At 30.6% G+C, this 72,089-nt stretch overlaps 2 long non-coding RNA genes across 2 annotated transcripts; one reads left to right on the top strand and one right to left on the bottom strand.

The window, feature by feature from the left end:
• The first annotated feature begins 37,628 nt into the window (after positions 1–37,628).
• Positions 37,629–40,202, top strand: LOC133547444 (uncharacterized). Its single transcript, XR_009805494.1, has 2 exons — positions 37,629–38,187; positions 39,023–40,202. It is a non-coding gene; the product is annotated as an uncharacterized LOC133547444 (long non-coding RNA).
• Positions 40,203–45,037: 4,835 nt separating this feature from the next.
• Positions 45,038–47,611, bottom strand: LOC133547445 (uncharacterized). Its single transcript, XR_009805495.1, has 2 exons — positions 47,053–47,611; positions 45,038–46,217 (listed from the first exon to the last, which is right to left on the bottom strand). It is a non-coding gene; the product is annotated as an uncharacterized LOC133547445 (long non-coding RNA).
• Between the last annotated feature and the right edge of the window lie 24,478 nt (positions 47,612–72,089).

Below are 72,089 nucleotides of genomic sequence, written 5' to 3'. Positions count from 1 at the left end.
CTCAATATGACTATAATAGTCTTAGAATCCTGAGATAATGCGAAAAAAGCAATAAAAATGTATTCACACATAACTTCTAAACAACACATGCAAAATGGCTAATAATGCCTAGAGATATGTTTTTTGTTAGTTGTACTAGAAAAATGATCTTTTGTAAGGTTTGCAAAGACACAAGTTATTTTTTTTATTCAATATAACAGTGTAACTGTCATACTGAATATGAAAGGTTTATAATGATAACTCCAAAACCAAATATGACATTTGTCTTAAAAAGCCTTTAATATTGAATTTATGTAAGTTTTAGCAGAATCAGGTATTTTGGAAAGAATCACAAATACAAATATTAGATTTTACTGGCCTCATATTGATCACACTCAAAATGACAGTTTTTGAAACATAACTCCAAAAATACACATGCAAAATGTCTAATAATGCCTGAAGAAATGCATCTTAAAGAGTTTTTCTGAAAAAAAAGACATTTGGTAAGGTTTGCAAAAACAAAATTTGATTTGTTACTCAATTTGACAGTAATGTACTTAGAATCCTGAGATAATGCGAAAAAAGCAATAAAAATGTATTCAAACATAATTCCTAATCCAAACCTGCAAAATGTCTAAAAATGCCTGTGATATTGAATACATGTGAGTTTTACTAGATACAGTTGTTTTTCTATGGTTTGCAAATACAAAAATTAGGTTTTACTCAATATGACTGTATACTGTAACACTCAATATGACAGTTATTTAAACATAACTCCTACACCACACATGAAAAATGGCTAATAATGCATGAAATAATGCATCTTTGGGAGTTTTACTCGAAACATATGCTTTTTTAAATCTTGCAAATGCAAAAAGTAGTTTTTTACTCAATATGACTATAATAGTCTTAGAATCCTGAGATAATGCGAAAAAAGCAATAAAAATGTATTCAAACATAACTTCTAAACAACACATGCAAAATGGCTAATAATGCCTAGAGATATGTTTTTTTGTTAGTTGTACTAGAAAAATGATCTTTTATAAGGTTTGCAAAGACACAAGTTATTTTTTTTATTCAATATAACAGTGTAACTGTCATACTAAATATGAAAGGTTTATAATCATAACTCCAAAACCAAATATGAAATTTGTCTTAAAAAGCCTTTAATATTGAATCTATGTGAGTTTTAGCAGAATCAGGTATTTTGGAAAGAATCACAAATACAAATATTAGATTTTACCGGCCTCATATTGGTCACCCTCAAAATGACAGTTTTTTAAACATAACTCCAAAAATACACATGCAGAATGTCTAATAATGCCTGAAGAAATGCATCTTCGAGAGTTTTCCAGAAAAAAAACATTTGGTAAGGTTTGCAAAAACAAAATTTGATTCGTTCCTCAATTTGACAGTAATGTACTTAGAATCCTGAGATAATGCGAAAAAAGCAATAAAAATGTATTCAAACATAATTCCTAATCCAAACCTGCAAAATGTCTAAAAAGGCCTGTGATATTGAATACATGTGAGTTTTACTAGATACAGTTGTTTTTCTATGGTTTGCAAATACAAAAATGAGGTTTTACTCAATATGACTGTATACTGTAACACTCAATATGACAGTTATTTAAACATAACTCCTACACCACACATGAAAAATGGCTAATAATGCATGAAATAATGCATCTTTGGGAGTTTTACTCGAAACATATGCTTTTTTAAATCTTGCAAATGCAAAAAGTAGTTTTTTACTCAATATGACTATAATAGTCTTAGAATCCTGAGATAATGCGAAAAAAGCAATAAAAATGTATTCAAACATAACTTCTAAACAACACATGCAAAATGGCTAATAATGCCTAGAGATATGTTTTTTTGTTAGTTGTACTAGAAAAATGATCTTTTATAAGGTTTGCAAAGACACAAGTTAGTTTTTTTATTCAATATAACAGTGTAACTGTCATACTAAATATGAAAGGTTTATAATCATAACTCCAAAACCAAATATGAAATTTGTCTTAAAAAGCCTTTAATATTGAATCTATGTGAGTTTTAGCAGAATCAGGTATTTTGGAAAGAATCACAAATACAAATATTAGATTTTACTGGCCTCATATTGGTCACACTCAAAATGACAGTTTTTGAAACATAACTCCAAAAATACACATGCAAAATGTCTAATAATGCCTGAAGAAATGCATCTTCGAGAGTTTTCCAGAAAAAAACATTTGGTAAGGTTTGCAAAAACAAAATTTGATTTTTTACTCAATTTGACAGTAATGTACTTAGAATCCTAAGATAATGCAAAAAAGCAATAAAAATGTATTCAAACATAATTCCTAATCAAAACCTACAAAATGTCTAAAAATGCCTGTGATATTGAATACATGTGAGTTTTACTAGATACAGTTGTTTTTCAATGGTTTGCAAATACAAAAATGAGGTTTTACTCAATATGACTGTATACTGTAACACTCAATATGACAGTTATTTAAACATAACTCCTACACCACACATGAAAAATGGCTAATAATGCCTGAAATAATGCCTCTTTGGGAGTTTTACTCGAAACATATGCTTTTTTAAATCTTGCAAATGCAAAAAGTAGTTTTTTACTCAATATGACTATAATAGTCTGAGAATCCTGAGATAATGCGAAAAAAGCAATAAAAATGTATTCACACAACTTCTAAACAACACATGCAAAATGGTTAATAATGCCTAGAGATGTGTTTTTTTTTTGTTAGTTGTACTAGAAAAATGATCTTTTGTAAGGTTTGCAAAGACAAGTTAATTTTTTTATTCAATATAACAGTGTAACTGTCATACTAAATATGAAAGGTTTATAATGATAACTTCAAAACCAAATATGACATTTGTCTTAAAAAGCCTTTAATATTGAATTTATGTAAGTTTTAGCAGAATCAGGTATTTTGGAAAGAATCACAAATACAAATATTAGATTTTAATGGCCTCATATTGGTCACATTCAAAATGACAGTTTTTGAAACATAACTCCAAAAATACACATTCAAAATGTCTAATAATGCCTGAAGAAATGCATCTTCGAGAGTTTTCCTGAAAAAAAAGACATTTGGTAAGGTTTGCAAAAACAAAATTTGATTTGTTACTCAATTTGACAGTAATGTACTTAGAATCCTGAGATAATGCGAAAAAAGCAATAAAAATGTATTCAAACATAATTCCTAATCCAAACGTGCAAAATGTCTAAAAATGCCTGTGATATTGAATACATGTGAGTTTTACTAGATACAGTTGTTTTTCAATGGTTTGCAAATACAAAAATGAGGTTTTACTCAATATGACTGTATACTGTAACACTCAATATGACAGTTTTTGAAACATAACTCCTACACCACACATGAAAAATGGCTAATAAAGCCTGAAATAATGCATCTTTGGGAGTTTTACTCGAAACATATGCTTTTTTAAATCTTGCAAATGCAAAAAGTAGTTTTTTACTCAATATGACTATAATAGTCTTAGAATCCTGAGATAATGCGAAAAAAGCAATAGAAATGTATTCACACATAACTTCTAAACAACACATGCAAAATGGCTAATAATGCCTAGAGATATGTTTTTTTTGTTAGTTGTACTAGAAAAATGATCTTTTGTAAGGTTTGCAAAGACACAAGTTAATTTTTTTATTCAATATAACAGTGTAACTGTCATACTAAATATGAAAGGTTTATAATGATAACTCCAAAACCAAATATGACATTTGTCTTAAAAAGCCTTTAATATTGAATTTATGTAAGTTTTAGCAGAATCAGGTATTTTGGAAAGAATCACAAATACAAATATTAGATTTTACTGGCCTCATATTGGTCACACTCAAAATGACAGTTTTTGAAACATAACTCCAAAAATACACATTCAAAATGTCTAATAATGCCTGAAGAAATGCATCTTCGAGAGTTTTCCTGAAAAAAAAGACATTTGGTAAGGTTTGCAAAAACAAAATTTGATTTGTTACTCAATTTGACAGTAATGTACTTAGAATCCTGAGATAATGCGAAAAAAGCAATAAAAATGTATTCAAACATAACTTCTAAACAACACATGCAAAATGGCTAATAACGCCTAGAGATATGTTTTTTGGTTAGTTGTACTAGAAAAATGATCTTTTATAAGGTTTGCAAAGACACAAGTTAGTTTTTTATTCAATATAACAGTTTAACTGTCATACTAAATATGAAAGGTTTATAATCATAACTCCAAAACCATATATGAAATTTGTCTTAAAAAGCCTTTAATATTGAATCTATGTGAGTTTTAGCAGAATCAGGTATTTTGGAAAGAATCACAAATACAAATATTAGATTTTACTGGCCTCATATTGGTCACACTCAAAATGACAGTTTTTGAAACATAACTCCAAAAATACACATGCAAAATGTCTAATAATGCCTGAAGAAATGCATCTTCGAGAGTTTTCCAGAAAAAAAACATTTGGTAAGGTTTGCAAAAACAAAATTTGATTCGTTACTCAATTTGACAGTAATGTACTTAGAATCCTGAGATAATGCGAAAAAAGCAATAAAAATGTATTCAAACATAATTCCTAATCCAAACGTGCAAAATGTCTAAAAATGCCTGTGATATTGAATACATGTGAGTTTTACTAGATACAGTTGTTTTTCAATGGTTTGCAAATACAAAAATGAGGTTTTACTCAATATGACTGTATACTGTAACACTCAATATGACAGTTATTTAAACATAACTCCTACACCACACATGAAAAATGGCTAATAATGCCTGAAATAATGCATCTTTGGGAGTTTTACTCGAAACATATGCTTTTTTAAATCTTGCAAATGCAAAAAGTAGTTTTTTACTCAATATGACTATAATAGTCTTAGAATCCTGAGATAATGCGAAAAAAGCAATAAAAATGTATTCAAACATAACTTCTAAACAACACATGCAAAATGGCTAATAATGCCTAGAGATATGTTTTTTTGTTAGTTGTACTCGAAAAATGATCTTTTATAAGGTTTGCAAAGACACAAGTTAGTTTTTTTATTCAATATAAAGGTGTAACTGTCATACTAAATATGAAAGGTTTATAATCATAACTCCAAAACCAAATATGAAATTTGTCTTAAAAAGCCTTTAATATTGAATCTATGTGAGTTTTAGCAGAATCAGGTATTTTGGAAAGAATCACAAATACAAATATTAGATTTTACTGGCCTCATATTGGTCACACTCAAAATGACAGTTTTTGAAACATAACTCCAAAAATACACATGCAAAATGTCTAATAATGCCTGAAGAAATGCATCTTCGAGAGTTTTCCAGAAAAAAACATTTGGTAAGGTTTGCAAAAACAAAATTTGATTTTTTACTCAATTTGACAGTAATGTACTTAGAATCCTAAGATAATGCAAAAAAGCAATAAAAATGTATTCAAACATAATTCCTAATCAAAACCTACAAAATGTCTAAAAATGCCTGTGATATTGAATACATGTGAGTTTTACTAGATACAGTTGTTTTTCAATGGTTTGCAAATACAAAAATGAGGTTTTACTCAATATGACTGTATACTGTAACACTCAATATGACAGTTATTTAAACATAACTCCTACACCACACATGAAAAATGGCTAATAATGCCTGAAATAATGCATCTTTGGGAGTTTTACTCGAAACATATGCTTTTTTAAATCTTGCAAATGCAAAAAGTAGTTTTTTACTCAATATGACTATAATAGTCTGAGAATCCTGAGATAATGCGAAAAAAGCAATAAAAATGTATTCACACAACTTCTAAACAACACATGCAAAATGGTTAATAATGCCTAGAGATGTGTTTTTTTTTTGTTAGTTGTACTAGAAAAATGATCTTTTGTAAGGTTTGCAAAGACAAGTTAATTTTTTTATTCAATATAACAGTGTAACTGTCATACTAAATATGAAAGGTTTATAATGATAACTTCAAAACCAAATATGACATTTGTCTTAAAAAGCCTTTAATATTGAATTTATGTAAGTTTTAGCAGAATCAGGTATTTTGGAAAGAATCACAAATACAAATATTAGATTTTAATGGCCTCATATTGGTCACATTCAAAATGACAGTTTTTGAAACATAACTCCAAAAATACACATTCAAAATGTCTAATAATGCCTGAAGAAATGCATCTTCGAGAGTTTTCCTGAAAAAAAAGACATTTGGTAAGGTTTGCAAAAACAAAATTTGATTTGTTACTCAATTTGACAGTAATGTACTTAGAATCCTGAGATAATGCGAAAAAAGCAATAAAAATGTATTCAAACATAATTCCTAATCCAAACGTGCAAAATGTCTAAAAATGCCTGTGATATTGAATACATGTGAGTTTTACTAGATACAGTTGTTTTTCAATGGTTTGCAAATACAAAAATGAGGTTTTACTCAATATGACTGTATACTGTAACACTCAATATGACAGTTTTTGAAACATAACTCCTACACCACACATGAAAAATGGCTAATAAAGCCTGAAATAATGCATCTTTGGGAGTTTTACTCGAAACATATGCTTTTTTAAATCTTGCAAATGCAAAAAGTAGTTTTTTACTCAATATGACTATAATAGTCTTAGAATCCTGAGATAATGCGAAAAAAGCAATAGAAATGTATTCACACATAACTTCTAAACAACACATGCAAAATGGCTAATAATGCCTAGAGATATGTTTTTTTTGTTAGTTGTACTAGAAAAATGATCTTTTGTAAGGTTTGCAAAGACACAAGTTAATTTTTTTATTCAATATAACAGTGTAACTGTCATACTAAATATGAAAGGTTTATAATGATAACTCCAAAACCAAATATGACATTTGTCTTAAAAAGCCTTTAATATTGAATTTATGTAAGTTTTAGCAGAATCAGGTATTTTGGAAAGAATCACAAATACAAATATTAGATTTTACTGGCCTCATATTGGTCACACTCAAAATGACAGTTTTTGAAACATAACTCCAAAAATACACATTCAAAATGTCTAATAATGCCTGAAGAAATGCATCTTCGAGAGTTTTCCTGAAAAAAAAGACATTTGGTAAGGTTTGCAAAAACAAAATTTGATTTGTTACTCAATTTGACAGTAATGTACTTAGAATCCTGAGATAATGCGAAAAAAGCAATAAAAATGTATTCAAACATAACTTCTAAACAACACATGCAAAATGGCTAATAACGCCTAGAGATATGTTTTTTGGTTAGTTGTACTAGAAAAATGATCTTTTATAAGGTTTGCAAAGACACAAGTTAGTTTTTTATTCAATATAACAGTTTAACTGTCATACTAAATATGAAAGGTTTATAATCATAACTCCAAAACCATATATGAAATTTGTCTTAAAAAGCCTTTAATATTGAATCTATGTGAGTTTTAGCAGAATCAGGTATTTTGGAAAGAATCACAAATACAAATATTAGATTTTACTGGCCTCATATTGGTCACACTCAAAATGACAGTTTTTGAAACATAACTCCAAAAATACACATGCAAAATGTCTAATAATGCCTGAAGAAATGCATCTTCGAGAGTTTTCCAGAAAAAAAACATTTGGTAAGGTTTGCAAAAACAAAATTTGATTCGTTACTCAATTTGACAGTAATGTACTTAGAATCCTGAGATAATGCGAAAAAAGCAATAAAAATGTATTCAAACATAATTCCTAATCCAAACGTGCAAAATGTCTAAAAATGCCTGTGATATTGAATACATGTGAGTTTTACTAGATACAGTTGTTTTTCAATGGTTTGCAAATACAAAAATGAGGTTTTACTCAATATGACTGTATACTGTAACACTCAATATGACAGTTATTTAAACATAACTCCTACACCACACATGAAAAATGGCTAATAATGCCTGAAATAATGCATCTTTGGGAGTTTTACTCGAAACATATGCTTTTTTAAATCTTGCAAATGCAAAAAGTAGTTTTTTACTCAATATGACTATAATAGTCTTAGAATCCTGAGATAATGCGAAAAAAGCAATAAAAATGTATTCAAACATAACTTCTAAACAACACATGCAAAATGGCTAATAATGCCTAGAGATATGTTTTTTTGTTAGTTGTACTAGAAAAATGATCTTTTATAAGGTTTGCAAAGACACAAGTTAGTTTTTTTATTCAATATAACAGTGTAACTGTCATACTAAAGGTTTATAATCATAACTCCAAAACCAAATATGAAATTTGTCTTAAAAAGCCTTTAATATTGAAACTATGTGAGTTTTAGCAGAATCAGGTATTTTGGAAAGAATCACAAATACAAATATTAGATTTTACTGGCCTCATATTGGTCACACTCAAAATGACAGTTTTTGAAACATAACTCCAAAAATACACATGCAAAATGTCTAATAATGCCTGAAGAAATGCATCTTCGAGAGTTTTCCAGAAAAAAACATTTGGTAAGGTTTGCAAAAACAAAATTTGATTTTTTACTCAATTTGACAGTAATGTACTTAGAATCCTAAGATAATGCAAAAAAGCAATAAAAATGTATTCAAACATAATTCCTAATCAAAACCTACAAAATGTCTAAAAATGCCTGTGATATTGAATACATGTGAGTTTTACTAGATACAGTTGTTTTTCAATGGTTTGCAAATACAAAAATGAGGTTTTACTCAATATGACTGTATACTGTAACACTCAATATGACAGTTATTTAATCATAACTCCTACACCACACATGAAAAATGGCTAATAATGCCTGAAATAATGCATCTTTGGGAGTTTTACTCGAAACATATGCTTTTTTAAATCTTGCAAATGCAAAAAGTAGTTTTTTACTCAATATGACTATAATAGTCTGAGAATCCTGAGATAATGCGAAAAAAGCAATAAAAATGTATTCACACAACTTCTAAACAACACATGCAAAATGGTTAATAATGCCTAGAGATGTGTTTTTTTTGTTAGTTGTACTAGAAAAATGATCTTTTGTAAGGTTTGCAAAGACAAGTTAATTTTTTTATTCAATATAACAGTGTAACTGTCATACTAAATATGAAAGGTTTATAATGATAACTTCAAAACCAAATATGACATTTGTCTTAAAAAGCCTTTAATATTGAATTTATGTAAGTTTTAGCAGAATCAGGTATTTTGGAAAGAATCACAAATACAAATATTAGATTTTACTGGCCTCATATTGGTCACATTCAAAATGACAGTTTTTGAAACATAACTCCAAAAATACACATTCAAAATGTCTAATAATGCCTGAAGAAATGCATCTTCGAGAGTTATCCTGAAAAAAAAGACATTTGGTAAGGTTTGCAAAAACAAAATTTGATTTGTTACTCAATTTGACAGTAATGTACTTAGAATCCTGAGATAATGCGAAAAAAGCAATTAAAATGTATTCAAACATAATTCCTAATCCAAACGTGCAAAATGTCTAAAAATGCCTGTGATATTGAATACATGTGAGTTTTACTAGATACAGTTGTTTTTCAATGGTTTGCAAATACAAAAATGAGGTTTTACTCAATATGACTGTATACTGTAACACTCAATATGACAGTTTTTGAAACATAACTCCTACACCACACATGAAAAATGGCTAATAAAGCCTGAAATAATGCATCTTTGGGAGTTTTACTCGAAACATATGCTTTTTTAAATCTTGCAAATGCAAAAAGTAGTTTTTTACTCAATATGACTATAATAGTCTTAGAATCCTGAGATAATGCGAAAAAAGCAATAGAAATGTATTCACACATAACTTCTAAACAACACATGCAAAATGGCTAATAATGCCTAGAGATATGTTTTTGTTGTTAGTTGTACTAGAAAAATGATCTTTTGTAAGGTTTGCAAAGACACAAGTTAATTTTTTTATTCAATATAACAGTGTAACTGTCATACTAAATATGAAAGGTTTATAATGATAACTCCAAAACCAAATATGACATTTGTCTTAAAAAGCCTTTAATATTGAATTTATGTAAGTTTTAGCAGAATCAGGCATTTTGGAAAGAATCACAAATACAAATATTAGATTTTACTGGCCTCATATTGGTCACACTCAAAATGACAGTTTTTGAAACATAACTCCAAAAATACACATTCAAAATGTCTAATAATGCCTGAAGAAATGCATCTTCGAGAGTTTTCCTGAAAAAAAAGACATTTGGTAAGGTTTGCAAAAACAAAATTTGATTTGTTACTCAATTTGACAGTAATGTACTTAGAATCCTGAGATAATGCGAAAAAAGCAATAAAAATGTATTCAAACATAACTTCTAAACAACACATGCAAAATGGCTAATAACGCCTAGAGATATGTTTTTTGGTTAGTTGTACTAGAAAAATGATCTTTTATAAGGTTTGCAAAGACACAAGTTAGTTTTTTATTCAATATAACAGTTTAACTGTCATACTAAATATGAAAGGTTTATAATCATAACTCCAAAACCATATATGAAATTTGTCTTAAAAAGCCTTTAATATTGAATCTATGTGAGTTTTAGCAGAATCAGGTATTTTGGAAAGAATCACAAATACAAATATTAGATTTTACTGGCCTCATATTGGTCACACTCAAAATGACAGTTTTTTAAACATAACTCCAAAAATACACATGCAAAATGTCTAATAATGCCTGAAGAAATGCATCTTCGAGAGTTTTCCAGAAAAAAAACATTTGGTAAGGTTTGCAAAAACAAAATTTGATTCGTTACTCAATTTGACAGTAATGTACTTAGAATCCTGAGATAATGCGAAAAAAGCAATACAAATGTATTCAAACATAACTTCTAAACAACACATGCAAAATGGCTAATAATGCCTAGAGATATGTTTTTTTGTTAGTTGTACTAGAAAAATGATATTTTATAAGGTTTGCAAAGACACAAGTTAGTTTTTTTATTCAATATAACAGTGTAACTGTCATACTAAATATGAAAGGTTTATAATCATAACTCCAAAATCAAATATGAAATTTGTCTTAAAAAGCCTTTAATATTGAATCTATGTGAGTTTTAGCAGAATCAGGTATTTTGGAAAGAATCACAAATACAAATATTAGATTTTACTGGCCTCATATTGGTCACACTCAAAATGACAGTTTTTGAAACATAACTCCAAAAATACACATGCAAAATGTCTAATAATGCCTGAAGAAATGCATCTTCGAGAGTTTTCCAGAAAAAAAACATTTGGTAAGGTTTGCAAAAACAAAATTTGATTTGTTACTCAATTTGACAGTAATGTACTTAGAATCCTGAGATAATGCGAAAAAAGCAATAAAAATGTATTCAAACATAATTCCTAATCCAAACCTGCAAAATGTCTAAAAATGCCTGTGATATTGAATACATGTGAGTTTTACTAGATAGAGTTGTTTTTCAATGGTTTGCAAATACAAAAATGAGGTTTTACTCAATATGACTGTATACTGTAACACTCAATATGACAGTTATTTAAACATAACTCCTACACCACACATGAAAAATGGCTAATAATGCCTGAAATAATGCATCTTTGGGAGTTTTACTCGAAACATGTGCTTTTTTAAATCTTGCAAATGCAAAAAGTAGTTTTTTACTCAATATGACTATAATAGTCTTGGAATCCTTAGATAATGCGAAAAAAGCAATAAAAATGTATTCACACATAACTTCTAAACAACACATGCAAAATGGCTAATAATGCCTAGAGATATGTTTTTTGGTTAGTTGTACTAGAAAAATTATCTTTTGTAAGGTTTGCAAAGACACAAGTTAATTTTTTTATTCAATATAACAGTGTAACTGTCATACTAAATATGAAAGGTTTATAATGATAACTCCAAAACCAAATATGACATTTGTCTTAAAAAGCCTTTAATATTGAATTTATGTAAGTTTTAGCAGAATCAGGTATTTTGGAAAGAATCACAAATACAAATATTAGATTTTACTGGCCTCATATTGGTCACACTCAAAATGACAGTTTTTGAAACATAACTCCAAAAATACACATGCAAAATGTCTAATAATGCCTGAAGAAATGCATCTTCGAGAGTTTTCCTGAAAAAAAAGACATTTAGTAAGGTTTGCAAAAACAAAATTTGATTTGTTACTCAATTTGACAGTAATGTACTTAGAATCCTGAGATAATGCGAAAAAAGCAATAAAAATGTATTCTAACATAATTCATAATCCAAACCTGCAAAATGTCTAAAAATGCCTGTGCTATTGAATACATGTGAGTTTTACTAGATACAGTTGTTTTTCAATGGTTTGCAAATACAAAAATGAGGTTTTACTCAATATGACTGTATACTGTAACACTCAATATGACAGTTATTTAAACATAACTCCTACACCACACATGAAAAATGGCTAATAATGCCTGAAATAATGCATCTTTGGGAGTTTTACTCGAAACATATGCTTTTTTAAATCTTGCAAATGCAAAAAGTAGTTTTTTACTCAATATGACTATAATAGTCTTAGAATCCTGAGATAATGCGAAAAAAGCAATACAAATGTATTCAAACATAACTTCTAAACAACACATGCAAAATGGCTAATAATGCCTAGAGATATGTTTTTTTGTTAGTTGTACTAGAAAAATGATATTTTATAAGGTTTGCAAAGACACAAGTTAGTTTTTTTATTCAATATAACAGTGTAACTGTCATACTAAATATGAAAGGTTTATAATCATAACTCCAAAATCAAATATGAAATTTGTCTTAAAAAGCCTTTAATATTGAATCTATGTGAGTTTTAGCAGAATCAGGTATTTTGGAAAGAATCACAAATACAAATATTAGATTTTACTGGCCTCATATTGGTCACACTCAAAATGACAGTTTTTGAAACATAACTCCAAAAATACACATGCAAAATGTCTAATAATGCCTGAAGAAATGCATCTTCGAGAGTTTTCCAGAAAAAAAACATTTGGTAAGGTTTGCAAAAACAAAATTTGATTTGTTACTCAATTTGACAGTAATGTACTTAGAATCCTGAGATAATGCGAAAAAAGCAATAAAAATGTATTCAAACATAATTCCTAATCCAAACCTGCAAAATGTCTAAAAATGCCTGTGATATTGAATACATGTGAGTTTTACTAGATACAGTTGTTTTTCAATGGTTTGCAAATACAAAAATGAGGTTTTACTCAATATGACTGTATACTGTAACACTCAATATGACAGTTATTTAAACATAACTCGTACACCACACATGAAAAATGGCTAATAATGCCTGAAATAATGCATCTTTGGGAGTTTTACTCGAAACATATGCTTTTTTAAATCTTGCAAATGCAAAAAGTAGTGTTTTACTCAATATGACTATAATAGTCTTGGAATCCTGAGATAATGCGAAAAAAGCAATAAAAATGTATTCACAGATAACTTCTAAACAACACATGCAAAATGGCTAATAATGCCTAGAGATATGTTTTTTGGTTAGTTGTACTAGAAAAATTATCTTTTGTAAGGTTTGCAAAGACACAAGTTAATTTTTTTATTCAATATAACAGTGTAACTGTCATACTAAATATGAAAGGTTTATAATGATAACTCCAAAACCAAATATGACATTTGTCTTAAAAAGCCTTTAATATTGAATTTATGTAAGTTTTAGCAGAATCAGGTATTTTGGAAAGAATCACAAATACAAATATTAGATTTTACTGGCCTCATATTGGTCACACTCAAAATGACAGTTTTTGAAACATAACTCCAAAAATACACATGCAAAATGTCTAATAATGCCTGAAGAAATGCATCTTCGAGAGTTTTCCTGAAAAAAAAGGCTTTTGGTAAGGTTTGCAAAAACAAAATTTGATTTGTTACTCAATTTGACAGTAATGTACTTAGTATTGATTTGTTCGCATTATCTCAGGATTCTAAGACTATTATAGTCATATTGAGTAAAAAACTACTTTTTGCATTTGCAAGATTTAAAAAAGCATATGTTTCGAGTAAAACTCCCAAAGATGCATTATTTCAGGCATTATTGGCCATTTTTCATGTGTGGTGTAGGAGTTATGTTTAAATAACTGTCATATTGAGTGTTACAGTGTACAGTCATATTGAGTAAAACCTCATTTTTGTATTTGCAAACCATTGAAAAACAACTGTATCTAGTAAAACTCACATGTATTCAATATCACAGGCATTTTTAGACATTTTGCAGGTTTGGATTAGGAATTATGTTTGAATACATTTTATTGCTTTTTTCGCATTATCTCAGGATTCTAAGTACATTAATGTCAAATTGAGTAACAAATCAAATTTTGTTTTTGCAAACCTTACCAAATGTTTTTTTTTTTGGAAAACTCTCGAATATGCATTTCTTCAGGCATTATTAGACATTTTGCATGTGTATTTTTGGAGTTATGTTTCAAAAACTGTCATTTTGAGTGTGACCAATATGAGGCCAGTAAAATCTAATATTTGTATTTGTGATTTCTTTCCAAAATACCTGATTCTGCTAAAACTCGCATAGATTCAATATTAAAGGCTTTTTAAGACAAATTTCATATATGGTTTTGGAGTTATGATTATAAACCTTTCATATTTCGTATGACAGTTACACTGTTATATTGAATAAAAAAACTAACTTGTGTCTTTGCAAACCTTATAAAAGATCATTTTTCTAGTACAACTAACCAAAAAACATATCTCTAGGCATTATTAGCCATTTTGCATGTGTTGTTTAGAAGTTATGTTTGAATACATTTTTATTGCTTTTTTCGCATTATCAAAGGATTCTAAGACTATTATAGTCATATTGAGTAAAAAACTACTTTTTGCATTTGCAAGATTTAAAAAAGCATATGTTTCGAGTAAAACTCCCAAAGATGCATTATTTCAGGCATTATTAGACATTTTTCATGTGTGGTGTAGGAGTTATGTGTAAATAACTGTCATATTGAGTGTTACAGTATACAGTCATATTGAGTAAAACCTCATTTTTGTATTTGCAAACCATAGAAAAACAACTGTATCTAGTAAAACTCACATGTATTCAATATCACAGGCATTTTTAGACATTTTGCACGTTTGGATTAGGAATTATGTTGGAATACATTTTTATTGCTTTTTTCGCATTATCTCAGGATTCTAAGTACATTACTGTCAAATTGAGTATCAAATCAAATTTTGTTTTTGCAAACCTTACCAAATGTTTTTTTTCAGGAAAACTCTTGAAGATGCATTTTTTAAGGCATCATTAGACATTTTGCATGTGTATTTTTGGAGTTATGTTTCAAAAACTGTCATTTTGAGTGTGACCAATATGAGGCCAGTAAAATCTAATATTTGTATTCGTGATTCTTTCCAAAATACCTGATTCTGCTAAAACTTACATAAATTCAATATTAAAGGCTTTTTAAGACAAATTTCATATTTGGCTTTGGAGTTATGATTATAAACCTTTCATATTTAGTATGACTGTTACACTGTTATATTGAATAAAAAAAACTAACTTGTGTCTTTGCAAACCTTACAAAAGATCATTTTTCTGGTACAACTAACAAAAAAACATATCTCTAGCTATTATTAGCCATTTTGCATGTGTTGTTTAGAAGTTATGTTTGAATACATTTTATTGCTTTTTTCGCATTATCTCAGGATTCACAGACTATTATAGTCATATTGAGTAAACAACTACTTTTTGCATTTGCAAGATTTAAAAAAGCATATGTTTCGAGTAAAACTCCCAAAGATGCATTATTTCAGGCATTATTAGCCATTTTTCATGTGTGGTGTAGGAGTTATGTTTAAATAACTGTCATATTGAGTGTTACAGTATACAGTCATATTGAGTAAAACCTCATTTTTGTATTTGCTAACCATAGAAAAACAACTGTATCTAGTAAAACTCACATGTATTCAATATCACAGGCATTTTTAGACATTTTGCACGTTTGGATTAGGAATTATGTTGGAATACATTTTTATTGCTTTTTTCGCATTATCTCAGGATTCTAAGTCCATTACTGTCAAATTGAGTAACAAATCAAATTTTGTTTTTGCAAACCTTACCAAATGTTTTTTTTTCAGGAAACTCTCGAAGATGCATTTCTTCAGGAATTATTAGACATTTTGCATGTGTATTTTTGGAGTTATGTTTCAAAAACTGTCATTTTGAGTGTGACCAATATGAGGCCAGTAAAATCTAATATTTGTATTTGTGATTCTTTCCAAAATACCTGATTCTGGTAAAACTTACATAAATTCAATATTAAAGGCTCTTAAAGACAAATTTCATATTTGGTTTTGGAGTTATGATTATAAACCTTTCATATTTAGTATGACAGTTACACTGTTATATTGAATAAAAAAACTAACTTGTGTCTTTGCAAACCTTACAAAAGATCATTTTTCTAGTACAACTAACCAAAAAACATATCTCTAGGCATTATTAGCCATTTTGCATGTGTTGTTTAGAAGTTATGTTTGAATACATTTTTATTGCTTTTTTCGCATTATCTCAGGATTCTAAGACTATTATAGTCACATTGAGTAAAACACTACTTTTTGCACTTGCAAGATTTAAAAAAGCATATGTTTCGAGTAAAACTCCCAAAGATGCATTATTTCAGGCATTATTAGACATTTTTCATGTGTGGTGTACGAGTTATGTTTAAATAACTGTCATATTGAGTGTTACAGTATACAGTCATATTGAGTAAAACCTCATTTTTGTATTTGCAAACCATAGAAAAACAACTGTATCTAGTAAAACTCACATGTATTCAATATCACAGGCATTTTTAGACATTTTGCACATTTGGATTAGGAATTATGTTGGAATACATTTTTATTGCTTTTTTCGCATTATCTCAGGATTCTAAGTACATTACTGTCAAATTGAGTAACAAATCAAATTTTTTTTTTGCAAACCTTACCAAATGTTTTTTTTTTCAGGATAACTCTCGAAGATGCATTTCTTCAGGAATTATTAGACATTTTTCATATGTATTTTTGGAGTTATGTTTCAAAAACTGTCATTTTGAGTGTGACCAATATGAGGCCAGTAAAATCTAATATTTGTATTTGTGATTCTTTCCAAAATACCTGATTCTGCTAAAACTTACATAAATTCAATATTAAAGGCTTCTTAAGACAAATTTCATATTTGGCTTTCGAGTTATGATTATAAACCTTTCATATTTAGTATGACTGTTACACTGTTATATTGAATAAAAAAAACTAACTTGTGTCTTTGCAAACCTTACAAAAGATCATTTTTCTAGTACAACTAACAAAAAAAACATATCTCTAGCTATTATTAGCCATTTTGCATGTGTTGTTTAGAAGTTATGTTTGAATACATTTTATTGCTTTTTTCGCATTATCTCAGGATTCACAGACTATTATAGTCATATTGAGTAAACAACTACTTTTTGCATTTGCAAGATTTAAAAAAGCATATGTTTCGAGTAAAACTCCTAAAGATGCATTATTTCAGGCATTATTAGCCATTTTTCATGTGTGGTGTAGGAGTTATGTTTAAATAACTGTCATATTGAGTGTTACAGTATACAGTCATTTTGAGTAAAACCTCATTTTTGTATTTGCTAACCATAGAAAAACAACTGTATCTAGTAAAACTCACATGTATTCAATATCACAGGCATTTTTAGACATTTTGCACGTTTGGATTAGGAATTATGTTGGAATACATTTTTATTGCTTTTTTCGCATTATCTCAGGATTCTAAGTCCATTACTGTCAAATTGAGTAACAAATCAAATTTTGTTTTTGCAAACCTTACCAAATGTTTTTTTTTCAGGAAAACTCTCGAAGATGCATTTCTTCAGGAATTATTAGACATTTTGCATGTGTATTTTTGGAGTTATGTTTCAAAAACTGTCATTTTGAGTGTGACCAATATGAGGCCAGTAAAATCTAATATTTGTATTTGTGATTCTTTCCAAAATACCTGATTCTGGTAAAACTTACATAAATTCAATATTAAAGGCTCTTAAAGACACATTTCATATTTGGTTTTGGAGTTATGATTATAAACCTTTCATATTTAGTATGACAGTTACACTGTTATATTGAATAAAAAAACTAACTTGTGTCTTTGCAAACCTTACAAAAGATCATTTTTCTAGTACAACTAACCAAAAAACATATCTCTAGGCATTATTAGCCATTTTGCATGTGTTGTTTAGAAGTTATGTTTGAATACATTTTTATTGCTTTTTTCGCATTATCTCAGGATTCTAAGACTATTATAGTCACATTGAGTAAAACACTACTTTTTGCACTTGCAAGATTTAAAAAAGCATATGTTTCGAGTAAAACTCCCAAAGATGCATTATTTCAGGCATTATTAGACATTTTTCATGTGTGGTGTACGAGTTATGTTTAAATAACTGTCATATTGAGTGTTACAGTATACAGTCATATTGAGTAAAACCTCATTTTTGTATTTGCAAACCATAGAAAAACAACTGTATCTAGTAAAACTCACATGTATTCAATATCACAGGCATTTTTAGACATTTTGCACATTTGGATTAGGAATTATGTTGCAATACATTTTTATTGCTTTTTTCGCATTATCTCAGGATTCTAAGTACATTACTGTCAAATTGAGTAACAAATCAAATTTTTTTTTTGCAAACCTTACCAAATGTTTTTTTTTTTTCAGGAAAACTCTCGAAGATGCATTTCTTCAGGAATTATTAGACATTTTTCATATGTATTTTTGGAGTTATGTTTCAAAAACTGTCATTTTGAGTGTGACCAATATGAGGCCAGTAAAATCTAATATTTGTATTTGTGATTCTTTCCAAAATACCTGATTCTGCTAAAACTTACATAAATTCAATATTAAAGGCTTCTTAAGACAAATTTCATATTTGGCTTTCGAGTTATGATTATAAACCTTTCATATTTAGTATGACTGTTAAACTGTTATATTGAATAAAAAAAACTAACTTGTGTCTTTGCAAACCTTACAAAAGATCATTTTTCTAGTACAACTAACAAAAAAAACATATCTCTAGCTATTATTAGCCATTTTGCATGTGTTGTTTAGAAGTTATGTTTGAATACATTTTATTGCTTTTTTCGCATTATCTCAGGATTCACAGACTATTATAGTCATATTGAGTAAACAACTACTTTTTGCATTTGCAAGATTTAAAAAAGCATATGTTTCGAGTAAAGATCCTAAAGATGCATTATTTCAGGCATTATTAGCCATTTTTCATGTGTGGTGTAGGAGTTATGTTTAAATAACTGTCATATTGAGTGTTACAGTATACAGTCATATTGAGTAAAACCTCATTTTTGTATTTGCTAACCATAGAAAAACAACTGTATCTAGTAAAACTCACATGTATTCAATATCACAGGCATTTTTAGACATTTTGCACGTTTGGATTAGGAATTATGTTGGAATACATTTTTATTGCTTTTTTCGCATTATCTCAGGATTCTAAGTCCATTACTGTCAAATTGAGTAACAAATCAAATTTTGTTTTTGCAAACCTTACCAAATGTTTTTTTTTCAGGAAAACTCTCGAAGATGCATTTCTTCAGGAATTATTAGACATTTTGCATGTGTATTTTTGGAGTTATGTTTCAAACTGTCATTTTGAGTGTGAGAAATATGAGGCCAGTAAAATCTAATATTTGTATTTGTGATTCTTTCCAAAACACCTGATTCTGCTAAAACTTACATGAATTAAATATTAAAGGCTTTTTAAGACAAATTCCACATTGGGTTTTGGAGTTATGATTATAAACCTTTCATATTTAGTATGAAAGTTACACTGTTATATTGAATAAAAAAACTAACTTGTGTCTTTGCAAACCTTACAAAAGATCATTTTTCTAGTACAACTAACCAAAAAACATATCTCTAGGAATTATTAACCATTTTGCATGTGTTGTTTAGAAGTTATGTTTGAATACATTTTTATTGCTTTTTTCGCATTATCTCAGGATTGTAAGACTATTATAGTCACATTGAGTAAAACACTACTTTTTGCACTTGCAATATTTAAAAAAGCATATGTTTCGAGTAAAACTCCCAAAGATGCATTATTTCAGGCATTATTAGCCATTTTTCATGTGTGGTGTAGGAGTTATGTTTAAATAACTGTCATATTGAGTGTTACAGTATACAGTCATATTGAGTAAAACCTCATTTTTGTATTTGCAAACCATAAAAAAACAACTGTATCTAGTAAAACTCACATGTATTCAATATCACGGGCATTTTTAGACATTTTGCACGTTTGGATTAGGAATTATGTTGGAATACATTTTTATTGCTTTTTTCGCATTATCTCAGGATTCTAAGTACATTACTGTCAAATTGAGTATCACATCAAATTTTGTTTTTGCAAACCTTACCAAATGTTTTTTTTCAGGAAAAATCTCGAAGATGCATTTCTTCAGGAATTATTAGACATTTTGCATGTGTATTTTTGGAGTTATGTTTCAAAAACTGTCATTTTGAGTGTGACCAATATGAGGCCAGTAAAATCTAATATTTGTATTTGTGATTCTTTCCAAAATACCTGATTCTGCTAAAACTTACATAAATTCAATATTAAAGGCTTTTTAAGACAAATTTCATATTTGGTTTTGGAGTTATGATTATAAACCTTTCATATTTAGTATGAAAGTTACACTGTTATATTGAATAACACAACTAACTTGTGTCTTTGCAAACCTTACAAAAGATCATTTTTCTAGTACAACTAACAAAAAAACATATCTCTAGCTATTATTAGCCATTTTGCATGTGTTGTTTAGAAGTTATGTTTGAATACATTTTATTGCTTTTTTCGCATTATCTCAGGATTCTCAGACTATTATAGTCATATTGAGTAAACAACTACTTTTTGCATTTGCAAGATTTAAAAAAGCATATGTTTCGAGTAAAACACCCAAAGATCCATTATTTCAGGCATTATTAGCCATTTTTCATGTGTGGTGTAGGAGTTATGTTTAAATAACTGTCATATTGAGTGTTACAGTATACAGTCATATTGAGTAAAACCTCATTTTTGTATTTGCAAACCATAGAAAAACAACTGTATCTAGTAAAACTCACATGTATTCAATATCACAGGCATTTTTAGACATTTTGCACGTTTGGATTAGGAATTATGTTGGAATACATTTTTATTGCTTTTTTCGCATTATCTCAGGATTCTAAGTACATTACTGTCAAATTGAGTAACAAATCAAATTTTGTTTTTGCAAACCTTACCAAATGTTTTTTTTTCAGGAAAACTCTCGAAGATGCATTACTTCAGGAATTATTAGACATTTTGCATGTGTATTTTTGGAGTTATGTTTCAAAAACTGTCATTTTGAGTGTGACCAATATGAGGCCAGTAAAATCTAATATTTGTATTTGTGATTCTTTCCAAAATACCTGATTCTGCTAAAACTTACATAAATTCAATATTAAAGGCTTTTTAAGACTAATTTCACATTTGGTTTTGGAGTTATGATTATAAACCTTTCATATTTAGTATGAAAGTTACACTGTTATATTGAATAAAAAAACTAACCTGTGTCTTTGCAAACCTTACAAAAGATCATTTTTCGAGTACAACTAACCAAAAAACATATCTCTAGGCATTATTAGCCATTTTGCATGTGTTGTTTAGAAGTTATGTTTGAATACATTTTTATTGCTTTTTTCGCATTATCTCAGGATTCTAAGACTATTATAGTCACATTGAGTAAAACTACTTTTTGCACTTGCAAGATTTAAAAAAGCATATGTTTCGAGTAAAACTCCCAAAGATGCATTATTTCAGGCATTATTAGACATTTTTCATGTGTGGTGTAGGAGTTATGTTTAAATAACTGTCATATTGAGTGTTACAGTATACAGTCATATTGAGTAAAACCTCATTTTTGTATTTGCAAACCATAGAAAAACAACTGTGTCTAGTAAAACTCACATGTATTCAATATCACAGGCATTTTTAGACATTTTGCACGTTTGGATTAAGAATTATGTTGGAATACATTTTTATTGCTTTTTTCGCATTATCTCAGGATTCTAAGTACATTACTGTCAAATTGGGTAACAAATCAAATTTTGTTTTTGCAAACCTTACCAAATGTTTTTTTTTCAGGAAAACTCTCGAAGATGCATTTCTTCAGGAATTATTAGACATTTTGCATGTGTATTTTTGGAGTTATGTTTCAAAAACTGTCATTTTGAGTGTGACCAATATGAGGCCAGTAAAAACTAATATTTGTATTTGTGATTCTTTCCAAAATACCTGATTCTGCTAAAACTTACATAAATTCAATATTAAAGGCTTTTTAAGACAAATTTCATATTTGGTTTTGGAGTTAAGATTATAAACCTTTCATATTTAGTATGACAGTTACACTGTTATATTGAATAAAAAAAACTAACTTGTGTCTTTGCAAACCTTACAAAAGATCATTTTTCTAGTACAACTAACAAAAAAACATATCTCTAGCTATTTTTAGCCATTTTGCATTTGTTGTTTAGAAGTTATGTTTGAATACATTTTTATTGCTTTTTTCGCATTATCTCAGGATTCTCAGACTATTATAGTCATATTGAGTAAAAAACTACTTTTTGCATTTGCAAGATTTAAAAAAGCATATGTTTCGAGTAAAACTCCCAAAGATGCATTATTTCAGGCATTATTAGCCATTTTTCATGTGTGGTGTAGGAGTTATGTTTAAATAACTGTCATATTGAGTGTTACAGTATACAGTCATATTGAGTAAAACCTCATTTTTGTATTTGCAAACCATAGAAAAACATCAGTATCTAGTAAAACTCACATGTATTCAAGATCTCAGGCATTTTTAGACATTTTGCACGTTTGGATTAGGAATTATGTTGGAATACATTTTTATTGCTTTTTTCGCATTATCTCAGGATTCTAAGTACATTACTGTCAAATTGAGTAACAAATCAAATTTTGTTTTTGCAAACCTTACCAAATGTTTTTTTTTTCAGGAATACTCTCGAAGATGCATTTCTTCAGGAATTATTAGACATTTTGCATGTGTATTTTTGGAGTTATGTTTCAAAAACTGTCATTTTGAGTGTGACCAATATGAGGCCAGTAAAATCTAATATTTGTATTTGTGATTCTTTCCAAAATACCTGATTCTGTTAAAACTTACATAAATTCAATATTAAAGGCTTTTCAAGACAAATTTCATATTTGGTTTTGGAGTTATGATTATAAACCTTTCATATTTAGTATGACAGTTACACTGTTATATTGAATAAAAAAAACTAATTTGTGTCTTTGCAAACCTTACAGAAGATCATTTTTTCTAGTACAACTAACAAAAAAACATATCTCTAGGCATTATTAGCCATTTTGCATGTGTTGTTTAGAAGTTATGTTGGAATACATTTGTATTGCTTTTTTCGCATTATCTCAGGATTCTAAGTACATTACTGTCAAATTTAGTAACAAATCAAATTTTGTTTTTGCAAACCTTACCAAATGTTTTTTTTCAGGAAAACTCTCGAAGATGCATTTCTTCAGGCATTATTAGACATTTTGCATGTGTATTTTTGGAGTTATGTTTCAAAAACTGTCATTTATAGTGTGACCAATATGAGGCCAGTAAAATCTAATATTTGTATTTGTGATTCTTTCCAAAATACCTGATTCTGGTAAAACTTACATAAATTCCATATTAAAGGCTCTTAAAGACAAATTTCATATTTGGTTTTGGAGTTATAATTATAAACCTTTCATATTTAGTATGACAGTTACACTGTTATATTGAATAAAAAAACTAACTTGTGTCTTTGCAAACCTTTCAAAAGATATTTTTTCTAGTACAACTAACCAAACAACATATCTCTAGGCATTATTAGCCATTTTGCATGTGTTGTTTAGAAGTTATGTTTGAATACATTTTTATTGCTTTTTTCGCATTATCTCAGGATTGTAAGACTATTATAGTCATATTGAGTAAAAAAACTACTTTTTGCATTTGCAAGATTTAAAAAAGCATATGTTTCGAGTAAAACTCCCAAAGATGCATTATTTCAGGCATTATTAGACATTTTTCATGTGTGGTGTAGGAGTTATGTTTAAATAACTGTCATATTGAGTGTTACAGTATACAGTCATATTGAGTAAAACCTAATTTTTGTATTTGCAAACCATAGAAAAACAACTGTATCTAGTAAAACTCACATGTATTCAATATCACAGGCATTTTTAGACATTTTGCACGTTTGGATTAGGAATTATGTTGGAATACATTTTTATTGCTTTTTTCGCATTATCTCAGGATTCTAAGTACATTACTGTCAAATTGAGTAACAAATCAAATTTTGTTTTTGCAAACCTTACCAAATGTTTTTTTTTTCAGGAAAACTGTCGAAGATGCATTTCTTCAGGAATTATTAGACATTTTGCATGTGTATTTTTGGAGTTAAGTTTCAAAAACTGTCATTTTGAGTGTGACCAATATGAGGCCAGTAAAATCTAATATTTGTATTTGTGATTCTTTCCAAAATACCTGATTCTGCTAAAACTTACATAAATTAAATATTAAAGGCTTTTTAGGACAAATTTCACATTGGGTTTTGGAGTTATGATTATAAACCTTTCATATTTAGTATGACAGTTACACTGTTATATTGAATAAAAAAACTAACTTTTGTCTTTGCAAACCTTACAAAAGATCATTTTTCGAGTACAACTAACCAAAAAACATATCTCTAGGCATTATTAGCCATTTTGCATGTGTTGTTTAGAAGTTATGTTTGAATACATTTTTATTGCTTTTTTCGCATTTTCTCAGGATTCTAAAACTATTATAGTCACATTGAGTAAAACACTACTTTTTGCACTTGCAAGATTTAAAAAAGCATATGTTTCGAGTAAAACTCCCAAAGATGCATTATTTCAGGCATTATTAGACATTTTTCATGTGTGGTGTAGGAGTTATGTTTAAATAACTGTCATATTGAGTGTTACAGTATACAGTCATATTGAGTAAAACCTCATTTTTGTATTTGCAAACCATAGAAAAACAACTGTATCTAGTAAAACTCGCATGTATTCAATATCACAGGCATTTTTAGACATTTTGCACGTTTGGATTAGGAATTATGTTGGAATACATTTTTATTGCTTTTTTCGCATTATCTCAGGATTCTAAGTACATTACTGTCAAATTGAGTAAAAAATCAAATTTTGTTTTTGCAAACCTTACCAAATGTTTTTTTTTTCAGGAAAACTCTCAAAGATGCATTTCTTCAGGAATTATTAGACATTTTGCATGTGTATTTTTGGAGTTATGTTTCAAAAACTGTCATTTTGAGTGTGACCAATATGAGGCCAGTAAAATCTAATATTTGTATTTGTGATTCTTTCCAAAATACCTGATTCTGCTAAAACTTACATAAATTCAATATTAAAGGCTTTTTAAGACAAATTTCACATTTGGTTTTGGAGTTATGATTATAAACCTTTCATATTTAGTATGAAAGTCACACTGTTATATTGAATAAAAAAAACTAACCTGTGTCTTTGCAAACCTTACAAAAGATCATTTTTCGAGTACAACTAACCAAAAATCATATCTCTAGGCATTATTAGCCATTTTGCATGTGTTGTTTAGAAGTTATGTTTGAATACATTTTTATTGCTTTTTTTCGCATTATCTCAGGATTCTAAGACTATTATAGTCACATTGAGTAAAACACTACTTTTTGCACTTGCAAGATTTAAAAAAGCATATGTTTCGAGTAAAACTCCCAAAGATGCATTATTTCAGGCATTATTAGACATTTTTCATGTGTGGTGTACGAGTTATGTTTAAATAACTGTCATATTGAGTGTTACAGTATACAGTCATATTGAGTAAAACCTCATTTTTGTATTTGCAAACCATAGAAAAACAACTGTATCTGGTAAAACTCACATGTATTCAATATCACAGGCATTTTTAGACATTTTGCAAGTTTGAATTAGGAATTATGTTGGAATACATTTTTATTGCTTTTTTCGCATTATCTCAGGATTCTAAGTACATTACTGTCAAATTGAGTAACAAATCAAATTTTGTTTTTGCAAACCTTACCAAATGTTTTTTTTTTTTCAGGAAAACTCTCGAAGATGCATTTCTTCAGGAATTATTAGACATTTTGCATGTGTATTTTTGGAGTTATGTTTCAAAAACTGTCATTTTGAGTGTGACCAATATGAGGCCAGTAAAATGTAATATTTGTATTTGTGATTCTTTCCAAAATACCTGATTCTGCTAAAACTTACATAAATTCAATATTAAAGGCTTTTTAAGACAAATTTCATATTTGGTTTTGGAGTTATGATTATAAACCTTTCATATTTAGTATGACAGTTACACTGTTATATTGAATAAAAAACCTAACTTGTGTCTTTACAAACCTTACAAAAGATCATTTTTCGAGTACAACTAACCAAAAAACATATCTCTAGGCATTATTAGCCATTTTGCATGTGTTGTTTAGAAGTTATGTTTGAATACATTTTTATTGCTTTTTTCGCATTATCTCAGGATTGTAAGACTATTATAGTCACATTGAGTAAAACACTACTTTTTGCACTTGCAAGATTTAAAAAAGCATATGTTTCGAGTAAAACTCCCAAAGATGCATTATTTCAGGCATTATTAGACATTTTTCATGTGTGGTGTACGAGTTATGTTTAAATAACTGTCATATTGAGTGTTACAGTATACAGTCATATTGAGTAAAACCTCATTTTTGTATTTGCAAACCATAGAAAAACAACTGTATCTGGTAAAACTCACGTGTATTCAATATCACAGGCATTTTTAGACATTTTGCAAGTTTGAATTAGGAATTATGTTGGAATACATTTTTATTGCTTTTTTCGCATTATCTCAGGATTCTAAGTACATTACTGTCAAATTGAGTAACAAATCAAATTTTGTTTTTGCAAACCTTACCAAATGTTTTTTTTTTTTCAGGAAAACTCTCGAAGATGCATTTCTTCAGGAATTATTAGACATTTTGCATGTGTATTTTTGGAGTTATGTTTCAAAAACTGTCATTTTGAGTGTGACCAATATGAGGCCAGTAAAATGTAATATTTGTATTTGTGATTCTTTCCAAAATACCTGATTCTGCTAAAACTTACATAAATTCAATATTAAAGGCTTTTTAAGACAAATTTCATATTTGGTTTTGGAGTTATGATTATAAACCTTTCATATTTAGTATGACAGTTACACTGTTATATTGAATAAAAAAACTAACTTGTGTCTTTGCAAACCTTACAAAAGATCATTTTTCTAGTACAACTAACAAAAAAAACATATCTCTAGCTATTATTAGCCATTTTGCATGTGTTGTTTAGAAGTTATGTTTGAATACATTTTTATTGCTTTTTTCGCATTATCTCAGGATTGTAAGACTATTATAGTCATATTGAGTAAAAAACTACTTTTTGCATTTGCAAGATTTAAAAAAGCATATGTTTCGAGTAAAACTCCCAAAGATGCATTATTTCATGCATTATTAGCCATTTTTCATGTGTGGTGTAGGAGTTATGTTTAAATAACTGTCATATTGAGTGTTACAGTATACAGTCATATTGAGTAAAACCTCATTTTTGTATTTGCAAACCATAGAAAAACAACTGTATCTAGTAAAACTCGCATGTATTCAATATCACAGGCATTTTTAGACATTTTGCACGTTTGGATTAGGAATTATGTTGGAATACATTTTTATTGCTTTTTTCGCATTATCTCAGGATTCTAAGTACATTACTGTCAAATTGAGTAAAAAATCAAATTTTGTTTTTGCAAACCTTACCAAATGTTTTTTTTTTCAGGAAAACTCTCGAAGATGCATTTCTTCAGGAATTATTAGACATTTTGCATGTGTATTTTTGGAGTTATGTTTCAAAAACTGTCATTTTGAGTGTGACCAATATGAGGCCAGTAAAATCTAATATTTGTATTTGTGATTCTTTCCAAAATACCTGATTCTGCTAAAACTTACATAAATTCAATATTAAAGGCTTTTTAAGACAAATTTCACATTTGGTTTTGGAGTTATGATTATAAACCTTTCATATTTAGTATGAAAGTCACACTGTTATATTGAATAAAAAAAACTAACCTGTGTCTTTGCAAACCTTACAAAAGATCATTTTTCGAGTACAACTAACCAAAAATCATATCTCTAGGCATTATTAGCCATTTTGCATGTGTTGTTTAGAAGTTATGTTTGAATACATTTTTATTGCTTTTTTCGCATTATCTCAGGATTCTAAGACTATTATAGTCACATTGAGTAAAACACTACTTTTTGCACTTGCAAGATTTAAAAAAAGCATATGTTTCGAGTAAAACTCCCAAAGATGCATTATTTCAGGCATTATTAGCCATTTTTCATGTGTGGTGTAGGAGTTATGTTTAAATAACTGTCATATTGAGTGTTACAGTATACAGTCATATTGAGTAAAACCTCATTTTTGTATTTGCAAACCATAGAAAAACAACTGTGTCTAGTAAAACTCGCATGTATTCAATATCACAGGCATTTTTAGACATTTTGCACGTTTGGATTAGGAATTATTTTGGAATACATTTTTATTGCTTTTTTCGCATTATCTCGGGATTCTAAGTACATTACTGTCAAATTGAGTAACAAATCAAATTTTGTTTTTGCAAACCTTACCAAATGTTTTTTTTTCAGGAAAACTCTCGAAGATGCATTTCTTCAGGAATTATTAGACATTTTGCATGTGTATTTTTGGAGTTATGTTTCAAAAACTGTCATTTAGAGTGTGACCAATATGAGGCCAGTAAAATCTAATATTTGTATTTGTGATTCTTTCCAAAATACCTGATTCTGCTTAAACTTACATAAATTAAATATTAAAGGCTTTTTAAGACAAATTTCACATTGGGTTTTGGAGTTATGATTATAAACCTTTCATATTTAGTATGACAGTTACACTGTTATATTGAATAAAAAAACTAACTTGTGTCTTTACAAACCTTACAAAAGATCATTTTTCGAGTACAACTAACCAAAAAACATATCTCTAGGCATTATTAGCCATTTTGCATGTGTTGTTTAGAAGTTATGTTTGAATACATTTTTATTGCTTTTTTCGCATTATCTCAGGATTGTAAGACTATTATAGTCACATTGAGTAAAACACTACTTTTTGCACTTGCAAGATTTAAAAAAGCATATGTTTCGAGTAAAACTCCCAAAGATGCATTATTTCAGGCATTATTAGACATTTTTCATGTGTGGTGTACGAGTTATGTTTAAATAACTGTCATATTGAGTGTTACAGTATACAGTCATATTGAGTAAAACCTCATTTTTGTATTTGCAAACCATAGAAAAACAACTGTATCTGGTAAAACTCACATGTATTCAATATCACAGGCATTTTTAGACATTTTGCAAGTTTGAATTAGGAATTATGTTGGAATACATTTTTATTGCTTTTTTCGCATTATCTCAGGATTCTAAGTACATTACTGTCAAATTGAGTAACAAATCAAATTTTGTTTTTGCAAACCTTACCAAATGTTTTTTTTTTTTCAGGAAAACTCTCGAAGATGCATTTCTTCAGGAATTATTAGACATTTTGCATGTGTATTTTTGGAGTTATGTTTCAAAAACTGTCATTTTGAGTGTGACCAATATGAGGCCAGTAAAATGTAATATTTGTATTTGTGATTCTTTCCAAAATACCTGATTCTGCTAAAACTTACATAAATTCAATATTAAAGGCTTTTTAAGACAAATTTCATATTTGGTTTTGGAGTTATGATTATAAACCTTTCATATTTAGTATGACAGTTACACTGTTATATTGAATAAAAAACCTAACTTGTGTCTTTACAAACCTTACAAAAGATCATTTTTCGAGTACAACTAACCAAAAAACATATCTCTAGGCATTATTAGCCATTTTGCATGTGTTGTTTAGAAGTTATGTTTGAATACATTTGTATTGCTTTTTTCGCATTATCTCAGGATTGTAAGACTATTATAGTCACATTGAGTAAAACACTACTTTTTGCACTTGCAAGATTTAAAAAAGCATATGTTTCGAGTAAAACTCCCAAAGATGCATTATTTCAGGCATTATTAGACATTTTTCATGTGTGGTGTACGAGTTATGTTTAAATAACTGTCATATTGAGTGTTACAGTATACAGTCATATTGAGTAAAACCTCATTTTTGTATTTGCAAACCATAGAAAAACAACTGTATCTGGTAAAACTCACATGTATTCAATATCACAGGCATTTTTAGACATTTTGCAAGTTTGAATTAGGAATTATGTTGGAATACATTTTTATTGCTTTTTTCGCATTATCTCAGGATTCTAAGTACATTACTGTCAAATTGAGTAACAAATCAAATTTTGTTTTTGCAAACCTTACCAAATGTTTTTTTTTTTTTCAGGAAAACTCTCGAAGATGCATTTCTTCAGGAATTATTAGACATTTTGCATGTGTATTTTTGGAGTTATGTTTCAAAAACTGTCATTTTGAGTGTGACCAATATGAGGCCAGTAAAATGTAATATTTGTATTTGTGATTCTTTCCAAAATACCTGATTCTGCTAAAACTTACATAAATTCAATATTAAAGGCTTTTTAAGACAAATTTCATATTTGGTTTTGGAGTTATGATTATAAACCTTTCATATTTAGTATGACAGTTACACTGTTATATTGAATAAAAAACCTAACTTGTGTCTTTACAAACCTTACAAAAGATCATTTTTCGAGTACAACTAACCAAAAAACATATCTCTAGGCATTATTAGCCATTTTGCATGTGTTGTTTAGAAGTTATGTTTGAATACATTTTTATTGCTTTTTTCGCATTATCTCAGGATTGTAAGACTATTATAGTCACATTGAGTAAAACACTACTTTTTGCACTTGCAAGATTTAAAAAAGCATATGTTTCGAGTAAAACTCCCAAATATGCATTATTTCAGGCATTATTAGACATTTTTCATGTGTGGTGTACGAGTTATGTTTAAATAACTGTCATATTGAGTGTTACAGTATACAGTCATATTGAGTAAAACCTCATTTTTGTATTTGCAAACCATAGAAAAACAACTGTATCTGGTAAAACTCACATGTATTCAATATCACAGGCATTTTTAGACATTTTGCAAGTTTGAATTAGGAATTATGTTGGAATACATTTTTATTGCTTTTTTCGCATTATCTCAGGATTCTAAGTACATTACTGTCAAATTGAGTAACAAATCAAATTTTGTTTTTGCAAACCTTACCAAATGTTTTTTTTTTTTCAGGAAAACTCTCGAAGATGCATTTCTTCAGGAATTATTAGACATTTTGCATGTGTATTTTTGGAGTTATGTTTCAAAAACTGTCATTTTGAGTGTGACCAATATGAGGCCAGTAAAATGTAATATTTGTATTTGTGATTCTTTCCAAAATACCTGATTCTGCTAAAACTTACATAAATTCAATATTAAAGGCTTTTTAAGACAAATTTCATATTTGGTTTTGGAGTTATGATTATAAACCTTTCATATTTAGTATGACAGTTACACTGTTATATTGAATAAAAAAACTAACTTTTGTCTTTGCAAACCTTACAAAAGATCATTTTTCGAGTACAACTAACCAAAAAACATATCTCTAGGCATTATTAGCCATTTTGCATGTGTTGTTTAGAAGTTATGTTTGAATACATTTTTATTGCTTTTTTCGCATTTTCTCAGGATTCTAAAACTATTATAGTCACATTGAGTAAAACACTACTTTTTGCACTTGCAAGATTTAAAAAAGCATATGTTTCGAGTAAAACTCCCAAAGATGCATTATTTCAGGCATTATTAGACATTTTTCATGTGTGGTGTAGGAGTTATGTTTAAATAACTGTCATATTGAGTGTTACAGTATACAGTCATATTGAGTAAAACCTCATTTTTGTATTTGCAAACCATAGAAAAACAACTGTATCTAGTAAAACTCGCATGTATTCAATATCACAGGCATTTTTAGACATTTTGCACGTTTGGATTAGGAATTATGTTGGAATACATTTTTATTGCTTTTTTCGCATTATCTCAGGATTCTAAGTACATTACTGTCAAATTGAGTAAAAAATCAAATTTTGTTTTTGCAAACCTTACCAAATGTTTTTTTTTTTCAGGAAAACTCTCGAAGATGCATTTCTTCAGGAATTATTAGACATTTTGCATGTGTATTTTTGGAGTTATGTTTCAAAAACTGTCATTTTGAGTGTGACCAATATGAGGCCAGTAAAATCTAATATTTGTATTTGTGATTCTTTCCAAAATACCTGATTCTGCTAAAACTTACATAAATTCAATATTAAAGGCTTTTTAAGACAAATTTCACATTTGGTTTTGGAGTTATGATTATAAACCTTTCATATTTAGTATGAAAGTCACACTGTTATATTGAATAAAAAAAACTAACCTGTGTCTTTGCAAACCTTACAAAAGATCATTTTTCGAGTATAACTAACCAAAAATCATATCTCTAGGCATTATTAGCCATTTTGCATGTGTTGTTTAGAAGTTATGTTTGAATACATTTTTATTGCTTTTTTCGCATTATCTCAGGATTCTAAGACTATTATAGTCACATTGAGTAAAACACTACTTTTTGCACTTGCAAGATTTAAAAAAAGCATATGTTTCGAGTAAAACTCCCAAAGATGCATTATTTCAGGCATTATTAGCCATTTTTCATGTGTGGTGTAGGAGTTATGTTTAAATAACTGTCATATTGAGTGTTACAGTATACAGTCATATTGAGTAAAACCTCATTTTTGTATTTGCAAACCATAGAAAAACAACTGTATCTAGTAAAACTCGCATGTATTCAATATCACAGGCATTTTTAGACATTTTGCACGTTTGGATTAGGAATTATTTTGGAATACATTTTTATTGCTTTTTTCGCATTATCTCGGGATTCTAAGTACATTACTGTCAAATTGAGTAACAAATCAAATTTTGTTTTTGCAAACCTTACCAAATGTTTTTTTTTCAGGAAAACTCTCGAAGATGCATTTCTTCAGGAATTATTAGACATTTTGCATGTGTATTTTTGGAGTTATGTTTCAAAAACTGTCATTTAGAGTGTGACCAATATGAGGCCAGTAAAATCTAATATTTGTATTTGTGATTCTTTCCAAAATACCTGATTCTGCTAAAACTTACATAAATTAAATATTAAAGGCTTTTTAAGACAAATTTCACATTGGGTTTTGGAGTTATGATTATAAACCTTTCATATTTAGTATGACAGTTACACTGTTATATTGAATAAAAAAACTAACTTGTGTCTTTACAAACCTTACAAAAGATCATTTTTCGAGTACAACTAACCAAAAAACATATCTCTAGGCATTATTAGCCATTTTGCATGTGTTGTTTAGAAGTTATGTTTGAATACATTTTTATTGCTTTTTTCGCATTATCTCAGGATTGTAAGACTATTATAGTCACATTGAGTAAAACACTACTTTTTGCACTTGCAAGATTTAAAAAAGCATATGTTTCGAGTAAAACTCCCAAAGATGCATTATTTCAGGCATTATTAGACATTTTTCATGTGTGGTGTACGAGTTATGTTTAAATAACTGTCATATTGAGTGTTACAGTATACAGTCATATTGAGTAAAACCTCATTTTTGTATTTGCAAACCATAGAAAAACAACTGTATCTGGTAAAACTCACATGTATTCAATATCACAGGCATTTTTAGACATTTTGCAAGTTTGAATTAGGAATTATGTTGGAATACATTTTTATTGCTTTTTTCGCATTATCTCAGGATTCTAAGTACATTACTGTCAAATTGAGTAACAAATCAAATTTTGTTTTTGCAAACCTTACCAAATGTTTTTTTTTTTTCAGGAAAACTCTCGAAGATGCATTTCTTCAGGAATTATTAGACATTTTGCATGTGTATTTTTGGAGTTATGTTTCAAAAACTGTCATTTTGAGTGTGACCAATATGAGGCCAGTAAAATGTAATATTTGTATTTGTGATTCTTTCCAAAATACCTGATTCTGCTAAAACTTACATAAATTCAATATTAAAGGCTTTTTAAGACAAATTTCATATTTGGTTTTGGAGTTATGATTATAAACCTTTCATATTTAGTATGACAGTTACACTGTTATATTGAATAAAAAACCTAACTTGTGTCTTTACAAACCTTACAAAAGATCATTTTTCGAGTACAACTAACCAAAAAACATATCTCTAGGCATTATTAGCCATTTTGCATGTGTTGTTTAGAAGTTATGTTTGAATACATTTGTATTGCTTTTTTCGCATTATCTCAGGATTGTAAGACTATTATAGTCACATTGAGTAAAACACTACTTTTTGCACTTGCAAGATTTAAAAAAGCATATGTTTCGAGTAAAACTCCCAAAGATGCATTATTTCAGGCATTATTAGACATTTTTCATGTGTGGTGTACGAGTTATGTTTAAATAACTGTCATATTGAGTGTTACAGTATACAGTCATATTGAGTAAAACCTCATTTTTGTATTTGCAAACCATAGAAAAACAACTGTATCTGGTAAAACTCACATGTATTCAATATCACAGGCATTTTTAGACATTTTGCAAGTTTGAATTAGGAATTATGTTGGAATACATTTTTATTGCTTTTTTCGCATTATCTCAGGATTCTAAGTACATTACTGTCAAATTGAGTAACAAATCAAATTTTGTTTTTGCAAACCTTACCAAATGTTTTTTTTTTTTTCAGGAAAACTCTCGAAGATGCATTTCTTCAGGAATTATTAGACATTTTGCATGTGTATTTTTGGAGTTATGTTTCAAAAACTGTCATTTTGAGTGTGACCAATATGAGGCCAGTAAAATGTAATATTTGTATTTGTGATTCTTTCCAAAATACCTGATTCTGCTAAAACTTACATAAATTCAATATTAAAGGCTTTTTAAGACAAATTTCATATTTGGTTTTGGAGTTATGATTATAAACCTTTCATATTTAGTATGACAGTTACACTGTTATATTGAATAAAAAACCTAACTTGTGTCTTTACAAACCTTACAAAAGATCATTTTTCGAGTACAACTAACCAAAAAACATATCTCTAGGCATTATTAGCCATTTTGCATGTGTTGTTTAGAAGTTATGTTTGAATACATTTTTATTGCTTTTTTCGCATTATCTCAGGATTGTAAGACTATTATAGTCACATTGAGTAAAACACTACTTTTTGCACTTGCAAGATTTAAAAAAGCATATCTTTCGAGTAAAACTCCCAAATATGCATTATTTCAGGCATTATTAGACATTTTTCATGTGTGGTGTACGAGTTATGTTTAAATAACTGTCATATTGAGTGTTACAGTATACAGTCATATTGAGTAAAACCTCATTTTTGTATTTGCAAACCATAGAAAAACAACTGTATCTGGTAAAACTCACATGTATTCAATATCACAGGCATTTTTAGACATTTTGCAAGTTTGAATTAGGAATTATGTTGGAATACATTTTTATTGCTTTTTTCGCATTATCTCAGGATTCTAAGTACATTACTGTCAAATTGAGTAACAAATCAAATTTTGTTTTTGCAAACCTTACCAAATGTTTTTTTTTTTTCAGGAAAACTCTCGAAGATGCATTTCTTCAGGAATTATTAGACATTTTGCATGTGTATTTTTGGAGTTATGTTTCAAAAACTGTCATTTTGAGTGTGACCAATATGAGGCCAGTAAAATGTAATATTTGTATTTGTGATTCTTTCCAAAATACCTGATTCTGCTAAAACTTACATAAATTCAATATTAAAGGCTTTTTAAGACAAATTTCATATTTGGTTTTGGAGTTATGATTATAAACCTTTCATATTTAGTATGACAGTTACACTGTTATATTGAATAAAAAAACTAACTTTTGTCTTTGCAAACCTTACAAAAGATCATTTTTCGAGTACAACTAACCAATAAACATATCTCTAGGCATTATTAGCCATTTTGCATGTGTTGTTTAGAAGTTATGTTTGAATACATTTTTATTGCTTTTTTCGCATTTTCTCAGGATTCTAAAACTATTATAGTCACATTGAGTAAAACACTACTTTTTGCACTTGCAAGATTTAAAAAAGCATATGTTTCGAGTAAAACTCCCAAAGATGCATTATTTCAGGCATTATTAGACATTTTTCATGTGTGGTGTAGGAGTTATGTTTAAATAACTGTCATATTGAGTGTTACAGTAGAGAATTTAAGTCCCTACCTTTAGTCAAAAGTGATTTATGACCCCCCATAAAACAATGATTTATGACCCTCAAGGTCAAAGGTCAATGATTTATGAGGGGTCAAGTTCAAAGGTTAATGATTTATGAGGGGGTCAAGGTTAAAGGTCAAAGTCAAAGGTCAGGTTCAAATGTCAGGTTCAAATGTCAAGGTCAAGTGGGTGTGGCTTACCCGGAAGAGGGTGGAGTTAAGACCTGCGGTGGGAGTGGTTAAACCAGGAAGAGGGTGGAGTTTTAAACAGAAAGAGGGCAGAGTTAAGACCTGCGGTGGGAGTGGTTAAACCAGGAAGAGGTTGGAGTTAAGACCTGACAGGGAACAGAGGAGGGTTCAGTTTTTTTTAAGAAAGCAATGTCATCTGAGCAGCATGTGACCATATATTTGATAGTTTAAATGTTTACGATCGTTTGAAACAACTTCCAGATTTCGATGTATTGATGGCTGGGAATGTTACGTGTGGAGATGTGGACACGCACGCACTTCACACACACACACACACACACACACACACACACACACACACACACGCAGAGGGGCGGTACAAAAGGGCGGTGTAAGGCTTAGTCATTATTTGGAGCTTTATACGTTAGCGTAAAGACTTTGTTCGATTCGGTCATGATTAGTGAAACGCCTGTGTCGATTTATAAAAATAATAAAACTTACATTGACGCTCCGCAAAAAAAAAAGTCGAGTGTTTCTAAATCGTATTCAGATGCCGCCGACCGAGTCTTTGCGTGAGAAATGGGACTTGGAAGGGGAGGGATCTTTTGGATTTGTATTCAGATACGAAATGGGGGATATCTGCTTATTTCAGCTAAAAGAAAGAAGAGACGGAAGCCCTTTCTCGATATTTTCATCGTTATCTATCGTGGATTGGGAAGTTTTTGGTGGACACGCACACACACACACGCACACACACACACGCACACACACGCACACACACACACACACACACACGCACACACGCACACACGCACACACGCACACACACACACACACACACACACACACACACACACACACACATTCGTACGCACTGAAACAACTTCCATACCTCACGAAAACATATTTAAACAGATGGAAAAAACTATCGCAGAACACAGTGTCACCTAGCAACTGGTCTTTACGGTCGTTTGAATCAACAGGTCAGTTTGGGGTACAAAGGAGGGTTCAGTTTTTACTGACTTCCCATCTGACAGTTTAAATGTTTACGATCGTCTGAAACAACAGGACACGCACGCACGCACACACGCACGCACGCACGCACACACGCACGCACGCACACACACACACATACACACACACACGCACACACACACACACACACACACACACACACACCATTACCTCTGCTTTACCATGTTATTAGACATTGGTTTAACTCCATTTAAGCATTTAAACGTTAAAAGCATTGCACTTGTACGACGTTGTAATACTTTTTTTTTTACCAGCCGATGACGACGAAGTGAAAGACGATGAACTTTGCTTAAACGGTCTTACAAAGTTGGAAGATGATTATCGAGGTGTGTTTAAACCTTCGAATTATTTAATATTGTGTGTATTCATTATTTTGTTTTATAGAGGATTTGCCGTAAGATCCTAACGCGATCGTTTTAACACAATCGCAGTCTGGTGAGTCAAATGATTCTCATTTTACAAGAAAAAAAACATGCGGTATACAATACATATATACATATATTTACTTACATCTCCGGCTCGCTCGTCTCCCTTAAAGCTGGCGGGTCCGTCAACGGCCGTTCCAGGCAGAGGAGAAGGCTTGATTGCGCCAAAGACTCCAGACATCGAATCCTTGCTCCGAGGGGAAATCATCGAAAACGACGGTGAATGTCCGACAGGCACCCGCTGTAAGTTTTTCTCGTTTTCTGTAAGCTTTTTAAGATTCTCAGGAGCTTTAAAGAGCTCCTCTCACTCTAATGTCTTTCGCTCAAATGAATTTCGCGCCTAAGGGGAATGGGCGGGGACTGATTCCGGAGGTGGGCGGTTGTTTCCGCCAAGCAACCTTCTGGTTGAAATGGAGTGTGGATCAAGATGGATCCCTACTCTATATTCTTTTATTTAACCCAATGTTTTTTAAATACGTGTATAATGCTTTATATCCTATGTGTTGTGAATTCCATCCTACAATATCTTCCAAGGAACCCAAAGAAATGTTACCACACCTCCCGCTTTATTTATTCTATAGATTACCTGAACTATTTCATAAACTAAATCTTGTCTTGTTTCTGATGCTATGTTTTTTTATGCTCATCAATGCACTGTTGGACTGCGAGCACACAACTACTTTCCTTGCTTTGTTTTCCTCTATCCAGTTAACTGCCATATAAATTGCTACCAATTCACCCGTAAAAACAGATAGTTTATCACTGATTATTTTATTTAATACTATGTTTCCTTGTGGGATAACTGCTACAGCTCTTACCTTTTTTTTTTTTTTTTATATATAGTTTTTGATGCATCCGTATATATCATATCTCAATCCATTTTTCTATCCGGTAACTATTTAAATTTCTATTCTTTAGTAATTGCATGTTTTCTTTTGGGTTATCAAACATCCACGGTGGTATTGCAGGCATTGGTACTGTAGGACTAACTTTAATATTGTCAATTTTAACTTTATTACATATGTCTCCTATAATCCACCCAAAACTATTCTTTTTTGTTTTCTCTTTTTCTTGGCAGATTGGTAGCACTGGACAAGTCGGATATCCTTGCTTGGATCCTTTTAAAGTTGCCCGATAAACTGCTGAGAGTTGATCTCTCCTCTTGTCCAAAGGTTTTTCGTTCATTTTTACTTGTAATACTGGCACTAGGGTTGATGTAGTAGCTCCACAACATAACCTTAAAGCCTGTGACTGGATCCGGTCTATTTTCCCAAGTCATGTTTTTGAAGCAGATTGGTAAATAATGCATCCGTAATCAATAACAGATGGAATTAAAGTTATAAATATATACATGTATTGTTTTCAACGTTAACCTATCAGCCCCCCAATCATTACCCCTCAAAGACCTCATTATATTTAACACCTTTTTACTTTTTCCCCTATTTTTTTTATTTTCCGGAAGGAACACTCCTGAAGGAATAAATAAAGTACTATCTAATCTAATCTAATCAAATCTATTTTGCTGATGTGGGTTGACTAGTTCATATTTTTATCAAACCATATTCCTAAATATTTAAATACTTGTACCTCTTCTATATTTTCACCTTAGAGTTTTTATTTGGAGCTTGTTTGGTACTTTTGTCTTTGTAAAATGTATGACTTTTGTCTTTCCAACAGAGAATCTTAAACCTCAAGCCGTTCCCCAGTCTTGAACATTATTTACCACTTTGTTAGTTTTTTGATTATTTCTTTTGACTCTAAATAATATACTAGTCTTTCATTAATCTTTTTTTTTTTTTTTTTTCCATTACTTTTCCCCAAATTTATAATTTCCTGCCTCTTCCGGGTCTTACCCTGACTTGCATATTGGAATTGTTACCGCTAATTTTCCCCTCTGCCGGTCATTCTCCTTCTTCATATATCCTGTCATATCATTTCAAGACCACTTCTTTGACGATGCCACCTAAGTTTTTGATCATTTGATAACCCGCTAGGTCTTTCCCCGGTGACGTATTTTTAACCTTTTTCAAAATTCGAACCATTTCATTCAAAGAAAATGTCATATCCATAGTGTTGGTAAAGCTATTAACGTTGTCTTCCATCATTTCCCCAATATTTAAACTCATTGTTTTTTCTCTCTTTTGTTTTTCCACATTTCTCAAATTATCATTACTGTGCACTTCAACAAATGTTTTTGCTAAAGGTTCTGCTGTTTCTTTACCCGTGACTACATCTTCTTTGATAAATGTGGCACATCATCCTCTTTACCCTTCATTCCTATCTTTACGAATCGTTATATATCCTTTTATTATAAAGTTTAATTTTGGCTTCAGCCCTGTTTCTTGAATACAAATTATACGTGGTTTAGTTTTCATATTTTTAATATATCCCTTTAATTCATGTTCGGTTGCTATCAAACTTCTGGCATTCCACCGGACCATTAACAGGGTGTTGGAATGTGGTAACATGACTCCGTCACGTCTACTCTCCGTAGTACAGCTTGCACCCGGTACCAAGATAGTTCTTTCAACAACTTTGATGCTGCTTTGACAATTATTTTGATCTTCTCAGTCTTATTTTTACTTTCATTTTGTATCAAAGCTGAGTTGTGCTCTCTGGTTTATTTTGCAAATGAACCGACAGAACATGATCATGTACAAGACTCGCCTACCCACAATGCACTGCAACCCAACGCTCCTGGTCGGATGTTTTTTTCGGGGTTCATGGAGAGATGCGGTAAAGAGTGGTAGCCAAGACACACGGTCACACACGGTCACACACGGTCACACACGGTCACACTCGGTCACACTCGGCAATTATTTTGACCTGGGGAGCAGATATAGAGGAAAAAATTTGTCTGGGGGGCCGGGATATCTGATTTTCAGGTACAAAAAACTTCACAATGACACAAAATAAACACAACAGTTAAACCTCACACTAAAAACAAGACATTGACTTGTACGTTCAAAAGACAGAATAGAACAAGTCAAGACATGCAATGCCATCTACAAAATGTTATGTAAATGTTAGTCATTACACACGCGGCTATGGTTTTGATGTATTTGTTGCAGACATGTTTACGTCAAGTAACATCACATGGTTCCATTTGCACCTTTCAACAAATCTGAAAAGGAATATTAAGAAGTAAAACTTATATTTAATCCTACCTCTTCTCCGAGCACACGGTGACCGTACATACGGGTCGAAAAATGTTGACCTAATTCAGCATTTCTCAAAGTGTGGGGAATAGAGACATGACAGGTGGGGCGCGAGGAAAGGGAGGAAATTTTTTATTTTTGATTTTTTTTTTACTATGCTTTCATTTTCTATACACACTGTAAATCACTCTGTGATTCTGTCTGTGAAATCCGCCGTATAAATAAATGTAAATTACTTATTTTTCCTGTAGGCTTTAAATTTCTCGGCAGGAGCGAAAGTTTGACAGACATAGCAACAGTAACTTTTGCAGGCAGGTCTAAGAGGAACAAACTTTCGCGCGGATGGGTAGCAGGCTAATGTGCGAACCACAATTACACAAAATGGATACATTTGCAACTCGCACCTCAAAGGTCTGCGGAGAAACAAAAATATGACGGGTCTAATCAACCAAAAAGTCAACCTAAAAGAAAATATGGCGAAGGGTATCTTGCTCTTGGATTCACGGCAGCGGAGGTGGGGGCAGAGGAGAGACCCCTGTGTGTTCTTTGTCTAAAACGGCTAGCAGCAAACAGCATCAGGCCCAACAAAGTAAAGAGACAACTCGAGACCACACATGATGTCCAATAAATTGTTTTGTTGGGGCGATGGGGGTAGGTGGGCCTTGAGTCTAAAGTGGTGATGACAGAAAAAAAAAAAGTTTGAGAAGCCCTGACCTAATTGTACGGATCTCACTTTAAACGGCAAACCGATCATTTAAATGTTTTCACTTTGAATATGAAACGAGGAGTAAAATGTACAATGTACAATATTATCAATTATTTCACAAGGACATGTTTTAAGGATATTGTACAGTATAATTAAATCTAAAATGAATGTGATCACTTTCAGGATCATTTTATTTTTAGCCAGTAAACAACTGTTATGTACTTTTGAATCGGGTTTTCAAAAAAAAAAAAAAAAAGGGAGGGACAATCAAGGATCAACAATGGCACGACTTTCACTAACTTGCGTGAGGTCAAAAGACAAGAGATTTTAGACCAATGCTGCTTTGGATCTGTTCCTGCTAAACTAGTAAGTGACTTTCAATGCTCAAATCAGAATAATAATACTAATTTTAGCTACTGGAAATTTGTGTGGTAGCAATAAATACCCACCAGCGCGATACTTTGCAGTTCCACACTGACCAACCACGCAACAAACTCAAAAGAACTGTACAAGGAAAAAACAATGCAGTGACTTCAAACTGCAAATATAAGGTTTGAGTAAAATATGTAGGTTGGTGTGAATGTTGTCCGTCTATCTATGTTGACCCTGCGATGAGATGGCGACTTGTCCAGGGTGTACACCTCCTTCCACCCGATTGTAGCTGAGATAGGCGCCAGCGACCCCCACGTCCCCAAAAGGGAATAAGTGGTAGAAAACGAATGTAGGTTCCTACTGTGGAAAGTTCAGTAATACAGAATCATTGTGGCATTATCGTGTCAGTTGGACGCTATATGCGCTAGTCCTCATGGTAAATGTGGTTTTCCTTTTGGGAAAACGCCATCGCTTTGGTTCACTGGTGCGGCCAATATAAACCAAAACTGAAAATTCTTAAGTGGGGCTTTAAGTAGAGTTTATAAATCTTGTATCTGTGCCACATATAGCCTTATTTCAGTGTCAACAGTCTCCAGCTTACTTGCTACACATGTTTTGGCTCTGCCCATCCCTGCGCAGTTATTGGACCGACATTTTTAATACTTTGTCTGATGTTGTAATTACCTACTAGGCCTTCTTTGCCTTTATTTGTTGTTGTATCTTTATGTTAGCAATTGGGACTTTTTGAATGAAATTGTCTGTGGCTCCATGTTAACGAAGTTGCCTGTACTATTTGACTGATGCATTTTATTGATTGATTTATTAGCAGTAATTGCACAAAGGCATTCTTCTTATTTTAGTTTTCTGACAGCACGTAGGCGTTCGCATCAACTTTCGTCTTTTTAACAAATGGGTAAAGGGGGAATGATGTATGCCGTAAAACTAGTTGGCACATTTAATATTTAATAATAATGAATATTGTAAAATTCTATAATTTTTGTTATTTAAAGGGGAAAACCCGATTCAAAAGTACATAACAGTTGTTTACTGGCTAAAAATAAAATGATCCTGAAAGTGATCACATTCATTTTAGATTTAATTATACTGTACAATATCCTTAAAACATGTCCTTGTGAAATAATTGATAATATTTTACATTGTACATTTTACTCCTCGTTTCATATTCAAAGTGAAAACATTTAAATGATCGGTTTGCCGTTTAAAGTGAGATCCGTACAATTAGGTCAGGGCTTCTCAAACTTTTTTTTTTTCTGTCATCACCACTTTAGACTCAAGGCCCACCTACCCCCATCGCCCCAACAAAACAATTTATTGGACATCATGTGTGGTCTCGAGTTGTCTCTTTACTTTGTTGGGCCTGATGCTGTTTGCTGCTAGCCGTTTTAGACAAAGAACACACAGGGGTCTCTCCTCTGCCCCCACCTCCGCTGCCGTGAATCCAAGAGCAAGATACCCTTCGCCATATTTTCTTTTAGGTTGACTTTTTGGTTGATTAGACCCGTCATATTTTTGTTTCTCCGCAGACCTTTGAGGTGCGAGTTGCAAATGTATCCATTTTGTGTAATTGTGGTTCGCACATTAGCCTGCTACCCATCCGCGCGAAAGTTTGTTCCTCTTAGACCTGCCTGCAAAAGTTACTGTTGCTATGTCTGTCAAACTTTCGCTCCTGCCGAGAAATTTAAAGCCTACAGGAAAAATAAGTAATTTACATTTATTTATACGGCGGATTTCACAGACAGAATCACAAAGTGATTTACAGTGTGTATAGAAAATGAAAGCATAGTAAAAAAAAAATCAAAAATAAAAAATTTCCTCCCTTTCCTCGCGCCCCACCTGTCATGTCTCTATTCCCCACACTTTGAGAAATGCTGAATTAGGTCAACATTTTTCGACCCGTATGTACGGTCACCGTGTGCTCGGAGAAGAGGTAGGATTAAATATAAGTTTTACTTCTTAATATTCCTTTTCAGATTTGTTGAAAGGTGCAAATGGAACCATGTGATGTTACTTGACGTAAACATGTCTGCAACAAATACATCAAAACCATAGCCGCGTGTGTAATGACTAACATTTACATAACATTTTGTAGATGGCATTGCATGTCTTGACTTGTTCTATTCTGTCTTTTGAACGTACAAGTCAATGTCTTGTTTTTAGTGTGAGGTTTAACTGTTGTGTTTATTTTGTGTCATTGTGAAGTTTTTTGTACCTGAAAATCAGATATCCCGGCCCCCCAGACAAATTTTTTCCTCTATATCTGCTCCCCAGGTCAAAATAATTGCCGAGTGTGACCGAGTGTGACCGTGTGTGACCGTGTGTGACCGTGTGTGACCGTGTGTCTTGGCTACCACTCTTTACCGCATCTCTCCATGAACCCCGAAAAAAACATCCGACCAGGAGCGTTGGGTTGCAGTGCATTGTGGGTAGGCGAGTCTTGTACATGATCATGTTCTGTCGGTTCATTTGCAAAATAAACCAGAGAGCACAACTCAGCTTTGATACAAAATGAAAGTAAAAATAAGACTGAGAAGATCAAAATAATTGTCAAAGCAGCATCAAAGTTGTTGAAAGAACTATCTTGGTACCGGGTGCAAGCTGTACTACGGAGAGTAGACGTGACGGAGTCATGTTACCACATTCCAACACCCTGTTAATGGTCCGGTGGAATGCCAGAAGTTTGATAGCAACCGAACATGAATTAAAGGGATATATTAAAAATATGAAAACTAAACCACGTATAATTTGTATTCAAGAAACAGGGCTGAAGCCAAAATTAAACTTTATAATAAAAGGATATATAACGATTCGTAAAGATAGGAATGAAGGGTAAAGAGGATGATGTGCCACATTTATCAAAGAAGATGTAGTCACGGGTAAAGAAACAGCAGAACCTTTAGCAAAAACATTTGTTGAAGTGCACAGTAATGATAATTTGAGAAATGTGGAAAAACAAAAGAGAGAAAAAACAATGAGTTTAAATATTGGGGAAATGATGGAAGACAACGTTAATAGCTTTACCAACACTATGGATATGACATTTTCTTTGAATGAAATGGTTCGAATTTTGAAAAAGGTTAAAAATACGTCACCGGGGAAAGACCTAGCGGGTTATCAAATGATCAAAAACTTAGGTGGCATCGTCAAAGAAGTGGTCTTGAAATGATATGACAGGATATATGAAGAAGGAGAATGACCGGCAGAGGGGAAAATTAGCGGTAACAATTCCAATATGCAAGTCAGGGTAAGACCCGGAAGAGGCAGGAAATTATAAATTTGGGGAAAAGTAATGGAAAAAAAAAAAAAAAAAAGATTAATGAAAGACTAGTATATTATTTAGAGTCAAAAGAAATAATCAAAAAACTAACAAAGTGGTAAATAATGTTCAAGACTGGGGAACGGCTTGAGGTTTAAGATTCTCTGTTGGAAAGACAAAAGTCATACATTTTACAAAGACAAAAGTACCAAACAAGCTCCAAATAAAAACTCTAAGGTGAAAATATAGAAGAGGTACAAGTATTTAAATATTTAGGAATATGGTTTGATAAAAATATGAACTAGTCAACCCACATCAGCAAAATAGATTTGATTAGATTAGATTAGATAGTACTTTATTTATTCCTTCAGGAGTGTTCCTTCCGGAAAATAAAAAAAATAGGGGAAAAAGTAAAAAGGTGTTAAATATAATGAGGTCTTTGAGGGGTAATGATTGGGGGGCTGATAGGTTAACGTTGAAAACAATACATGTATATATTTATAACTTTAATTCCATCTGTTATTGATTACGGATGCATTATTTACCAATCTGCTTCAAAAACATGACTTGGGAAAATAGACCGGATCCAGTCACAGGCTTTAAGGTTATGTTGTGGAGCTACTACATCAACCCTAGTGCCAGTATTACAAGTAAAAATGAACGAAAAACCTTTGGACAAGAGGAGAGATCAACTCTCAGCAGTTTATCGGGCAACTTTAAAAGGATCCAAGCAAGGATATCCGACTTGTCCAGTGCTACCAATCTGCCAAGAAAAAGAGAAAACAAAAAAGAATAGTTTTGGGTGGATTATAGGAGACATATGTAATAAAGTTAAAATTGACAATATTCAAGTTAGTCCTACAGTACCAATGCCTGCAATACCACCGTGGATGTTTGATAACCCAAAAGAAAACATGCAATTACTAAAGAATAGAAATTTAAATAGTTACCGGATAGAAAAATGGATTGAGATATGATATATACGGATGCATCAAAAACTATATATAAAAAAAAAAAAAAAAGGTAAGAGCTGTAGCAGTTATCCCACAAGGAAACATAGTATTAAATAAAATAATCAGTGATAAACTATCTGTTTTTACGGGTGAATTGGTAGCAATTTATATGGCAGTTAACTGGATAGAGGAAAACAAAGCAAGGAAAGTAGTTGTGTGCTCGCAGTCCAACAGTGCATTGATGAGCATAAAAAAACATAGCATCAGAAACAAGACAAGATTTAGTTTATGAAATAGTTCAGGTAATCTATAGAATAAATAAAGCGGGAGGTGTGGTAACATTTCTTTGGGTTCCTTGGAAGATATTGTAGGATGGAATTCACAACACATAGGATATAAAGCATTATACACGTATTTAAAAAACATTGGGTTAAATAAAAGAATATAGAGTAGGGATCCATCTTGATCCACACTCCATTTCAACCAGAAGGTTGCTTGGCGGAAACAACCGCCCACCTCCGGAATCAGTCCCCGCCCATTCCCCTTAGGCGCGAAATTCATTTGAGCGAAAGACATTAGAGTGAGAGGAGCTCTTTAAAGCTCCTGAGAATCTTAAAAAGCTTACAGAAAACGAGAAAAACTTACAGCGGGTGCCTGTCGGACATTCACCGTCGTTTTCGATGATTTCCCCTCGGAGCAAGGATTCGATGTCTGGAGTCTTTGGCGCAATCAAGCCTTCTCCTCTGCCTGGAACGGCCGTTGACGGACCCGCCAGCTTTAAGGGAGACGAGCGAGCCGGAGATGTAAGTAAATATATGTATATATGTATTGTATACCGCATGTTTTTTTTCTTGTAAAATGAGAATCATTTGACTCACCAGACTGCGATTGTGTTAAAACGATCGCGTTAGGATCTTACGGCAAATCCTCTATAAAACAAAATAATGAATACACACAATATTAAATAATTCGAAGGTTTAAACACACCTCGATAATCATCTTCCAACTTTGTAAGACCGTTTAAGCAAAGTTCATCGTCTTTCACTTCGTCGTCATCGGCTGGTAAAAAAAAAAGTATTACAACGTCGTACAAGTGCAATGCTTTTAACGTTTAAATGCTTAAATGGAGTTAAACCAATGTCTAATAACATGGTAAAGCAGAGGTAATGGTGTGTGTGTGTGTGTGTGTGTGTGTGTGTGTGCGTGTGTGTGTGTATGTGTGTGTGTGTGCGTGCGTGCGTGTGTGCGTGCGTGCGTGCGTGTGTGCGTGCGTGCGTGTCCTGTTGTTTCAGACGATCGTAAACATTTAAACTGTCAGATGGGAAGTCAGTAAAAACTGAACCCTCCTTTGTACCCCAAACTGACCTGTTGATTCAAACGACCGTAAAGACCAGTTGCTAGGTGACACTGTGTTCTGCGATAGTTTTTTCCATCTGTTTAAATATGTTTTCGTGAGGTATGGAAGTTGTTTCAGTGCGTACGAATGTGTGTGTGTGTGTGTGTGTGTGTGTGTGTGTGTGTGTGCGTGTGTGCGTGTGTGCGTGTGTGCGTGTGTGTGTGTGTGTGTGTGTGCGTGTGTGTGCGTGTGTGTGTGTGCGTGTGTGTGTGTGCGTGTCCACCAAAAACTTCCCAATCCACGATAGATAACGATGAAAATATCGAGAAAGGGCTTCCGTCTCTTCTTTCTTTTAGCTGAAATAAGCAGATATCCCCCATTTCGTATCTGAATACAAATCCAAAAGATCCCTCCCCTTCCAAGTCCCATTTCTCACGCAAAGACTCGGTCGGCGGCATCTGAATACGATTTAGAAACACTCGACTTTTTTTTTTGCGGAGCGTCAATGTAAGTTTTATTATTTTTATAAATCGACACAGGCGTTTCACTAATCATGACCGAATCGAACAAAGTCTTTACGCTAACGTATAAAGCTCCAAATAATGACTAAGCCTTACACCGCCCTTTTGTACCGCCCCTCTGCGTGTGTGTGTGTGTGTGTGTGTGTGTGTGTGTGTGTGTGTGTGTGTGAAGTGCGTGCGTGTCCACATCTCCACACGTAACATTCCCAGCCATCAATACATCGAAATCTGGAAGTTGTTTCAAACGATCGTAAACATTTAAACTATCAAATATATGGTCACATGCTGCTCAGATGACATTGCTTTCTTAAAAAAAACTGAACCCTCCTCTGTTCCCTGTCAGGTCTTAACTCCAACCTCTTCCTGGTTTAACCACTCCCACCGCAGGTCTTAACTCTGCCCTCTTTCTGTTTAAAACTCCACCCTCTTCCTGGTTTAACCACTCCCACCGCAGGTCTTAACTCCACCCTCTTCCGGGTAAGCCACACCCACTTGACCTTGACATTTGAACCTGACATTTGAACCTGACCTTTGACTTTGACCTTTAACCTTGACCCCCTCATAAATCATTAACCTTTGAACTTGACCCCTCATAAATCATTGACCTTTGACCTTGAGGGTCATAAATCATTGTTTTATGGGGGGTCATAAATCACTTTTGACTAAAGGTAGGGACTTAAATTCTCTTACAGTATACAGTCATATTGAGTAAAACCTCATTTTTGTATTTGCAAACCATAGAAAAACAACTGTATCTAGTAAAACTCGCATGTATTCAATATCACAGGCATTTTTAGACATTTTGCACGTTTGGATTAGGAATTATGTTGGAATACATTTTTATTGCTTTTTTCGCATTATCTCAGGATTCTAAGTACATTACTGTCAAATTGAGTAAAAAATCAAATTTTGTTTTTGCAAACCTTACCAAATGTTTTTTTTTTTCAGGAAAACTCTCGAAGATGCATTTCTTCAGGAATTATTAGACATTTTGCATGTGTATTTTTGGAGTTATGTTTCAAAAACTGTCATTTTGAGTGTGACCAATATGAGGCCAGTAAAATCTAATATTTGTATTTGTGATTCTTTCCAAAATACCTGATTCTGCTAAAACTTACATAAATTCAATATTAAAGGCTTTTTAAGACAAATTTCACATTTGGTTTTGGAGTTATGATTATAAACCTTTCATATTTAGTATGAAAGTCACACTGTTATATTGAATAAAAAAAACTAACCTGTGTCTTTGCAAACCTTACAAAAGATCATTTTTCGAGTACAACTAACCAAAAATCATATCTCTAGGCATTATTAGCCATTTTGCATGTGTTGTTTAGAAGTTATGTTTGAATACATTTTTATTGCTTTTTTCGCATTATCTCAGGATTCTAAGACTATTATAGTCACATTGAGTAAAACACTACTTTTTGCACTTGCAAGATTTAAAAAAAGCATATGTTTCGAGTAAAACTCCCAAAGATGCATTATTTCAGGCATTATTAGCCATTTTTCATGTGTGGTGTAGGAGTTATGTTTAAATAACTGTCATATTGAGTGTTACAGTATACAGTCATATTGAGTAAAACCTCATTTTTGTATTTGCAAACCATAGAAAAACAACTGTATCTAGTAAAACTCGCATGTATTCAATATCACAGGCATTTTTAGACATTTTGCACGTTTGGATTAGGAATTATTTTGGAATACATTTTTATTGCTTTTTTCGCATTATCTCGGGATTCTAAGTACATTACTGTCAAATTGAGTAACAAATCAAATTTTGTTTTTGCAAACCTTACCAAATGTTTTTTTTTCAGGAAAACTCTCGAAGATGCATTTCTTCAGGAATTATTAGACATTTTGCATGTGTATTTTTGGAGTTATGTTTCAAAAACTGTCATTTAGAGTGTGACCAATATGAGGCCAGTAAAATCTAATATTTGTATTTGTGATTCTTTCCAAAATACCTGATTCTGCTAAAACTTACATAAATTAAATATTAAAGGCTTTTTAAGACAAATTTCACATTGGGTTTTGGAGTTATGATTATAAACCTTTCATATTTAGTATGACAGTTACACTGTTATATTGAATAAAAAACCTAACTTGTGTCTTTACAAACCTTACAAAAGATCATTTTTCGAGTACAACTAACCAAAAAACATATCTCTAGGCATTATTAGCCATTTTGCATGTGTTGTTTAGAAGTTATGTTTGAATACATTTGTATTGCTTTTTTCGCATTATCTCAGGATTGTAAGACTATTATAGTCACATTGAGTAAAACACTACTTTTTGCACTTGCAAGATTTAAAAAAGCATATGTTTCGAGTAAAACTCCCAAAGATGCATTATTTCAGGCATTATTAGACATTTTTCATGTGTGGTGTACGAGTTATGTTTAAATAACTGTCATATTGAGTGTTACAGTATACAGTCATATTGAGTAAAACCTCATTTTTGTATTTGCAAACCATAGAAAAACAACTGTATCTGGTAAAACTCACATGTATTCAATATCACAGGCATTTTTAGACATTTTGCAAGTTTGAATTAGGAATTATGTTGGAATACATTTTTATTGCTTTTTTCGCATTATCTCAGGATTCTAAGTACATTACTGTCAAATTGAGTAACAAATCAAATTTTGTTTTTGCAAACCTTACCAAATGTTTTTTTTTTTTTCAGGAAAACTCTCGAAGATGCATTTCTTCAGGAATTATTAGACATTTTGCATGTGTATTTTTGGAGTTATGTTTCAAAAACTGTCATTTTGAGTGTGACCAATATGAGGCCAGTAAAATGTAATATTTGTATTTGTGATTCTTTCCAAAATACCTGATTCTGCTAAAACTTACATAAATTCAATATTAAAGGCTTTTTAAGACAAATTTCATATTTGGTTTTGGAGTTATGATTATAAACCTTTCATATTTAGTATGACAGTTACACTGTTATATTGAATAAAAAACCTAACTTGTGTCTTTACAAACCTTACAAAAGATCATTTTTCGAGTACAACTAACCAAAAAACATATCTCTAGGCATTATTAGCCATTTTGCATGTGTTGTTTAGAAGTTATGTTTGAATACATTTTTATTGCTTTTTTCGCATTATCTCAGGATTGTAAGACTATTATAGTCACATTGAGTAAAACACTACTTTTTGCACTTGCAAGATTTAAAAAAGCATATGTTTCGAGTAAAACTCCCAAATATGCATTATTTCAGGCATTATTAGACATTTTTCATGTGTGGTGTACGAGTTATGTTTAAATAACTGTCATATTGAGTGTTACAGTATACAGTCATATTGAGTAAAACCTCATTTTTGTATTTGCAAACCATAGAAAAACAACTGTATCTGGTAAAACTCACATGTATTCAATATCACAGGCATTTTTAGACATTTTGCAAGTTTGAATTAGGAATTATGTTGGAATACATTTTTATTGCTTTTTTCGCATTATCTCAGGATTCTAAGTACATTACTGTCAAATTGAGTAACAAATCAAATTTTGTTTTTGCAAACCTTACCAAATGTTTTTTTTTTTTCAGGAAAACTCTCGAAGATGCATTTCTTCAGGAATTATTAGACATTTTGCATGTGTATTTTTGGAGTTATGTTTCAAAAACTGTCATTTTGAGTGTGACCAATATGAGGCCAGTAAAATGTAATATTTGTATTTGTGATTCTTTCCAAAATACCTGATTCTGCTAAAACTTACATAAATTCAATATTAAAGGCTTTTTAAGACAAATTTCATATTTGGTTTTGGAGTTATGATTATAAACCTTTCATATTTAGTATGACAGTTACACTGTTATATTGAATAAAAAAACTAACTTTTGTCTTTGCAAACCTTACAAAAGATCATTTTTCGAGTACAACTAACCAAAAAACATATCTCTAGGCATTATTAGCCATTTTGCATGTGTTGTTTAGAAGTTATGTTTGAATACATTTTTATTGCTTTTTTCGCATTTTCTCAGGATTCTAAAACTATTATAGTCACATTGAGTAAAACACTACTTTTTGCACTTGCAAGATTTAAAAAAGCATATGTTTCGAGTAAAACTCCCAAAGATGCATTATTTCAGGCATTATTAGACATTTTTCATGTGTGGTGTAGGAGTTATGTTTAAATAACTGTCATATTGAGTGTTACAGTATACAGTCATATTGAGTAAAACCTCATTTTTGTATTTGCAAACCATAGAAAAACAACTGTATCTAGTAAAACTCGCATGTATTCAATATCACAGGCATTTTTAGACATTTTGCACGTTTGGATTAGGAATTATGTTGGAATACATTTTTATTGCTTTTTTCGCATTATCTCAGGATTCTAAGTACATTACTGTCAAATTGAGTAAAAAATCAAATTTTGTTTTTGCAAACCTTACCAAATGTTTTTTTTTTTCAGGAAAACTCTCGAAGATGCATTTTTTCAGGAATTATTAGACATTTTGCATGTGTATTTTTGGAGTTATGTTTCAAAAACTGTCATTTTGAGTGTGACCAATATGAGGCCAGTAAAATCTAATATTTGTATTTGTGATTCTTTCCAAAATACCTGATTCTGCTAAAACTTACATAAATTCAATATTAAAGGCTTTTTAAGACAAATTTCACATTTGGTTTTGGAGTTATGATTATAAACCTTTCATATTTAGTATGAAAGTCACACTGTTATATTGAATAAAAAAAACTAACCTGTGTCTTTGCAAACCTTACAAAAGATCATTTTTCGAGTACAACTAACCAAAAATCATATCTCTAGGCATTATTAGCCATTTTGCATGTGTTGTTTAGAAGTTATGTTTGAATACATTTTTATTGCTTTTTTCGCATTATCTCAGGATTCTAAGACTATTATAGTCACATTGAGTAAAACACTACTTTTTGCACTTGCAAGATTTAAAAAAAGCATATGTTTCGAGTAAAACTCCCAAAGATGCATTATTTCAGGCATTATTAGCCATTTTTCATGTGTGGTGTAGGAGTTATGTTTAAATAACTGTCATATTGAGTGTTACAGTATACAGTCATATTGAGTAAAACCTCATTTTTGTATTTGCAAACCATAGAAAAACAACTGTATCTAGTAAAACTCGCATGTATTCAATATCACAGGCATTTTTAGACATTTTGCACGTTTGGATTAGGAATTATTTTGGAATACATTTTTATTGCTTTTTTCGCATTATCTCGGGATTCTAAGTACATTACTGTCAAATTGAGTAACAAATCAAATTTTGTTTTTGCAAACCTTACCAAATGTTTTTTTTTCAGGAAAACTCTCGAAGATGCATTTCTTCAGGAATTATTAGACATTTTGCATGTGTATTTTTGGAGTTATGTTTCAAAAACTGTCATTTAGAGTGTGACCAATATGAGGCCAGTAAAATCTAATATTTGTATTTGTGATTCTTTCCAAAATACCTGATTCTGCTAAAACTTACATAAATTAAATATTAAAGGCTTTTTAAGACAAATTTCACATTGGGTTTTGGAGTTATGATTATAAACCTTTCATATTTAGTATGACAGTTACACTGTTATATTGAATAAAAAAACTAACTTGTGTCTTTACAAACCTTACAAAAGATCATTTTTCGAGTACAACTAACCAAAAAACATATCTCTAGGCATTATTAGCCATTTTGCATGTGTTGTTTAGAAGTTATGTTTGAATACATTTTTATTGCTTTTTTCGCATTATCTCAGGATTGTAAGACTATTATAGTCACATTGAGTAAAACACTACTTTTTGCACTTGCAAGATTTAAAAAAGCATATGTTTCGAGTAAAACTCCCAAAGATGCATTATTACAGGCATTATTAGACATTTTTCATGTGTGGTGTACGAGTTATGTTTAAATAACTGTCATATTGAGTGTTACAGTATACAGTCATATTGAGTAAAACCTCATTTTTGTATTTGCAAACCATAGAAAAACAATTGTATCTGGTAAAACTCACATGTATTCAATATCACAGGCATTTTTAGACATTTTGCAAGTTTGAATTAGGAATTATGTTGGAATACATTTTTATTGCTTTTTTCGCATTATCTCAGGATTCTAAGTACATTACTGTCAAATTGAGTAACAAATCAAATTTTGTTTTTGCAAACCTTACCAAATGTTTTTTTTTTTTCAGGAAAACTCTCGAAGATGCATTTCTTCAGGAATTATTAGACATTTTGCATGTGTATTTTTGGAGTTATGTTTCAAAAACTGTCATTTTGAGTGTGACCAATATGAGGCCAGTAAAATGTAATATTTGTATTTGTGATTCTTTCCAAAATACCTGATTCTGCTAAAACTTACATAAATTCAATATTAAAGGCTTTTTAAGACAAATTTCATATTTGGTTTTGGAGTTATGATTATAAACCTTTCATATTTAGTATGACAGTTACACTGTTATATTGAATAAAAAACCTAACTTGTGTCTTTACAAACCTTACAAAAGATCATTTTTCGAGTACAACTAACCAAAAAACATATCTCTAGGCATTATTAGCCATTTTGCATGTGTTGTTTAGAAGTTATGTTTGAATACATTTGTATTGCTTTTTTCGCATTATCTCAGGATTGTAAGACTATTATAGTCACATTGAGTAAAACACTACTTTTTGCACTTGCAAGATTTAAAAAAGCATATGTTTCGAGTAAAACTCCCAAAGATGCATTATTTCAGGCATTATTAGACATTTTTCATGTGTGGTGTACGAGTTATGTTTAAATAACTGTCATATTGAGTGTTACAGTATACAGTCATATTGAGTAAAACCTCATTTTTGTATTTGCAAACCATAGAAAAACAACTGTATCTGGTAAAACTCACATGTATTCAATATCACAGGCATTTTTAGACATTTTGCAAGTTTGAATTAGGAATTATGTTGGAATACATTTTTATTGCTTTTTTCGCATTATCTCAGGATTCTAAGTACATTACTGTCAAATTGAGTAACAAATCAAATTTTGTTTTTGCAAACCTTACCAAATGTTTTTTTTTTTTTTCAGGAAAACTCTCGAAGATGCATTTCTTCAGGGATTATTAGACATTTTGCATGTGTATTTTTGGAGTTATGTTTCAAAAACTGTCATTTTGAGTGTGACCAATATGAGGCCAGTAAAATGTAATATTTGTATTTGTGATTCTTTCCAAAATACCTGATTCTGCTAAAACTTACATAAATTCAATATTAAAGGCTTTTTAAGACAAATTTCATATTTGGTTTTGGAGTTATGATTATAAACCTTTCATATTTAGTATGACAGTTACACTGTTATATTGAATAAAAAACCTAACTTGTGTCTTTACAAACCTTACAAAAGATCATTTTTCGAGTACAACTAACCAAAAAACATATCTCTAGGCATTATTAGCCATTTTGCATGTGTTGTTTAGAAGTTATGTTTGAATACATTTTTATTGCTTTTTTCGCATTATCTCAGGATTGTAAGACTATTATAGTCACATTGAGTAAAACACTACTTTTTGCACTTGCAAGATTTAAAAAAGCATATGTTTCGAGTAAAACTCCCAAATATGCATTATTTCAGGCATTATTAGACATTTTTCATGTGTGGTGTACGAGTTATGTTTAAATAACTGTCATATTGAGTGTTACAGTATACAGTCATATTGAGTAAAACCTCATTTTTGTGTTTGCAAACCATAGAAAAACAACTGTATCTGGTAAAACTCACATTTATTCAATATCACAGGCATTTTTAGACATTTTGCAAGTTTGAATTAGGAATTATGTTGGAATACATTTTTATTGCTTTTTTCGCATTATCTCAGGATTCTAAGTACATTACTGTCAAATTGAGTAACAAATCAAATTTTGTTTTTGCAAACCTTACCAAATGTTTTTTTTTTTTCAGGAAAACTCTCGAAGATGCATTTCTTCAGGAATTATTAGACATTTTGCATGTGTATTTTTGGAGTTATGTTTCAAAAACTGTCATTTTGAGTGTGACCAATATGAGGCCAGTAAAATGTAATATTTGTATTTGTGATTCTTTCCAAAATACCTGATTCTGCTAAAACTTACATAAATTCAATATTAAAGGCTTTTTAAGACAAATTTCATATTTGGTTTTGGAGTTATGATTATAAACCTTTCATATTTAGTATGACAGTTACACTGTTATATTGAATAAAAAACCTAACTTGTGTCTTTGCAAACCTTACAAAAGATCATTTTTCTAGTACAACTAACAAAAAAAACATATCTCTAGCTATTATCAGCCATTTTGCATGTGTTGTTTAGAAGTTATGTTTGAATACATTTTTATTGCTTTTTTCGCATTATCTCAGGATTGTAAGACTATTATAGTCATATTGAGTAAAAAACTACTTTTTGCATTTGCAAGATTTAAAAAAGCATATGTTTCGAGTAAAACTCCCAAAGATGCATTATTTCAGGCATTATTAGACATTTTTCATGTGTGGTGTAGGAGTTATGTTTAAATAACTGTCATATTGAGTGTTACAGTATACAGTCATATTGAGTAAAACCTCATTTTTGTATTTGCAAACCATAGAAAAACAACTGTATCTAGTAAAACTCACATGTATTCAATATCACAGGCATTTTTAGACATTTTGCACGTTTGGATTAGGAATTATGTTGGAATACATTTTTATTGCTTTTTTCGCATTATCTCAGGATTCTAAGTACATTACTGTCAAATTGAGTAACAAATCAAATTTTGTTTTTGCAAACCTTACCAAATGTTTTTTTTTTCAGGAAAACTGTCAAAGATGCATTTCTTCAGGAATTATTAGACATTTTGCATGTGTATTTTTGGAGTTAAGTTTCAAAAACTGTCATTTTGAGTGTGACCAATATGAGGCCAGTAAAATCTAATATTTGTATTTTTGATTCTTTCCAAAATACCTGATTCTGCTAAAACTTACATAAATTAAATATTAAAGGCTTTTTAAGACACATTTCACATTGGGTTTTGGAGTTATGATTATAAACCTTTCATATTTAGTATGACAGTTACACTGTTATATTGAATAAAAAAACTAACTTTTGTCTTTGCAAACCTTACAAAAGATCATTTTTCGAGTACAACTAACCAAAAAACATATCTCTAGGCATTATTAGCCATTTTGCATGTGTTGTTTAGAAGTTATGTTTGAATACATTTTTATTGCTTTTTTCGCATTATCTCAGGATTCTAAGACTATTATAGTCATATTGAGTAAAAAACTACTTTTTGCATTTGCAAGATTTAAAAAAGCATATGTTTCGAGTAAAACTCCCAAAGATGCATTATTTCAGGCATTATTAGACATTTTTCATGTGTGGTGTAGGAGTTATGTTTAAATAACTCTCATATTGAGTGTTACAGTATACAGTCATATTGAGTAAAACCTCATTTTTGTATTTGCAAACCATAGAAAAACAACTGTATCTAGTAAAACTCACATGTATTCAATATCACAGGCATTTTTAGACATTTTGCACGTTTGGATTAGGAATTATGTTGGAATACATTTTTATTGCTTTTTTCGCATTATCTCAGGATTCCAAGTACATTACTGTCAAATTGAGTAACAAATCAAATTTTGTTTTTGCAAACCTTACCAAATGTTTTTTTTTTTCAGGAAAACTCTCGAAGATGCATTTCTCCAGGAATTATTAGACATTTTGCATGTGTATTTTTGGAGTTATGTTTCAAAAACTGTCATTTAGAGTGTGACCAATATGAGGCCAGTAAAATCTAATATTTGTATTTGTGATTCTTTCCAAAATACCTGATTCTGCTAAAACTTACATAAATTAAATATTAAAGGCTTTTTAAGAAAAATTTCACATTGGGTTTTGGAGTTATGATTATAAACCTTTCATATTTAGTATGAAAGTTACACTGTTATATTGAATAAAAAAACTAACTTGTGTCTTTGCAAACCTTACAAAAGATCATTTTTCGAGTACAACTAACCAGAAAACATATCTCTAGGCATTATTAGCCATTTTACATGTGTTGTTTAGAAGTTATGTTTGAATACATTTTTATTGCTTTTTTCGCATTATCTCAGGATTGTAAGACTATTATAGTCACATTGAGTAAAACATTACTTTTTGCACTTGCAAGATTTAAAAAAGCATATGTTTCGAGTAAAACTCCCAAAGATGCATTATTTCAGGCATCATTAGACAATTTTCATGTGTGGTGTACGAGTTTTGTTTAAATAACTGTCATATTGAGTGTTACAGTATACAGTCATATTGAGTAAAACCTCATTTTTGTATTTGCAAACCATAGAAAAACAACTGTATCTAGTAAAACTCACATGTATTCAATATCACAGGCATTTTTAGACATTTTGCACGTTTGAATTAGGAATTATGTTGGAATACATTTTTAATGCTTTTTTCGCATTATCTCAGGATTCTAAGTACATTACTGTCAAATTGAGTAACAAATCAAATTTTGTTTTTGCAAACCTTACCAAATGTTTTTTTTTTCAGGAAAACTCTCGAAGATGCATTTCTTCAGGAATTATAGTGATTTAGGGCTATATAAGTAAACATTGATTGATTGATTGATTAGACATTTTGCATGTGTATTTTTGGAGTTATGTTTCAAAAACTGTCATTTTGAGTGTGACCAATATGAGGCCAGTAAAATGTAATATTTGTATTTATGATTCTTTCCAAAATACCTGATTCTGCTAAAACTTACATAAATTCAATATCAAAGGCTTTTTAAGACAAATTTCACATTTGGTTTTGGAGTTATAATTATAAACCTTTCATATTTAGTATGAAAGTTACACTGTTATATTGAATAAAAAAACTAACCTGTGTCTTTGCAAACCTTACAAAAGATCATTTTTCTAGTACAACTAACCAAAAAACATATCTCTAGGCCTTATTAGCCATTTTGCATGTGTTGTTTAGAAGTTATGTTTGAATACATTTTTATTGCTTTTTTCGCATTATCTCAGGATTCTAAGACTATTATAGTCACATTGAGTAAAACACTACTTTTTGCACTTGCAAGATTTAAAAAAAGCATATGTTTCGAGTAAAACTCCCAAAGATGCATTATTTCAGGCATTATTAGACATTTTTCATGTGCGGTGTAGGAGTTATGTTTAAATAACTGTCATATTGAGTGTTACAGTATACAGTCATATTGAGTAAAACCTCATTTTTGTATTTGCAAACCATAGAAAAACAACTGTATCTAGTAAAACTCACATGTATTCAATATCACAGGCATTTTTAGACATTTTGCACGTTTGGATTAGGAATTATGTTGGAATACATTTTTATTGCTTTTTTCGCATTGTCTCAGGATTCCAAGTACATTACTGTCAAATTGAGTAACAAATCAAATTTTGTTTTTGCAAACCTTACCAAATGTTTTTTTTTCTCAGGAAAACTCTCGAAGATGCATTTCTCCAGGAATTATTAGACATTTTGCATGTGTATTTTTGGAGTTATGTTTCAAAAACTGTCATTTAGAGTGTGACCAATATGAGGCCAGTAAAATCTAATATTTGTATTTGTGATTCTTTCCAAAATACCTGATTCTGCTAAAACTTACATAAATTAAATATTAAAGGCTTTTTAAGACATATTTCACATTGGGTTTTGGAGTTATGATTATAAACATTTCATATTTAGTATGAAAGTTACACTGTTATATTGAATAAAAAAACTAACTTGTGTCTTTGCAAACCTTACAAAAGATCATTTTTCGAGTACAACTAACCAGAAAACATATCTCTAGGCATTATTAGCCATGTTGCATGTGTTGTTTAGAAGTTATGTTTGAATACATTTGTATTGCTTTTTTCGCATTATCTCAGGATTGTAAGACTATTATAGTCACATTGAGTAAAACACTACTTTTTGCACTTGCAAGATTTAAAAAAGCATATGTTTCGAGTAAAACTCCCAAAGATGCATTATTTCAGGCATCATTAGACAATTTTCATGTGTGGTGTACGAGTTTTGTTTAAATAACTGTCATATTGAGTGTTACAGTATACAGTCATATTGAGTAAAACCTCATTTTTGTATTTGCAAACCATAGAAAAACAACTGTATCTAGTCAAACTCACATGTATTCAATATCACAGGTATTTTTAGACATTTTGCACGTTTGAATTAGGAATTATGTTGGAATACATTTTTATTGCTTTTTCGCATTATCTCAGGATTCTAAGTACATTACTGTCAAATTGAGTAACACATCAAATTTTGTTTTTGCAAACCTTAGCAAATGTTTTTTTTTTCAGGAAAACTCTCGAAGATGCATTTCTTCAGGAATTATTAGACATTTTGCATGTGTATTTTTGGAGTTTTGTTTCAAAAACTGTCATTTTGAGTGTGACCAATATGAGGCCAGTAAAATCTAATATTTGTATTTGTGATTCTTTCCAAAATACCTGATTCTGCTAAAACTCACATAAATTCAATATCAAAGGCTTATTAAGACAAATTTCATATTTGGTTTTGGAGTTATGATTATAAACCTTTCATATTTAGTATGACAGTTACACTGTTATATTGAATAAAAAAACTAACTTCTGTCTTTGCAAACCTTGCAAAAGATCATTTTTCTAGTACAACTAACAAATAAACATATCTCTAGGCATTATTAGCCATTTTGCAATCCACTTTGCATCAAGTTCCTGCATCCAGTGGCCCCCGGCTAAAGTCAATGAGACACCACTGATCCTAACAATTCAGAAAAAATCTGTAAAACAATGGTATTTTTCTGTGGAACCGCCAGCATTGTCACTTCACTAAAAGTGGTTGATCGTAATAATTTGGAAAAACTCTTTAGAATAAAGGTATTTTTCTGCAGAACTGTTTGCATCGTCACTTTATTAAAGGTGGTTGAGCTTAATAATTTAGTAAAAATCTGTAAAATTACGATATTTCACCCCAAAATGTTTCATGAAAATTTCTGTAAATATAATATTTTTGATCATTTTTTGGTTTACAATGTTTTACTTTAGTTTTATGGTTTTTGTTTGGCAGCCGTAGCTGCCAGTAAATGACCGTTTTTTTACAAAATTTATTTTTACAGTGTTTGCAAAGATAAAAGTTAGTTTTTTTATTCAATATAACAGTAAAACTGTCATACTAAATATGAAAGGTTAATAAACATAACTCCAAAACCAAACATGAAATCTGTCTAAAAAAAGCCAGTAATATTGACTTTATGTGAGTTTTACCTGAATTAGGTATTTTGGAAAGGTTCACAAATACAAAAATTTGGTTTTACTGGCCTCACATTGGTCACACTCAATAAGACAGTTTTTTAACCATATCTCCAAAAATACACATGCAAAATTACCAAAAAATGCCTGAAGAAATGTATCTTTGTGAGTTTTACTGAATAAAAAAACATTTTGTAAGGTTTGCAAAAACAAAAAGAAATGTTTTACCCAATTTGACAGTAATGTACTTAAAATCCTGAGATAATGCAAAAAGAGCAATAAAAATGTATTCCAACATAATTCCTAATCCAAACCTGCAAAATGTCTAAAAATGCCTGTGATATTGAATCCATGTGAGTTTTACTAGATATAGTTGATTTTCTATGGTTTGCAAATCCAAAAATTAGGTTTTACTCAATATGACTGTATACTGTAAAACTCAATATGACAGTTATTTAAACATAACTCCTACACCACACATTGCTAATAATGCCTGAAATAATGCATCTTTGGGAGTTTTACTCGAAACGGTTGCTTTTTTAAATCTGTGCAATGCAAAAAATTGTTGTTTTACTCAATATGACAATAATGTTATTGGAATCCTGAGATAATGCGAAAAAAGCAATAAAAAAGTTTTCAAACACAACTTTTAAACAACACATGCAAAACGGCTAATAGTGCCTAGAGATGTGTATCTTTGTTAGTTGTAGTAGAAAAATTATCTTTTGTAAGGTTCACTGTAAAAAAAAAAAATCCAATTTTTATGGTTAGTTTACTTAAATTTCTACTGTAATTTTTCAATTTTTTTAGATAGGTTATAAAACTGTAGAATTCATGACATTATCTGTAAATAAACAAACCGCCTGTTATTTTGAATAATATACCAGTAATGACGAACTATGTATATTCCTATTTTTTTACGGAAAAATACCAAATTAATTATACATATTATTTTGTGTTTTCTCAAATTACTTTCAATTTCATGTAAAATTACAGTAATTAACTTTAATTAAATATGTAGCTTGTTATATAAAAGTATTTGTCCATACTAACAATCTAAAAGTTTTATATGTAATTTTAAGGTAAATCAATTTTTTTTAATATTTATGTGTATTTTCACATTCAAGGCAAAAAATATATGTAGCCTCTTATAAAAGGTTTATGCTCAAACTAACTATTACATTTTTTTCCCTGTAATATGACATACATGAATGACTGCAAGACATACTTAATCAACAGTCAACAGCCTTACAGATCACACTGACGGTGGCCGTACAAACGACTTTAACAATGTTACAAATATGCGCCACACTGTGGAGCCACATCAAACAAGACTGACAAACACATTTCAGGAGAACATCGTCACCGTAACACAATATTAACACAACAGTAACAATTCCTAGAATTCCATGTGATACAATATACACCCCCACCACCAAACCCCGCCCAGCTCAACCAACGCACGGAGGGGGGTGGTGATGTTTTGGGGCGCGGGGTTGGGTGGTAGCGGGGATGTAGCCCGGAAAAGATAGCGCTGCATGGTTTTGTGGGTATTTGTTATGTTGTGTTTATGTTTTATTACAGTGGGGATGTTTTCCTGAAATGTGTTTATCATTCTTGTTCAATGTGAGTTCACAGTGTGGTGCATATTTGTAACAGTGTTAAAGTTGTTTGTGCAGCCACCGTCAGTGTGACCTGTGTGGCTGTTGACCAAGTATATCTTGCAGTCACCATCATATGCACAACAATACCGTGCACATCACATGCCTCAATTGGCACGCTTATGATTTGATGAATGAGCGTACAAAATAGCCCACCGCGGTACTACTTGTCATATTCGCCCGGCCAAGCTTTGAGTCAATCCAATATGAGGGTAGTGAAATTCTCGGGGTGAAATGGTGGGATTGATAAGTACGTTGCATGGTTGGGATAGCGATTCATGCAAGGTTAACCCACTTTGTATCAATTTCCTGCCTCCAGTGGCCCACCGGTAAAGTGAATGAGACACCCCTGATCCGAACAATTCAGAAAAAATCTGTTAAACAACGGTATTTTTCTGTGGAACCGCCAGCATTGTCACTTCACTAAAGGTGATTGATCGTAATACTTTGGAAAAACTCTTTAAAATAAAGGTATTTTTCTGCAGAACTGTTTGCATCGTCACTTTATTAAAGGTGGTTGATCGTAATAATTTTGTAAAAATCTGTAAAATTACGATATTTCTCCCCAAAACATTTCATGAAAATTTCTGTAAATATAATGTTTTTGATCATTATTTGGTTTACAATGTTTTACTTTAATTTTATGATTTTTGTTTGGCAGCCGTAGCTGCCAGTAAATGACCGTTTTTTTACAGAATATATTTTTACAGTGTTTTCAAAGATACAAGTTTGTTTTTTTTATTCGATATAACAGTATTACTGTCATACTAAATATGAAAGGTTCATAAACATAACTCCAAAACCAAACATGAAATCTGTCTAAAAAAGCCTGTAATATTGACTTTATGTGAGTTTTACCTGAATTAGGTATTTTGGAAAGGTTCACAAATACAAAAATTTGGTTTTACTGGCCTCACATTGGTCACACTCAATAAGACAGTTTTTGAACCATATCTCCAAAAATACACATGCAAAATTACAAAAAAATGCCTGAAGAAAAGTATATTTGTGAGTTTTACTGGGAAAAAAACCTTTTGTAAGGTTTGCAAAAACAAAAAGGAATGTTTTACCCAATATGACAGTAATGTACTTAAAATCCTGAGATAATGCAAAAAGAGCAATAAAAATGTATTCAAACATAATTCCTAATCCAAACGTGCAATTTGTCTAAAAAAGCCTGTAATATTGAATTTATGTGAGTTTTAGCAGAATCGGGTATTTTGGAAAAGTTCACAAATACAAAAATTTGGTTTTACTGGCCTCATATTGGTCAAACTCAAAATGACAGTTTTTGAAACATAACTCCTAAAATACACATGCAAAATGTCTAATAATGCCTGAAGAAATGCATCTTTGAGAGTTTTCCTGAAAAAAAAAAAACATTTGGTGAGGTTTTTAAAAACAACATTTTATTTGGCAACTGTCATACTAAATATGAAAGGTTTATAATGATAACTCCAAAACCAAATATGACATTTGTCTTAAAAAGCCTTTAATATTGAATTTATGTAAGTTTTAGCACAATCAGGTATTTTGGAAAGAATCACAAATACAAATATTAGATTTTACTGGCCTCATATTGGTCACACTCAAAATGACAGTTTTTGAAACATAACTCCAAAAATACACATGCAAAATGTCTAATAATGCCTGAAGAAATGCATCTTCGAGAGTTTTCCTGAAAAAAAAGACATTTGGTAAGGTTTGCAAAAACAAAATTTGATTTGTTACTCAATTTGACAGTAATGTACTTAGAATCCTGAGATAATGCGAAAAAAGCAATAAAAATGTATTCAAACATAATTCTTAATCCAAACCTGCAAAATGTCTAAAAATGCCTGTGATATTGAATACATGTGAGTTTTACTAGATACAGTTGTTTTTCTATGGTTTGCAAATACAAAAATGAGGTTTTACTCAATATGACTGTATACTGTAACACTCAATATGACAGTTATTTAAACATAACTCCTACACCACACATGAAAAATGGCTAATAATGCATGAAATAATGCATCTTTGGGAGTTTTACTCGAAACATATGCTTTTTTAAATCTTGCAAATGCAAAAAGTAGTTTTTTACTCAATATGACTTTAATAGTCTTAGAATCCTGAGATAATGCGAAAAAACCAATAAAAATGTATTCAAACATAACTTCTAAACAACACATGCAAAATGGCTAATAATGCCTAGAGATATGTTTTTTTGTTAGTTGTACTAGAAAAATGATCTTTTATAAGGTTTGCAAAGACAAAAGTTAGTTTTTTTATTCAATATAACAGTGTAACTGTCATACTAAATATGAAAGGTTTATAATCATAACTCCAAAACCAAATATGAAATTTGTCTTAAAAAGCCTTTAATATTGAATCTATGTGAGTTTTAGCAGAATCAGGTATTTTGGAAAGAATCACAAATACAAATATTAGATTTTACTGGCCTCATATTGGTCACACTCAAAATGACAGTTTTTGAAACATAACTCCAAAAATACACATGCAAAATGTCTAATAATGCCTGAAGAAATGCATCTTCGAGAGTTTTCCTGAAAAAAAAGACATTTGGTAAGGTTTGCAAAAACAAAATTTGATTTGTTACTCAATTTGACAGTAATGTACTTAGAATCCTGAGATAATGCGAAAAAAGCAATAAAAATGTATTCAAACATAACTTCTAAACAACACATGCAAAATGGCTAATAATGCCTAGAGATATGTTTTTTTGTTAGTTGTACTAGAAAAATGATCTTTTGTAAGGTTTGCAAAGACACAAGTTAATTTTTTTATTCAATATAACAGTGTAACTGTCATACTAAATATGAAAGGTTTATAATGATAACTCCAAAACCAAATATGACATTTGTCTTAAAAAGCCTTTAATATTGAATTTATGTAAGTTTTAGCACAATCAGGTATTTTGGAAAGAATCACAAATACAAATATTAGATTTTACTGGCCTCATATTGGTCACACTCAAAATGACAGTTTTTGAAACATAACTCCAAAAATACACATGCAAAATGTCTAATAATGCCTGAAGAAATGCATCTTCGAGAGTTTTCCTGAAAAAAAAGACATTTGGTAAGGTTTGCAAAAACAAAATTTGATTTGTTACTCAATTTGACAGTTATGTACTTAGTATTGATTTGTTTGCATTATCTCAGGATTCTAAGACTATTATAGTCATATTGAGTAAAAAACTACTTTTTGCATTTGCAAGATTTAAAAAAGCATATGTTTCGAGTAAAACTCCCAAAGATGCATTATTTCAGGCATTATTGGCCATTTTTCATGTGTGGTGTAGGAGTTATGTTTAAATAACTGTCATATTGAGTGTTACAGTGTACAGTCATATTGAGTAAAACCTCATTTTTGTATTTGCAAACCATTGAAAAACAACTGTATCTAGTAAAACTCACATGTATTCAATATCACAGGCATTTTTAGACATTTTGCAGGTTTGGATTAGGAATTATGTTTGAATACATTTTTATTGCTTTTTTCGCATTATCTCAGGATTCTAAGTACATTAATGTCAAATTGAGTAACAAATCAAATTTTGTTTTTGCAAACCTTACCAAATGTTTTTTTTTTGGAAAACTCTCGAATATGCATTTCTTCAGGCATTATTAGACATTTTGCATGTGTATTTTTGGAGTTATGTTTCAAAAACTGTCATTTTGAGTGTGACCAATATGAGGCCAGTAAAATCTAATATTTGTATTTGTGATTCTTTCCAAAATACCTGATTCTGCTAAAACTCACATAGATTCAATATTAAAGGCTTTTTAAGACAAATTTCATATATGGTTTTGGAGTTATGATTATAAACCTTTCATATTTCGTATGACAGTTACACTGTTATATTGAATAAAAAAACTAACTTGTGTCTTTGCAAACCTTATAAAAGATCATTTTTCTAGTACAAATAACCAAAAAACATATCTCTAGGCATTATTAGCCATTTTGCATGTGTTGTTTAGAAGTTATGTTTGAATACATTTTTATTGCTTTTTTCGCATTATCAAAGGATTGTAAGACTATTATAGTCATATTGAGTAAAAAACTACTTTTTGCATTTGCAAGATTTAAAAAAGCATATGTGTCGAGTAAAACTCCCAAAGATGCATTATTTCAGGCATTATTAGCCATTTTTCATGTGTGGTGTAGGAGTTATGTGTAAATAACTGTCATATTGAGTGTTACAGTATACAGTCATATTGAGTAAAACCTCATTTTTGTATTTGCAAACCATAGAAAAACAACTGTATCTAGTAAAACTCACATGTATTCAATATCACAGGCATTTTTAGACATTTTGCACGTTTGGATTAGGAATTATGTTTGAATACATTTTTATTGCTTTTTTCGCATTATCTCAGGATTCTAAGACTATTATAGTCACATTGAGTAAAACACTACTTTTTGCACTTGCAAGATTTAAAAAAGCATATGTTTCGAGTAAAACTCCCAAAGATGCATTATTTCAGGCATTATTAGACATTTTTCATTTGTGGTGTACGAGTTATGTTTAAATAACTGTCATATTGAGTGTTACAGTATACAGTCATATTGAGTAAAACCTCATTTTTGTATTTGAAAACCATAGAAAAACAACTGTATCTAGTAAAACTCACATGTATTCAATATCACAGGCATTTTTAGACATTTTGCACGTTTGGATTAGGAATTATGTTGGAATACATTTTTATTGCTTTTTTCGCATTATCTCAGGATTCTAAGTACATTACTGTCAAATTGAGTATCAAATCAAATTTTGTTTTTGCAAACCTTACCAAATGTTTTTTTTCAGGAAAACTCTTGAAGGTGCATTTTTTAAGGCATCATTAGACATTGTGCATGTGTATTTCTGGAGTTATTCTTCAAAAACTGTCATTTTGAGTGTGAGAAATATGAGGCCAGTAAAATCTAATATTTGTATTTGTGATTCTTTCCAAAACACCTGATTCTGCTAAAACTTACATGAATTAAATATTAAAGGCTTTTTAAGACAAATTCCACATTGGGTTTTGGAGTTATGATTATAAACCTTTCATATTTAGTATGAAAGTTACACTGTTATATTGAATAAAAAAACTAACTTGTGTCTTTACAAATCTTACAAAAGATCATTTTTCTAGTACAACTAACCAAAAAACATATCTATAGGAATTATTAACCATTTTGCATGTGTTGTTTAGAAGTTATGTTTGAATACATTTTTATTGCTTTTTTCGCATTATCTCAGGATTGTAAGACTATTATAGTCACATTGAGTAAAACACTACTTTTTGCACTTGCAAGATTTAAAAAAGCATATGTTTCGAGTAAAACTCCCAAAGATGCATTATTTCAGGCATTATTAGCCATTTTTCATGTGTGGTGTAGGAGTTATGTTTAAATAACTGTCATATTGAGTGTTACAGTATACAGTCATATTGAGTAAAACCTCATTTTTGTATTTGCAAACCATAGAAAAACAACTGTATCTAGTAAAACTCACATGTATTCAATATCACAGGCATTTTTAGACATTTTGCACGTTTGGATTAGGAATTATGTTGGAATACATTTTTATTGCTTTTTTCGCATTATCTCAGGATTCTAAGTACATTACTGTCAAATTGAGTATCACATCAAATTTTGTTTTTGCAAACCTTACCAAATGTTTTTTTTCAGGAAAAATCTCGAAGATAAATTTCTTCAGGAATTATTAGACATTTTGCATGTGTATTTTTGGAGTTATGTTTCAAAAACTGTCATTTTGAGTGTGACCAATATGAGGCCAGTAAAATCTAATATTTGTATTTGTGATTCTTTCCAAAATACCTGATTCTGCTAAAACTTACATAAATTCAATATTAAAGGCTTTTTAAGACACATTTCATATTTGGTTTTGGAGTTATGATTATAAACCTTTCATATTTAGTATGAAAGTTACACTGTTATATTGAATAACAAAACTAACTTGTGTCTTTGCAAACCTTACAAAAGATCATTTTTCTAGTACAACTAACAAAAAAACATATCTCTAGCTATTATTAGCCATTTTGCATGTGTTGTTTAGAAGTTATGTTTGAATACATTTTATTGCTTTTTTCGCATTATCTCAGGATTCTCAGACTATTATAGTCATATTGAGTAAACAGCTACTTTTTGCATTTGCAAGATTAAAAAAAGCATATGTTTCGAGTAAAACTCCCAAAGATCCATTATTTCAGGCATTATTAGCCATTTTTCATGTGTGGTGTAGGAGTTATGTTTAAATAACTGTCATATTGAGTGTTACAGTATACAGTCATATTGAGTAAAACCTCATTTTTGTATTTGCAAACCATAGAAAAACAACTGTATCTAGTAAAACTCACATGTATTCAATATCACAGGCATTTTTAGACATTTTGCACGTTTGGATTAGGAATTATGTTGGAATACATTTTTATTGCTTTTTTCGCATTATCTCAGGATTCTAAGTACATTACTGTCAAATTGAGTAACAAATCAAATTTTGTTTTTGCAAACCTTACCAAATGTTTTTTTTTCAGGAAAACTCTCGAAGATGCATTTCTTCAGGAATTATTAGACATTTTGCATATGTATTTTTGGAGTTATGTTTCAAAAACTGTCATTTTGAGTGTGACCAATATGAGGCCAGTAAAATCTAATATTTGTATTTGTGATTCTTTCCAAAATACCTGATTCTGCTAAAACTTACATAAATTCAATATTAAAGGCTTTTTAAGAAAAATTTCATATTTGGCTTCGGAGTTATGATTATAAACCTTTCATATTTAGTATGACTGTTACACTGTTATATTGAATAAAAAAACTAACTTGTGTCTTTGCAAACCTTACAAAAGATCATTTTTCTAGTACAACTAACCAAAAAACATGTCTCTAGGCATTATTAGCCATTTTGCATGTGTTGTTTAGAAGTTATGTTTGAATACATTTTTATTGCTTTTTTCGCATTATCTCAGGATTCTAAGACTATTATAGTCACATTGAGTAAAACACTACTTTTTGCACTTACAAGATTTAAAAAAGCATATGTTTCGAGTAAAACTCCCAAAGATGCATTATTTCAGGCATTATTAACCATTTTTCATGTGTGGTGTACGAGTTATGTTTAAATAACTGTCATATTGAGTGTTACAGTATACAGTCATATTGAGTAAAACCTCATTTATGTATTTGCAAACCATAGAAAAACAACTGTATCTAGTAAACTCACATGTATTCAATATCACAGGCATTTTTAGACATTTTGCAGGTTTGGATTAGGAATTATGTTTGAATACATTTTTATTGCTTTTTTCGCATTATCTCAGGATTCTAAGTACATTACTGTCAAATTGAGTAACAAATCAAATTTTGTTTTTGCAAACCTTACCAAATGTTTTTTTTCTGGAAAACTCTCGAAGATGCATTTCTTCAGGCATTATTAGACATTTTGCATGTGTATTTTTGGAGTTATGTTTCAAAAACTGTCATTTTGAGTGTGACCAATATGAGGCCAGTAAAATCTAATATTTGTATTTGTGATTCTTTCCAAAATACCTGATTCTGCTAAAACTCACATAGATTCAATATTAAAGGCTTTTTAAGACAAATTTCATATTTGATTTTGGAGTTATGATTATAAACCTTTCATATTTAGTATGACAGTTACACTGTTATATTGAATAAAAAAACTAACTTGTGTCTTTGCAAACCTTACAAAAGATCATTTTTCGAGTACAACTAACCAAAAAACATATCTCTAGGCATTATTAGCCATTTTGCATGTGTTGTTTAGAATTTATGTTTGAATACATTTGTATTGCTTTTTTCGCATTATCTCAGGATTGTAAGACTATTATAGTCACATTGAGTAAAACACTACTTTTTGCACTTGCAAGATTTAAAAAAGCATATGTTTCGAGTAAAACTCCCAAAGATGCATTATTTCAGGCATTATTAGACATTTTTCATGTGTGGTGTAGGAGTTATGTTTAAATAACTGTCATATTGAGTGTTACAGTATACAGTCATATTGAGTAAAACCTCATTTTTGTATTTGCAAACCATAGAAAAACAACTGTATCTTGTAAAACTCACATGTATTCAATATCACAGGCATTTTTAGACATTTTGCACGTTTGGATTAGGAATTATGTTGGAATACATTTTTATTGCTTTTTTCGCATTATCTCAGGATTCTAAGTACATTACTGTCAAATTGAGTATCAAATCAATTTTTTTTTTTGCAAACCTTACCAAATGTTTTTTTTTTTCAGGAAAACTCTCGAAGATGCATTTCTTCAGGAATTATTAGACATTTTGCATATGTATTTTTGGAGTTATGTTTCAAAAACTGTCATTTTGAGTGTGACCAATATGAGGCCAGTAAAATCTAATATTTGTATTTGTGATTCTTTCCAAAATACCTGATTCTGCTAAAACTTACATAAATTCAATATTAAAGGCTTTTTAAGACAAATTTCATATTTGGCTTTGGAGTTATGATTATAAACCTTTCATATTTAGTATGACTGTTACACTGTTATATTGAATAAAAAAAACTAACTTGTGTCTTTGCAAACCTTACAAAAGATCATTTTTCTAGTACAACTAACAAAAAAACATATCTCTAGCTATTATTAGCCATTTTGCATGTGTTGTTTAGAAGTTATGTTTGAATACATTTTATTTCTTTTTTTCGCATTATCTCAGGATTCTCAGACTATTATAGTCATATTGAGTAAAAAACTACTTTTTGCATTTGCAAGATTTAAAAAAGCATATGTTTCGAGTAAAACTCCCAAAGATGCATTATTTCAGGCATTATTAGCCATTTTTCATGTGTGGTGTAGGAGTTATGTTTAAATAACTGTCATATTGAGTGTTACAGTATACAGTCATATTGAGTAAAACCTCATTTTTGTATTTGCAAACCA

Source organism: Nerophis ophidion, unplaced genomic scaffold, assembly GCF_033978795.1.
Source record: "Nerophis ophidion isolate RoL-2023_Sa unplaced genomic scaffold, RoL_Noph_v1.0 HiC_scaffold_109, whole genome shotgun sequence".
Taxonomy (NCBI): domain Eukaryota; kingdom Metazoa; phylum Chordata; class Actinopteri; order Syngnathiformes; family Syngnathidae; genus Nerophis; species Nerophis ophidion.
The sequence above is the reverse complement of the archived record's forward strand: the minus strand, read 5'-3'. Positions and strand labels throughout refer to the sequence as shown.